General features: G+C 35.3%; 1 protein-coding gene and 1 long non-coding RNA gene across 2 annotated transcripts; both read right to left on the bottom strand.

The window, feature by feature from the left end:
- Nucleotides 1-6596: 6596 nt before the first annotated feature.
- On the bottom strand, nucleotides 6597-12162 carry LOC109579790 (odorant receptor 63a). Its single transcript, XM_019991603.3, has 10 exons — nucleotides 11924-12162; nucleotides 11693-11789; nucleotides 11099-11237; nucleotides 10856-11047; nucleotides 9686-9787; nucleotides 9466-9631; nucleotides 9140-9245; nucleotides 7250-7351; nucleotides 6924-7079; nucleotides 6597-6772 (listed from the first exon to the last, which is right to left on the bottom strand). Exons 1-10 carry the CDS (start codon nucleotides 12052-12054, stop codon nucleotides 6710-6712), a joined length of 1254 nt encoding a protein of 417 aa, XP_019847162.3. The 5' UTR covers nucleotides 12055-12162; the 3' UTR covers nucleotides 6597-6709.
- A 10052-nt stretch (nucleotides 12163-22214) lies between these two features.
- Nucleotides 22215-43827, bottom strand: LOC125779067 (uncharacterized). The gene is made up of 2 exons (XR_007423095.1): nucleotides 43442-43827; nucleotides 22215-22430 (listed from the first exon to the last, which is right to left on the bottom strand). It is a non-coding gene; the product is annotated as an uncharacterized LOC125779067 (long non-coding RNA).
- Between the last annotated feature and the right edge of the window lie 28262 nt (nucleotides 43828-72089).

The following is a 72089-nucleotide window of genomic DNA, read 5'->3' as shown; positions in this document are numbered from 1 at the left end:
CGTCCGGTGTGTTTAACGTAGGTACCTGCTGATGACAACCTTACTCTACGGTACTCAAAAGTACAACGGATCAAATCAATGCGTTGATCAGCGCCCTGAGAATGCTAAGCATTTTCAGTACCAATTGGTAGTGTGGAATGGACACACTAACCACCTTGGTAGGGTTCGAGGCCCATCTAAAACCTCTGCCGTACTATGGGTCCGGCACCCGGTTGCAATGCAACTCCACATTGAGTGATCGAAACACTCTTCCCGCGATTTGGGTATAAACCACAACCACCACGATACTCCCCAAGGGGCCTACCGCATGAGCAGGTTGGAGCGAACTCCAAGGGCTCCTGCTCCCCGTGGTACCAGAATTAAGTCTCCGGTCAGACTTCGTAGCCGAAACTACTACCAGTTGAGCTTCCATACTGCTCTGGACTGGTGGCCAGGGGCTAGACCCCACACTCCCATCCCAAACCCCCAGCAAACTCCCTTACTTAACCTACCCAATCGAACGTTTTAGTGCGCCCATCAATGTTTGGCAAGCGCGCGCTCGACTATGCCGCAATACACTGGACAGGCGGCGGACATCATGAGATGTCCAGCCGGCTTCCCCTTCAAGTGGCAGTTGCGACAATGCGGGGCATTGGCGCAACGTGCCGCCTTGTGACCCTCTTGGCCACACCTCCGGCAGACATCGGACTTGGCCGGACAATTTGCAACTCGGTGGTCAAAGCCCATACACCGTCGAAACAACCGGCAACTGGGCTATCCGCACGAACACGGAAGGAGAACCACTTCACGTAGACCCTTCCTACCTTCAAAAGACTTGCGATCACCTCGTCCTCTCCTTCTAGGACGACGGTCAGCTTACCATTCTCCTTATTCCACGAATTGCTTATTACGCAGACGTCGGTTTTCTTTACCCCAGGGCAACTCTTCTTAATGGTGTTCTCGAATAGTTCATCCATGAACTCCTCCAGCTTGAATTCGGTGTGCACACCCTGCACAACGACCCTTTTCCTCGCCTTTTTATTGACGGTCACCCTAAGACCGACCTCAGCAAATTTGGTGTTATTCACCACCATATCCCTCTCCTTGATGGATGGGGTCCGAATGACCACACCACCATCCTTCATTTGCTTCACTGCGTGCACACGCACGCCAAGAGAAGGACCCACTTCCTTTAAAAACCTTTTTGGCCACCTCCTTTGATGAGGTGGCTGGAGCCTTGCTTCTGACCACAACAGACCAGGTCTCCACAGGTTTAGGCTCCTTTGGCGCTATTGCCTCCAGCACAGGTGCCGGTGGGGCAATCGCCGAAGACACAGGAGCCTCCATGCTTCTGGTCGAATGACCAGCTGCAGCTGCACTCTTCAATGCACTCGTTACTGCACTATTTACCTTGTGCAGTGCATTTATCTGCCCGCGAAGGTCGGCATTCTCCATAATCACTATAAGTAATAGTGATTCATATTCCCTACCAATTTTCATGAGCCTAGATACCTCGAGCTCCTCCCCCCCGAACACCATGCGGCTTAACTCGAGAGTTAAGTCCGACATAGCATTAAGGTGGCTCTTATCCTCAGGCGGCATTTTCCTACCCACACCACCAACAGAATTACCCTCATTTCCGCAAGCGGAATTTGGCTCTACAATTACCTCCTCTTCTCCTTCCTTTGCCTTCTTTGCTTTCTCTTTCCTGCCGCTGTCCTTTCTCTCCTTTTCTGCTTTCTCCAAGCGCGCCTTCCTACGCGCTTTTCGGGACAGCTCCACTCCATCATCATCGGATGACTCGACATCGACCACCTTGGGCCCTGAGTCATCGCTCGCTCCACTGATGCATTTTGCTCCCCTTTTACGTGCTGCAGACATTGCAGCAAAATACACGCTGTTGGGAATTACCCAACCCGCACTTGGTAATTATTATTTCGTCCTTTGAACACTTTTGGGAAAAAATCCCAAACTTTTAGATGGGGCTACACAAGAATCCAGACTTATGCCGTTTGCTATATTAATGAACCAAAGGATCATGTAAGCAATTGTTATTTTCGTTTCACTTTAAGAAAGCCATCATAATCAAGTCCAAACACACTACGCTATATTCAATCTTGTCTTCGGCCAACAGACCCATTCGACAAGGTGCCAAACCGCCAGTAACAAAATCTCCAAATCGGTTTGTATATCTGAAAGAGAAATTCCCCAAACCTTGCAAGGCAAATATTAAGGAGGATGATAAACGATAAGAGCATTGAAAAAAAAAACTGAATTATGAGGAAAATATCGCCTGAAGATGAGAGAAATATATAAAACACCACAATTCGAAAAGTTACAAAGGCTTAATAAGTGAATTTATAATAACATATAAAGTTTTAGAATGTAATATTTCCTTAAAAATACCTCTACTAAACTCTGGTCTGTATTTCTTTTCGGAAATTTTGTGTGATGTGAGTGACGAACGAGGCAAAAGATTCCAACAGGATATTTCCTGGCTGGAGAAGCGTTATCAAGAGCAATGGAGCGCAATAATGCCATCAGATTTTTGTACGAGAATTAAAAATGTCCTGCCAGAAGCCAGATATTCACAAAACCTATATATATTTTCTCAATAATAAGCAAAAGATTTGCTAAAAAGCCGATGTTTATACTTTTAAGAAAATATATGATTATAGGTCTCAAGAAATCAGTCAGTTTTTTCATTTACTTGTTATTATATAGTGGCTGTAGTAAATTCAAAATTTTATATGAGTTTTCATATGAAAAAAAAATTAAAATTTTATAAACCAATGTTTTCACTTAAATTTCTTTAAAAAATTCATAAATTGTTTGATATAATTTAACACGTTCAACAGACTTCCAAAATCTATTTAGAATCCCGACTACACGCTCTTCATTCACATCAGCGACGACGTCAAAACCACACCACATTAATCCTAAAACAGACACAACACCAAAGTGTAGCCCCTAATTGCCATGAACTGTTCAGCTCGGGCTTTCCTCATTTCACGCGAATATGAAAAATCCCTGATTACAACCAACACTAGCGGCCTTCTCATCGCGGTATACCACATTTCTCAATTTCGTTTGGGTTTTACGCTTTTGACTTACCAAATGTCAATGTCAAAGCACTGTAACACCACGAGTTACCCAAATAAAATTAATTTCTTTGTAGCCTTTCGCTACTACTTCTACTCGCACGTCAGTTCGTTGACGCTTTTCGTTTCGTTTTTACATTTTGTTCTATTTTCATATTTTCGAATACAAGTTTTCGTCCAAAATCCCAAACGAACCATTGTAGTCGAGGTTTGGGAACCAACTGATGTCAAAAACAAATTCGAAATTATTTAACAGCCGGCATTTAGCTACAAATGTGTGCTCTCTCATTGTTGGGGCACAGCGCAACCGCCATGGGAATTTCAATGGTGAGAGCAAGTATGAGAGATTTTCGAACAAACAAATCGCTTTCCACTAAAAAATATTTATGAATCTCAAATAAATTAGATTCTAAATAAATACCGGACACGTTTGTTTAGTATTTTTTAGTTGTTTTAGTTTTGTTGTAATTTGTATTGCAAAACTGTGCGTGTTAAAGGCGTATTCTTATTTTTGATTTAAATTTCACACAGTTCTGCTAGCTCACCTCTTATAATTTTGATAGACACACATTACTAGGAACTATTTGCCTTATAATTTTTATTGGTATTGATAATAAGGTTTGTGAACATGGCTGTACCGGTCGCTATATGTGAGCACATAATGAATGTCCTAACATTATTTAAGGGAGTATTCTACTCTATAAATCAAATTTTGGGCAGTTTTTTGAATTTTATTAAAAAAAAAACCAAAAATATTTTTAGTATCCATTTTTTATGGTATTTTTATTGATATTTAAGAATACAGAAAAAAAATTTTACAAAAAAATATTAAAAATTAAAATAATTAATGGGGGTGGGGAGAGACAGGTGTAAAAAAACTGGCGCATCCTGGTGATATTGATCCTGACTCTCTTGGTGGTCTGAAAAAAAATCGAAAGAAATTCTTAATCAGTAAGGATGCTGTTATAGTCCCTACCTCAGGGAACACGAAAAAAGTTTTTTTTGAAAAATGGCGACTGCCTGAAAATAAAAATCATTGTCTACGCTTTTTTTTTGAAATTCATGATTTTTTTTTAATATTAAAAACAAAGCATTAAGGATTATATAAAGATAAAGGATAAAGGATAAATTATTATACGAAGAAGGTTCACACAAAATTTCAAGTAAATCGGTTGTATAGAACTTGAGATATCGCCGGTACCGTGTGGAAAAAAGTAGTTTCGAGAAAAACGCGTTTAAAAAAGTGAGTCTACCGGGCTAGGTACTGCGTCACTAAAGTAACTGTAGCTCTTAAAATAATTTTTATTTTTTAAAATACTTTGGAGGATATGTTCTTAAGGGTCTAAACTTTAAATATATGGAAAAAAATCGAATTTTTCAAAATTCTAGAGTAGAATAAGGGGGGTTAGCATTTGATTTTAATTATGATGTCATTGCCGTGTTGCAATGAATCTTACTTTTGAGATTGAGTAAATTCTCATAGTAAGCAACATTTTCATTGAGTCAATTTCTACTCTGTGCTTCCTCTCTCTTTGCTCTCTTTCTGAATAGCATATAGCTATTTTGAAATTTCATTCATGATTCCCTACACTACTTAATTACCTTAATTATGGGAGTACCAATGTTTATACTCATACTAAAAAAAGAACATAAAAGCTTCAAATTTAATGGGGAATGTTTATTTTCATTTGAAAAAACAAACTTATTTTTTGAAAATTTTTCTTTTTCAAATGTTGGCCGCGGCTACATCTCAGATGATTCATCCGTTGAATTCAATTTTCGTTAACTCGTTTGATAATTTCGACTGGTAACTGGCGAATGACACGCGTAATGCTTTACTTAAAGGTCAGAATCGAAGCGAGATTGTCCGGCGGTCTTCGTGTACACTCTCAGCTGCGGCTGATAAATTTTGTTATACGCTGGACGTGGTCTATTCGGTGGTATATTATTCAAATCTTCAGGCGTAAGTTTTTCTATGATGACGCATGATGACCACACAATACGTTATCTGTCAAAAAAAAAAGGCTTGTTAATTCTAACAACCATGGCTCGGCTCCATTCGCAAAGATGCCGTACAGGGCGCACCGTAGACGTTATTGTTGCTGTGGAACATAATATCGGAGAAGACACAAACGAATCCATCCGCCATCGCGCGCAACAATTGGAGCTGTGCCTGTCCACTTAATCAGAGATTTTCCAGGGATACAGAATCCAATTCGTGCAAAATTTTTTTATAATAAAGCTCAGTCCCTGACCCTAACTTTAAATTATATATATACGTTTTATTTATTCTTGAAAACCACATGCCTACAAAACACGCTTTATTATAGGTAGTTGTAGATTTAAGAACCAGAACACAATAGGTCCAAATATTTTTTTGCAATTATTATGTAATAAATTAAAAAGTCTACCAGGAAAAACGACGGAATGTTAAAATTAAAGAAAACACTAACATTTTTTTCTGTTGTTCTTGTTTTTGTTGAGATAATTGTATGCCAAATGGACACCACGCCTTCGCTTGGATATTTTCACCTGTTAACACCAATTCTCGATGTTTCGATGCAACATTTCCGCTGAAGTTTCAGGTATAGTGCCCGGGATGCTGCATTCGATCTCCGCTCATTTTGCTGTTTGACTGACTTAACATACCACCAGGATAAAAGAATCTAGAGTCGTTGAATCGCATGACCTTGGCAGTCATTTGACTGGGCTATTTCTCGAAATTAACAAGTCGCTAAACTTTCCATGCAATGGGTCTACATTTAGATGTGGAAGGTGCACGGCACACCGTCTTGTTGGAAATAGAGATTTCACTAAATTTCGAGAAAAAGGCGGTAAACATTATAACGCTGATGGTAATGGTATTTCCTGCCCCACTTCGGAAAAATAAGGTCGAAAGATGCTGCCATTTTTACGAAGAGTTTTTACCACAATTACCGCATTACAAAACAGTCAATTTGAAGGGTTGCAGTCGCGTGAAACGTGTCATGATGAAATAGCAAACTTAACTGTACATTTCCAAATTTGATACAAATCCCGAATAAACTAAGGCCGTAATGAGCTGCAAAACACACGTCATCCCTATCGGTAGCGAACATATATTACAGGCAACTAACAAGTACAAGTTTCGAAACTACAGAAAGTCATCGCTATCGAAGAAATCTGGTCAATATTTTTCCATTGTCTGAAGGCAAATTTATTACACAGCAATAATTCCATTTTGTAACCATGGTTGCCTCATAAATCTGCATTGTCATATTTATAACAGATTATATCTTTATTCTCTTCTGCGTTGGCGAAGTTTTTATTTCCATTCATCTTTTTCGCATTTGTACTATCTTGTTGTCTTCTTTTTAGCTGTTGGCAGTCTTTGTCCTTTCAAATTGGTGCTTCGGTTTATTGCTCTTAGGTGCCTGGGCGCACTGGTTTGGAAAATTAAAACATTTATTAAACTTTGCCTGCCAGTTTCAATCCTAATTATTACCCCACGTAAATACTTAAGAAAAAAAAAACACATTTTTATTTCAAACTTTTTTCATTACGAATGATTTATTACTTAAAGCAATACCAAAAACAGTTTCAGATGTGCTTTGCTCGAGAAATAGCTATGTATGTTATGGCTCGCAGCCTTAGTTTGTCTCATCCGTCATATCTCTAAGAATCAAAAAATACGAAAAGCTGGCTTTTAATATCTGGAAATAGAAATAATCAAATAAGACAAATTTCTTTAAATTTGTATTGGTTTTTAAGAACTTTGAAAAAAAATGGTTTAAATGTCTACATGTAGTTCTGTGGTTTTTGGAAGATATTTGATTTTGTGAGAAATCTATGATAAATACTCACACCCATTAATGTGGTCAAGGACATTATACCGAACCACGAAATTTGAAAACAGAAATCTTTATTGGATCGCATAATTATCATCTCCAATGTTCTCTTAAAATCCGCTGATTCGTTAAACCAATCGCAGCTGTAGCAAACGAAAGGAATCTTTTCCAACTAACATAATGGAATAGTGAATGGAAACAGTTTTAAGTAAGTTATAAATATGTAATGTCGAGAAATAAACATTAAGAGGGTAATACGTATATAGTATTGGCTCTTAATAAAACTCTTCATAAAAATGCTTACGTTTTGGGCATAAGTCAGAATTAGACATACATACATACCTCTGTGGCCAAAAATTGCCCATTTACATAATACATGGAATCGACAGTGAGTGCAGCTCCGATGTACATAAGCATACGAACAAATGTTGTTTTATCTGTTTCCTAAAATTATATAATACTATAATAGAAGCACAAATCTTGCATTAAAACAAGCAATTTCTGCGCCAACAAATAAATTTCTGTAAGGCAGATCGAGAAAACTACGGAAAAAGACATGTTGCTGCAGAGTACGTTGTTTATAACAGTCTTGTTCACCTAACGGTTGTTTGTATGAGCTAAAACTAATCACGATACATATAAGGATTTATATATAATAAGTAAGTGATCTGTTGGCATGATAAGTTGAAATCCGGATGACCGTCTTTCCGTTCGTCTGTCTTCGCAAGCGACAACTTAAATAAAATTGTGATATGAGAACACGTGGATAACGTGAACAATTTTGCGTGATATGCATTAACCAATCCGTGTCCAGGGTAGTTTAGAGACGACGGCGAGGATTTGGGAAGTTGGTCTGCGTCAATTATCGCGAGATCAGCCTTAATAACATTGGGTTAAAGTTCTTTAATCACAGACCAAATTTTTGCAAAACGTCAAGTACTAAAGAAGATTCTTGACAAACAGTAAGAGACCAACAACTTTGACAGGAGCTGCCTATTGAACATTTTGTCTAAATTTGACACCGTTATATAGAATGACGTTGAGCACAACAACCACCTCCGTCAAAATTAGCTAGGATTCGGTCTCGTTCGCCTTCTTAAAAATTATGCTGGTAAAAGTGATACGAGCCCCAAGGCAAAATACCTGGAGGCACACACAAAGATTCGTCCCGTCTTGGCAACTATGTCACGGTTGACAGCTGTAAATTTGTCTATGTTTAGCTTGGAACTAGACTATGGACTACTTTGGGATTAGTAGACAATTAAGACGATGAAAAATTATGCTCTATAAATAGTCCATTATTCCCGACCTTTTGTACTGCGCGAACACTTGAACGATGAAGAACAGTGCTGAGAAAGCATTTGCAGCATTCGAGAGAAGTATTCTCCGCAGATGTTTAAAACCTGAGCGATGAATATCGAAGAAGCTGGAACCACAAACTGTATGAGCTCTACGGAAATATGGATTCCTATAAAAATGCAACGAATGTGCTAGTTAGGCCTTGTTGTTCGCATAAAAAGAATACTCAAGCGAAAATCTCTTTTGAATCCATTGGTGGACGACCGAAAGTACCGAGTGCGTAGCCTGTCTGCACTTCCTCCTACGGTGTAATTGGTCAATGGGTTCGGCAACGCCTACCTTTAGGTGATTTTCTATATCTAAAGAACTAGTAGACCAATTCTTCGTGATATTCTTATGTTAGCTTTTGAAAGTGGGATAAATCGGACAACAAATAACTTCTCACATATTACAATTTCCCTCTGATTAAGTAAATTTACAGTATATAAATAAAGTAGCAATGAAGAATATAACTTTTTACAAAGAGTTTCCAGCGAACAAAGCATCTTGATCAATATGTAAAATCTCTTGTTGATAATCAGCCAGTTTTTTTTTCGAATAATAAGTACTCGTAGTGATGCCAGGAACGGAGAGAATTGAACCAATACTATATATATGCCTTATAAAACAAGTATTTCAAACGTAAAGGTGAATTTAGAGTGATTTTAAATCTCGGATATGAAGCCTAACTGAATCTACGACCTGTAACTATTTGTCAACAATGGAAGGTATTTTTCTGGTTTTGATGCTTGCTAGTTGGGAGAGTACAAAATGATCAGTTAGACAAGAGCTTAACATTTCCTTGATATTTCTTCAACTTTGATCAACTCCAACTTTGATCAGCAGTGGAACCACGCCCTTAATATTCAATAATTTGTTTTCGATAGTACTCACTAGTCCAAAGTTCATTTCGAAAAGCACAAGTCCATATATCGCCAAGCTGTGCAGGAAATGTGAAAGGGTAATGTGCTTGAAAAGGTCATTGATGTCATTTATAAACCTGAAAAGATTTAGAATATTAATTATGAAAATATTTTGTATACACAAAGTTATTAGCCAATAATCTATCGAAATAAAAAAAAAAATACTTTTCTAAATATAATAATAGAAATTTATTGAAAAAATATATTTAAATACTTTTTGCTTTAAGATGTATATTTCCCAAATAAGTTTAGCTCGGCTAAAATATAACTTTAAAGTATATAGTATCTTTAACTTACCGCAAAGTCTGTTGATGTTGGATAACACAATAACGCAAATATTCATCACGCCGGTGTGCTGGCACTTGGAGTGAGGTGGATCGCATCAGAAGGACGCAAAGGACCTTAACTAGACCGCAAGCATGTTTGCAGAGGATCATAAAAATGCAATGAAAGCTGACGGAACCTGAAATTGTCATTAAAACATAACGTTTATAGAAATGAATAATTGCACGCTCACACATGCCACAGGTGAGAAGAGAACAGCCGCCGATGAACATTTCCACGGCATAATAAGGCGAGGCCATGCCTTTTTCCAGAAACATGGGGTAACCAGTGAAAGCTATGGTTTAATATCGAATGAGTATAGTAGTTGTATTTATTTAAGTTCTAATTACATTTTTTGCAGGTGAATGAGGAGCATTAAAATGGCAAATTTAGATATACATTATAGATCATACATTACAACAATGAAAGAGAGAGATAGCAAGAGATAACAATAATCGAGTATTAGCCAAACTTGCCAGTAACATTTCCGTCTAGAACTTCACCACACTAAGACAAAATGGTAAAATCTAGTAGTAACCACCATATAAAAGAATTTCATTGATAAAGAAACTGTCGGAGGCAGAAGGCTTTTAGGAAAAGATAATACGGGAAGTTCATGTGAATTCGTATAACAATTGGGAATGGCCGATCGCTGATTGTCCAGCGTTTTTTCGGCAAATCTCAATATAATTTGATGTATAACGTCTGATATCTTTACAGTATATAATATAAAACGCAGACTCTACGCGGGGATACACTTTCTCCTCCACTAACCAGCGTTCCCCGGACTCAAAAAAGAGTCAAGAGAGATTTTCCGAGCATATTCCAAGCAGCAATTTTTGCTTCAAGTCGGTGTATAAAAATTAATATTCAATTCAACATTTGCAATAAACGTCTTGTGTGGCGCCTTGTCTTGGTGTGTCGGTATTGGTGCAGGAATGTATAGAACGGCGCTTTGTACCCGAGCTCACCTCATCTAGGTACCCGGCCATAAAGTAGTAGCCGAAAATGAGCTGGTTGACTACCTTGTCCGCTCTGCAGCTTTAAGGCCGTTGGGATTGGAACCCTGAATCACATACCCACATACCATAAAGGAGAAGGAAAGGAAAGACATCGTCCACAAATACATAATTATATAAAAAAATTCCTCAGAGATACCTGTTTATCATGGGTGGAGCATCCTGCGAAAACTACCTATTATGCGTACTCGAGCACAAACTCGTAAGCCCCTGATTCTAGACTGCACAGCAACAGGTAGATGCAGTCTTAATGCCTTTGGAGCTATATAATCGGTCAAGTCCCAAAAAATAATTTTAAAACTATGTGAGTGTATGTATCTACATACGTATTCAAGGATATTTACGTAATATATGCACATAGTTCGGCGTCTTCTTTATTTGATGATACAAATTAGTGAAGAAGGCGTAGAGAAAGTAGTTGCTAAGAATACACGAACAAGTTATGAGACAGCTTAAAAGCTGTCGCCTTGATTCCTTCCATATAGTTGCCATAATGGCGTTAATCTCCACTTTCAACTCAGCTTTGATGTCCATATCTGAAAGTTTTTGAGCTGCAAAGGATTTCGAATTGTTGAAATATTACTTACCAGTCAGGAAGATTTTAATTCCTTGCAGTAGTTCATAGTTTTCAGCCTTCTTAAGCAATGCACGACACTGACCTTGCATGAACAGGCAAAATGTCATTTTAACCATGCTTGTAGTTGTTTGTAACATGGTAGTGATGGTCTGCAAAGTAATGTCATTTGAAAGGTGAATTCTTAAAATTTATGGAACTGTTATTGACATATGTATGTACACTTTGTCATGTAATAATAAGAAACCAACATAACCAGAAAGCTAAATATTATGGCAACTCAAAGAAGTAAACCATTTTAAATTTTCAGTTTATCTTAATGTTAAAAACTACATCGATCGTAATGCCATTATTGCTTTAATTCCATCAATTTTCATTTCACAAAATTGACCCAGCTTGTCATGCTGATCATTTATTTATATAATTTGTAGGCTTTTCGTCGATTTCTTAGGTGTTAAAAATTTTGTGGCAAACTTAATATACCCTAATCAAGGTGTACAAATCGGGAGCATCCAAATATCATTTTTAAAACTCACATAATAAAGACCAGTTCTCGTGACAAGTTGCAAGAGGATAATGAGAGATTTAGTTATTATAATGTACGTACCTCTGCAATTAGCGGCACATTGCCATCAGCCCTTTCTAGCATCAACCATCGTGGATACAATGATATGGCACAAATGATGATAAGGAACAGATTAAGCCTAAAAAAAATTATCTTTCTGCTTTATTTGACAATATGTATTTTTGTATTGTGTAAAAATTTATATAGAATCAAATCCTACAACAGAATAGATTTGGATATAACAAGTACTCATACAAATATTTTTCAACTCACACTCGGAGAAATCTCTTCAATGACGTTTCGGAGCCATAGTTTATGCCTAAAATGTATGACACCTTCCTGAGTTCTCTTATTTTGAAGCGATTGTTGTTTTTCAATTCTTGAAACTCTGCTGCGTTGTACATTGCCGCGAAGGCGCAAAGCTCTTGGTTTCGTAATATGCAATCGACTAGTGCAAGAAAATATTATTTACCGTTTTTATGCGAAATGTTTACATTTAACTATGATTACATGTAACTAATCCAATAAATAAACTTAGCTGAACGAATCAAAACCGTGTACGTGGTATCCAATTTAAAAAAAAATTATATATCAAGGAAGTTGCAAATTATATGTCTGCAGTAAATACAAGTATAAGAACTTAATAATACTTAATGCTAATATCGAGTTGCGAAAACCGTAATTATTCGGTTTCCACATTTCGCTGGATGTATAGTATGACATATGCATACTAACAAGCTATAATTGAAATTAAGTAAGCAATTTACGGTCTATTGGGTTCTCCCTCATTTACAACACCGCCGTCTGCAATGTGAGGTCGCAGAAGTGAAAAAATTCCGTCAACTAAATATTCTCTTTGTGCATTCGATATCGATGCAAGTGGTTTTAATTTGTCTCTAAGCAGGTTGCATAAAATGTGTGAACTTTTTCAGGCTGTATTTTCACAAAAAAAATTTAGACATTTGTAGCCAATACGAGTACCGTGCATTTTCAATATTTCTTCAAACCAGTAGGTGTTCGGGAGTTTGTCATCGTTTGACTTTGTCCCCATTTTTTACTCATTTACCATAGTTTTGCTCATTTTGATGGTGTCGGGTGTAGTAGTTTGTGAAATATTTTAATTAAACATATTTTGTTGCGAAATGTGTGAAAATTTAAAAACTTTTCAGCCTACTGTCGTCACTTGTAATGTTCGTTCACACTTAATGAACTTAGCCCTTCCTTACTTGTTCTTCTTTGCTGTTATCAGTTTGCTGAGACAGTTTGTCTCCTTTATTTCAAGATTTTTGTGTATTAAAACGTGGCGTATGGTTTTGAAAACTTTGACTGTCAGTGTCAACTTTAATTTTGCAGCCTTTGTAAATATTTAAGCTAAAAAGCAAGTTTATTCATTGTCAATGACTTATCGCTTAATTCAATATTAACAACTTTTTGACAAGGTTTTTTTGTGTTCGAAAATGTTTTAGTTGGTGACTTGGTTAAGCCTTTCAAAAGCTGGAAACTCTTTTACCTTCATTAAAATAACCATTCGGCTGTCAAAATACTTACCTTGTCTATAAATAACGCTCGAGCTCGCACAAATCAATAACTCTTGCTAAGTTTATTTAATCAGTCGATTTAAATAAAGGGCTTGACACTTGATATTGACGCATTTTTTCGAGTTGAGAGGTTCAGATAATCGATTCTGTAAAATATGCTTGCGCTTATAATGTATGCATTGCCTGATTTTTTTTCAGTTTGCCTTGCCATTTAATAACGAACATAACTTCAAGACAACGTTTGCGAAATGCTCAAATTCACTTCAAAAGTAATAGTTCGATCCAATATTCCATAGATATAATCACCCAAAAGTGTCGCCAATGCGACCATTAACAATCTTCTTACTTACTGGCATTGTTGGCATAACAGAAGGATCAGTGGAAACCATTTTGAAAGATCATTTGGAAAAGTAAAAGATGGATTGATTCCATACTCACTTAATTTTTCGACAACAGCGTCTGATTAACGTCTCTGAAACAATGCCTTGCGTCTACCAGGATGTCATGAAACGTATTACCACTGGTGATGAGTATTGGATCTATGCTTACAACCCAGAAACAGGCGATCAATCAGTAGAAAAATTTGACAAAAGTGAGCGGAAGCTGAAAAACCACGAAAAGCAGTTCAAAAATCAAGGTTATGTTGATAGTTTTCTTCGATTATCGAGGTGAGGTGTGCTCTCAAAATTCCTTCCAACTGATTTCTGCTCATTCAGCAAACTCAAACAATCGCTCCGAGGAAACCTTTTTGAGTCAATTGAAGACTATTCTGCGAATTGACTTTAACAACTGTTTCGAGGATTGGAAAAAACGTTGACCAATACACTTGTGCCAAAAGGGGATTACTTTCCTCTTTACATTAAAAATGTATAGAAGCCTTAACTCGGTTTTCATGGTAATTTGCTGAGATGTCAATCATTGGAACTCATGTCCACATATAGATATCTAGGTTCTTGACAAGATATGATTCATTGACCATTTGTAGTCCGATTACTAAAAAATAAAGAAGTAAGGAAAATGTTATGTACCGAATTTGGTCATGGCAGTCATGATGTCTTCAAGTACGCTCGAGTAAAGCCGAAAGTTAAAACAATTAGTTCAGATTTTCTTCTGTCCCTAATATATGTATGTACCCGATATAGTGATTTCAGGTATCCCAGCTGCTTTCAAACTCTTTCTGTTAGTCAAGAAATAAAACATTTTTATAAAATGAGTTGAACACGTTTTCCTAAACATAATTTGGTTTTATGGTGAATATGAGGGAAATCGATATAAATAAAATTATTTGAATTCTGATGTTCATCTTTTCTTAGTATACCTACTACTTTAAATATAACCCCTTGGGAATGCATTTATGCCATATATAAATTATCACATTCGAGTTAATTATATTGACTCTAATATATGTAGATAAATATCTCGAATATGAAGCTAAATACTATATATACTACCTTAGTGAATTTATGATCTATAAAATATAGATGATGAACCATCATTACACCATTTTTTTTTAATTTAAAGATTAATCAACATCTTTGAGAATTTCAATAGCAAATTGCAAGACTATTATTTGCAATGTTCTGTTACACCTGAAGTTAGCCCTTCCTTACTTACTGCTGTTCTCCTTTGTTAATGGCTTCGTTCAACTTATAAAGTAGCAAATGCTGCAATAACTTATTTGCGTCGGATATCAAACTTACTTGGAACTGTAAGCAATAAAAGTTTACCTCCAAAAAGGCAATTTTGTTGCAGTAAATGCACGTTTTTATTGAAAATAGTTTCTTGCTTTATTTTATATCGTTATAAAGGTAAAATTTGGCTTCTTTAACTTTTGTAACACTTAACAGTAGTTTGAGTAAACAATTACGAAGTAAGTAAAAACAGGACAAAACACCTTGTTCCCACCTGACCTGTTCAATACTAGAGTAGAGACAAAGTCCTCATAAAGTAGCTTTTTATTAGGGCGGCATTTAAATTGAAGCCGAGATGATGATTAGCGTGACATAATGTAATGTAATTGTTTGCTTGATGACAGAAAAGATTTCGCTGAAAATCTCGCCTCTAGCACAACTTATCAAACTGATTTTCTCAACCTCTCCTAAATTCACCCCGTTATAAAAATACTGCTAGGGTGTTTTTTTTATATGAGCGGTTCTCAAATAGGCAATACTTGTTTCACCTTTTTGACAGCTGATGTTTGATTTTTACTAAATTTGCTTTGCCATTTCATTATGAACATACTCACTTCGGAGCAACGTTTCCGAATTGAGCAAATTGCCAAAGTAATAGTTCGGTTCTCATTACACATCGCGCGCTGCTTCCAACATTCCGTAGATATAATCGGCCAGCAGAGACGGTAATTCGATAAACCATGGACCGGTTTCGCACCACATTTACACTAGAGGAAAACGCGCATCCTTAGAGACAACGTATAGAACGCACCAAAGAATATATTGCTGCTGTGGAGAAAAGTATCGCAGAAGACCTGAAAGAGTCCTTCCACCGTCGAGCGCAATTTTACAAGGTTTGCGGGCTAACAAAATCCATTCAAGAGATAATTCAAAACGAACAACCACAACCATCAATGGTGTCACATATTCGGTTAATGAGCCCCAAAACGGTTTGGCTACGAATCCCGATTTTCACAAACAAATTTTGTTCTTCAATGTATCTCACTTTTGGTTGAAATAATACGTTAATAACACGATTTTTGCATTCGCTCGACAATAATTTATAAGACACCGATGGTATTCTGAGATTACATCCGCAAAAAGTCGCTTCTTAGTCTGTTCTATGGGCAGAGGGATTTCTTTCTTCAAAAAGGAAACCTGTAAAGATTTTACACCCAAGAGGAAGCCATCATTAATGACTTTTTCGTACCTCTCGTGGAGAACGTCGACGCGCCATATAGCCAACGAAACAATTAATTGATTAAAATGTACATATTTCATAATGGCAAAGCCTTATATTTATAATTAAGTTAAATTCTTAGCAATATCATTAATTTATTTGCGTTTTATTTCTCCTTACAAACCACATGTCCACTTACATTCATTATGTTCCATTCGAAAGCCCTTCCTTAAATTCGTATCAAAGAAACTGCCGGAAACAAAAGTAAGGGGTTAACCAAACAGCAGTACTTTTTTCAAAGGCCTTTTTTGATAGATCACGCTTGAGTCGAGCTAAGCTATCGTGTACACGTTCAGCATGCCGTGAAGAATATATAGCAGCCGTGCTCGAAGGAGTCATCGAGTCTTCACTGACTCAACGGATGAACCATCTGAGAGGTGGCCGCGGCCAACATTCGAAAGAGAAAATCTTCAAAAAATAAATAGCAAAGAATATCCTTTCGAATGAAAATAAACAATTCGCATTAAATTTAATGTTTCTGAGCTTTTTTTTTAAGTTCGAAATCTCAAATGGATCACCTTTTATAATTTTTATGATCTACGGTGATAAATTAAAAACATTCGTTCATGTAGCCTTAAAAATATACATATATACTTCTACTGTGTGCCAACCATTTTTTGGGCTTGCGGTAAGAATAGTGACGCCAAAAGTGAAAGCAAGAAACTGAGAAACAAACATTTTATTAGTGTGCCGCTGCTCTGGTTGGCGTTGTCTACGAGTATATGGCCAAAAACAGCCAATCTCACCGAAACGTGAGAGACGAAAATTGACGCAAAAGGTTGCGCTTGTAAATTACAACAAAAAGTGTCTTCGATAAATGCTGCGAATGAGTCATTGTAGCCTGACTTGCGATGACGTAGCTGCAAACATGAATATATATATATATGTGTGTATAGGTTCTAGTAACTCGAGTGTGTGTTTGCAAAGAGCGAGATGAAGGTGATGGCAAAGGCATTTTTAACTGTTACAATTCATTGAGTTTCGTCACGTCGAAGATAATAGAAAACAGAAACGTGTACATTGAGGCGCAAATTTCGGGTATTTGGTATCGGTCACGTCCCACAAATTTTACGTGCCATCACTGAGCAGGCCATTACTGTGTCTCTATACTTATAATGAGTTCTACATAAATTAATTTAATCGACTAGAAGATTAAAAGCAATTTGCATGAATTGTAAAGTGTAGGGCCATAGCTGTGCTTTATTACCAAGAGTATATCGCTTATTTGCTGCAAGACCGGCATAAATCAAAAAAACGTGATTTTTGAGTTAATGCTGCAGAATTGTTCGTTATATCATACTTCATGTTGAGTGAAAAATTCATATGAATACCTCTTATATGCTCCGCTTGAGAAGAGGTGTAAGGTTGGAGTCACCGTATAAGGTTGTAGTCAGTTGAAAACTTTAAACGCGTTTTCTGGAAAATCGATTTTTTTGACTTATGCCGGTCTTGCAGCAAATGAGCGATTTGTTAGCGTGAGTCAAAAAAGAAAAACGGAATTTCTTTTACTTCATACTCTAAAAAGTTACTTGATAGGCACCTCTAGAAAAAACTTTCCAAGTATGAGCTTTTTCTTGCAACGGGAAGGACTTCCGCCTCGCTTTCAACAACTTACAAAAAATATTTCGTTTTGTGAGTTTTTGTAGAAAACTTAATGCTCTTTTAAACAGATCTGAAACGATATTTTCGTGAAAGCTAACCATTTGCAAGATATTAATGGTCAAAATTTGATTAATTGAAAACCAAAAAAGAATATTTTGAATTTTATAACTCAATGAAAAAAATATTATTATTCAGTTATCTTCTTGTTTTGTAGGAAATCTACTGTCCTACAAAAATTAACACTACTTATGTTTGTCGACGAATATCTCGTAAACACTTAACCTGATCAAAAAATTATGTAGGCCATTATTGTAGAGCCGAAAATTTCCTAAGAGATTGTACGCAACTTTTTTATTGAACTATGAAATAATAAAAAAACTTTCCTTATTTTCACAAACAACATGTCTTTAAATGTTACACGCAGTTAAATTTTAACACATTTTTTCCATAAGTACTGTATTCATATCGTACGCCATGCCGTATAAGTAACACAGAATGTACTATAAAAACTAACTTAATACTTCTTTGAGATATTTTTTTGTAGAGCGCGAAATTTTGTGATACAGTATCACTCTTTTCCTGTTGTAAATTTACTTTCTTGATGCAAATTTAAACCGTGTTTTATACCCGGGAAAATAAATATACATAATTTATAAATAAAGAGCTTATTTACGATGGATCCTGGATTTAGAGCAAAAACTGAAACTTAAGTGGCGTTTACACAAAAAGAAAACAAATAAATTGGAATACCCTAATACCATTTAGATACTTTATTATACATACCTACTTTACATCTCGATAAATATGTATGTATATTTTGAAATATTTGAAAGGGGTCAGTAGGGTAATCTGACCTGTTTTTTGACATTTTTTTAATAGAAATTTTTATTCTACAATAGGACTTTTTCATATATTATGTGATATAACGTCGAGTGTATAAATTAATTTTTTCAGAATTTTTTGATGACATCTGTCGGAGAAATTGCTGGGTATATGAGATGCGTTTTTTCACTGGCGGACACGATTTCTCATGTTTGGGTCATCTGACGCAAAAACCCAATTTATTCTCAAAAAGCACATGAATGGTTATCGTCCCTACTAGAATAATGAAAAAATGTTGATAAATAAAAAAGTAATTAACATTTTTTTTGTTTTTTAATTTTTGGCCATGTTTTTTAACATAAATTTTGTCATAACATAAAAAAAAATGGATAAGGGACGATAGCTAGGCGTTTTGTGATTTTTGATGAGATTAAAAAAAAATTAAACAAATCGGTTGAGTAGTTCGACCAGAATCATGTCCGCCAGTTTAAAAAAGTGTGTTTTGAGAAAAACGCGTTTAAAGTTGAGATACTTCCAGGTGTGCACTCCGAGCGCTCCGAACGACAAGCGGTATTATTATTTTTCGGCCTTTTCGAAACCTTCCGATGGCAAAGTGGGTTTCTACATTAATTCTAAGAGTATAAGGGAACAGAAAATGCAAAAAAAAAATTGAAAAAAGATTACCCTACTGACCCTTAAAGTAAGAGAATCGTTCATTATTGCCTACCATTTTCGGATATTAATTCGTGACAGCGATATATTAATTAAGTATTTCTTGGAAATGGCAATACGTATCTCACCAGATTCCACTTAACTTTATGCATAATTATCGAGCGTTAAGTGGTTTCATTTAAAGTGAATAATGCATAATTAATATTTAAATGTAAGGGAGAATTATGCATACTTATTTCAGAAGAAGAATCGTTTGATTGGAAAGATGCCTAACGAATTTCTCTGATTTTCGGCGAAACTTATAAGTAGGCTTGTAGCGAGCACTGATACATATCTACGTACACTGTTACTCACTATACTTTTTACTTTACTCACTTACTTTTTATATCGCGTCTATCCAACACTTTCGCGAAGAATCATCTGGAGACCAAAAAGGCAAAATTACATCATTTAGAGTGAAGCATTTTTTTATTATTGAGACAAAATTTATAAAAAGGAATTTCGCGTGGTGATAAAATATTGATTTTTGAAGGGGGAAAATACATTTGCAGCAAAACTTGCCATGATGACGAATCTACACACATTGTTCCAGAAAAATCAACCATAAAGGGTTGTTGGGCTAAGTTTAAACGTGATAAAATGGGCACCGAAAGCTGTGAACAAAATGAACCTGAAAAAAGAGTTCTTACCGACGAAAACATCAAAAAAGTCCGCAAAATAATTTTGAATGATCGTAAAGTGGAAATATTCAGACATTCTAATTCCAAAGATATCTACTAAATTTTTACATTCTACATTCACGAATACTTGGGTATGAGAAAAAACTTTGCAAATTCTTTGATGATTTAAAATAATAATCCCAAACGATAATAACAAACGAGGTAGCGTTTCATTCGGCATGGAATCATTTTTATTCAAAAAAAAAAAATTCAGCATTATAGAAATGTTTGAATGACGAAATCACCAAAAATAGATTAAATTGAAAAAAAAGAGTGTTTCATCAACAAAGCACCGTGTCACAAGTCATTAGAAATGCTTCCGCATCTACCGCATTTTCAATATTTGGCTCCCAGCGACTATTTCCTATTCTCAGAACTTAAAATAATGCTCGCTGGCAAAAACATTTCGAGTGAAGGTATGATCGCCAAAACTGAGGTCTATTTTGAATCAAAGCACAAATCGTACTACTAAAATTGGTTCGAAAAGTAGGGAGATCGCTATAATCAGCATAACATCCTTGAAGGGAACTACATATGTTGAGTAGAAAAAGCCATATTTGCCAAAAATATGTATTGTACTGTGATAAGCCGAGGAATTCTTAATAGACCTGTTATTTTACTGATCATGTGCTTAGTCAGAAGCTTTAGAGCAAATAAATTTCAAAGTAGTCGGTAGTACATATTGGAAAAAAAAATCTGCAAAATCAAAGGCAGTATACATGAAAATGAAATAAATGAATAACTGCATGTATGGAAAATAATATATTTTTCTGATCTCAAAAAAATAAAAAAAATAAACCTAATGTAAATTCCTTTAAAATTGTTTCCTTTTTTTCTTAATTAAGTTATGATAACAATGAATTTGTGGAACAAACAAAGGCTGTCAAGTTCGAGATATAAACGCAGGATGAACTTTTGAGGGCCAAACCACCAATATATGGATGTTTAGACTCCAGTAGTTGCTGAATATACTCTTGCGCATATAATATGCCGCATAAACTTTTGCAATTCATTGACCGATTTCCATTTTCCAGTTCAGTTTGTAATCGATTTCGACTTTTGTACTAATACTCACCTAAAATTGCGCTTGTTAAATAAAGTACACATTTTCGTTTCCTTAAAATAAGTTTTATTGTTTGATTGCAAAGATTCTATGTTTAGCGATGTCCATTAAAGACAAAGCCATGCCATTTGCAATATTGTGACGTAAATGGAGAAATTCTGATTGTTGCAAAGTTATGAAAAAATTCAAAAAACTAAAAAAATGTTGTCTAGCGTCTAATTCTTTTGCGTTAAAATTATTTAAATAATCTTAATTGTGTTTTAATTACTATTTATCTTTTTATTATTCTTAACAATAACAATTAGTATTAAAATACTTTACATGACAACTGCTACTTCAAATTTCAGCTGCGTAGTAATACTAAGGGATCAATTCTATAGTAAGGCGTATATGTCAGGTAGTTGACAATTAATCACACCATTCAAATAAAACTCGCCTTCAGCCGTATCTGAATTGATCGCATGCTTTCAGATCACCGAAGACTTTGTCCGTTATTTCCGTCAATCCAATCCCAACTTAGTGCCGTGTTGTTGTTTGATACCAACGCCACTGACGTCACAATAGTTGTGCGTTTACTATCGCGTTCGGTTTTTTGGATTATGGTGATTCAAGTTAAGGATATAATTACTTAGTTACCGATCCTCTGGTTGATGGTTTGCACCTTAAAGCATTTCCCTGACATTGATTCTTGCAAGTTGTAAGAGCATAAAATGATCGGTTGCACCTGAACTAAGACCTTACTTACTTGTTACAATCATTAAAACAATCAAAAGTATTCACAAACCTCCAGCAAAATTAATTTTTATTAAGTTCATATACGTGAGCAAATATAACATTTTGTTCAAATTCACTGATTAATAATATATTTATTTATATTCAGAAATGTTTTGCTATTTTATGACTGACTCTGGCTTTTCAACATTTTAAGTATTTTTAATATATGTAAAGCACTCCAAATTGACTCCCGGAACTATGAGTTAATAGACTTCGCACAGCCACAGCTCTTTGTGCCAAAAAATTGTATTCGCTTCAATAGCGATTTTTCATCCTCCACAGTGAATATGTGTTTCAAATTGGCTTCAAGCAAAAATATTTTCACATACATATGTATGTTTGTATTTTTTCAGTTTTGCTTTCGTTGCTTTCTGTAGTTTTGTTTGCTGCAAGGATATGACGCTCAACGTCTCTTCGTGAGCATTTCTCTCACTTGTCTGTAAGTTTTTATTATTTTCAATCGCTATCTGCAGCGTCATTTTGGTTTAACGTCTCCCTTTTATATCTGATAGTTTTTCCGCATTTCGCAAAGTTTATCCTCACGGTCGTTCAGTCGTCATCCAAATGGTGCACTGAACTCAAATAATATGTTGAATAAAACACTTGCAATTGCAACCACTTAAATATCACATTTTTGCTGGTGAATTTTATTGGCAGGTGAAGACTTGTGTAGGTAAGAGCTGCAATAAAAAATATAATAAAATTCAAAGTTAGATTATTTGCAAATATTTAATTCAGTCTAGACATTATGTTACTAATTTTATCAGTTTTTTACTTTTAACATAGATTTTACAATAGTAATCAGTGGTGGATCTGGAAATTCTTTCAGATTTTGCTGTTCTGCAGAAAAAATTCTCCTCCCTATTTAATTTTAGTTTTGATGATTTCTTCGTAAATTTTCTAAATTCAAATTATTTTCCACGCTCTGATTTCAGATAATGCAATACTAACTGAGCTCATAAATTTTTTGTTTTGAGTACTCCTGCTATTGCAACGTAAATGCATTGGGTCTATAGAAACTACCATTATACACACATGCATACTTTGGCTGATACCTTAAGGGACGAACATTTTAAATGAATGAAATGAACTTATTGGCGCCGCAAAGACTGAATGGTGCCATTTCCGGCAACTAATAGTCGCCAATGAGTCAGCATCCATCATCAGTGACATCACACAAAGTTCTATATCTGAACGTGGGAGTGACTTCTGTGTAAGAATGTACCCAGCAGGAAACGACTTTTTCCAAAATGTTTTCTTGGAAGAAGAGCATTTAAATTCGTAAATATGTGGATTTTATTTTCAACTGTAATTCCTATTAAGTTTGACCAATCTCAAAGATTAAAGTGACATCGTAAAAGGACCGTCATCATCTTTATATACAGAGCGATACTACATCACATTTGGAGTGATAATCCACAAGCCATTGTTAAAACACCACTACATTCTCAAAAAGTATGGTCGGTGGAGAAAGAGAATCATTGGTTCATATATTTTCATAAAATGAAGGCAGTCATAATGTTACACTTCAGAGTAAGAATTTAGGGTATTTTCGTGCTTGAGTTTTGGGATGTTGATGTGGACGACCTTTGGCTCCAATAAAAGAGCACTACATGCCATAAAGTCAACGAAACATTTAATTTATTGAAGAAACCTTTTTGTGAGTGCTCAAGACTTGGGTCTGTGGAATGGTTTTATAGATCATGCGATGTAAAACCGCTGAACTATTTTATGTATGATTATGTGAAGCTACTTCTCAACCGAAATTTGCGTTTTTTTAATCATTGATAATTCTATTATAATACCTTCGATACGGTTATTTTCATACTGCATTCTAGCTTCGGCGCAACCGAAATTTGTGTTTCTTTAATCATTGATAATTCTTTTTATAATAATGAATTATCTATATTTCGACAATGGAAACGCCAAATACCATTCGGAAAGTGACAGATATTCAGTAAAAAAGTCTAAAATTTACGAAGTGGATCGCTATTCACTAGAAGAAAACTGGGAAATATTGAAAACTTTTTTCCAAAGTGGTGAGTCCTTCAACCCATTCATTCTTTTCGGACGAGGCTCATTTCCCCCTCGATGGTTACGTTAACAAGCAGAATTGTCGCATTTGGGGCACAGAAAAACGCAATCGTCGAGAAGCCAATGCACCCAGCACGAATCACTGTATGGTACGGATTTTGGACTGGTAGAATCATCGCTCATTCGAAAATGAAGAAGGAACCGCAACCATCATTGGTGAGCGATATCGCTCAATGTTAACCGAATTTTTCTTCAAGCAAATTGAAGAGGAAGACTTGGACAACATTTGCTTCCAGCAGGATGGCGCTACGTGCCATACAGCAAACGCTACACTCAATCTTTTACGCCCCATCTTCGAAATATAAAATTTTTTATGGCCCACCCTATACTTTCGATACGGTTATTTTCATAACCGAGTTGATAGAAGTCCTTTTGGGGAAATTATGCGAATTATTCTTGAACGAATATTTGATGCAACTAAGTCTAGACACCAATGGCCCCAAATCAAACGCTTGTGTATTTTCGGCGCATAATATTATAGACAAGTTTGCGATTTGCTAGGAGGATGGAGTCATGTGTTGAAGTTCACGCAAATGAGGAAAGTTCTCTGATCGCCATTCACTTGGGAGTGGCCGAAACGATTATTTTACACATGGCTCAAGCAGCTCACGGCTTCCGGTCTTTGACAAAGTATCCTCTGGGTAGCCTAAGAACATCCGTTTGAAGGCGAGCTAAAGTGAGAGGGCGAAACACACCCTTCACAGGGTTGTGCGTTGGGCTTGGGGCCTGTCACGTAAAAAGCGCCCCAATGAAAGATTACCAACTGCCTCGGTTGAGAGACCCCCCTTTTGATGACGACCATTGCACACGAAATGAGGATCTGGAACGTCCGATCCCTTAATTCTGAAAGTGCCGGTGCCCAGCCGGTTGATGTCTTTAGAGTGATGGCCGACATCACCGCCGTCCAAAAAATGCGTTGGACGGGACAAGGACTGAGGCGAGTAGGTCCTTGTGGCATTTATTACAGTGGCCATATAAAGGAGCGCAAGTTTGGTGTGGAGTTCGTGATGGGAGAAAGACTCCGTTACCGAGTACTATCATTTACTCCGGTGGATGAACGTCTAGCCACAATCCGCATCAAAGCGAAGTTTTGCAACAGATCGCTGATTTGTGCCAACGCCCCGACGGAAGAGAAGATCAATGTGACCAAAGATGCCTTCTATGAGAACTGCCCCGCCACGATATCAAAATCGTGCTTGGCGACTTAAACGCCAGGGTGGACAAGGAAGGTATCTTTGGCGCAACAGTCGGTAAATTCAGCCTCCACGAGGAAACATCCCCAAATGGGTCTGGCAGTGAACGAGGGCAAGTCGAAATATCTCCTGTCATCAAGGAGTAGGCAACTGAGAAGTGAAGTCCTCTGTCGACGAATAAAAACCAAACTCTATAAGTCACTTGTGATTCTCGCCCTGCTATTTGGGGCAGAGGCTTGGACGATGACAACAACTGATGAGTCGACGTTGCGAGTTTTCGAGAGAAAAGTTCTGCGAAAGATTTATGGTTCTTTGCGCGTTGGCCACGGCGAATATCGCATTCGATGGAACGATGAGCTGTATGAGATATACGACGACTTTGACATAGTTCAGCGACTTAAAAGATAGCGGCTACGCTGCCTAGGTCATGTTGTCCGGATGGATGAAAACACTCCAGCTCTGAAAGTATCCGCCGAGGGAAGCAGAGGAAGAGGAAGACCTCCACTCCGTTCGAAGGCCAAGTGAAGAAGGAGCTGGCTTCGCTTGGAATATCAAATTGGCGCCACGTAGCGAAAAGAAGAAAAATAAAAAGAAAATTGGCGCGCTGTTGTTAATTCGGCTATAATCGCGTAAGCGGTGTCTACGCCAGTAAAGAAAAAGAAGCTATTTAATTAGAAACTTTGACCTAAAGCCTTAATATTATACCACAGAGTGACCGCTGGTATGTTCTTCACTGAAATGCGCAGCAAATAAATATTGCTTTGTAACTCAAGCTCAATATTGCACACTTATGTAAACTCACATACTTCATTCGAGAATGCACGCTCCTCGATTTATCTGAATCAAGCGATATCCCATTATTGCGTTGCCAACGTGGTTTGATGTGGCTTGGAGTGAGGAGGCTGCCGACTGGCCATTAAATATCTGACCTCGCCAAAAGCACACAAATAAAACATGCCTCGGCGAAGCAAAAGTGGAGTAAAAGGCGTAGTAGAATATAAAAGTAGTCAAAGCAATATACTTGTACACTCCCATGTTCTAGTAAGACCAAAAGCATTTCACAGTAGGAGGCGCTTAAATTTATTGTTTAATTTAACTTTGGAAATAGGTTCGCTGAAGCATTCTCGGGCATCCATGACGAAAACAATTGAGTTCTCTGTTAGTGCTATAAAAATCTACTTAATCAACGGAGATAAATGTTTTACTGCTTCCCAGTATTGCAATGCTTTGGCTAAAGCTATCAAGTGTTGCTTGTAGTCGATGCGCTTCATTCTCTCTATATCAACAAAGGAAATGTAAAACAAATCACGCATTTGATGTATCTTTTTTTGTTCGCAGAGTTATTCCTACTATCATATAAAGTTTAAGCTAAGCATATTTCACAAAAGGTGAGAGGAGCCAACAGTGAGATCTGAATTTAGACAGACATACTCGTATAAATGGAACAGTATTATTTTAAAATTGTTTTCTCAGCCCATAAGCTGCATTCTGCTCATTCTCATTGCCACCATTCAAAAATAACAAACAATAAAAATGGCAAAAATATTTCAAGCGAGAAACCACTACACAACCTGGTTTGTCGCTTTGTCCTCTTGTAGTCGCCGAAAGTCGCTTTGGTGCTCGCTTTCACCATGGCAACTTTAAGCGATTTTTATAAGAAGACACACATACAGCCATTTGTGGCTAGAAGTAGCCATCTTATAGAATTTTTTCTCCCTTCCATTCTGATATTAACCTTACTATTATTATACTACACAAATATTGCAACACTTCTTCCAAAATTTCACCATCCATGTTTCTAAAGGGTGATTTTTTAAGAGCTTGATAACTTTTTAAAAAAAAAAAAACGCATAAAATTTGCAAAATCTCATCGGTTCTTTATTTGAAACGTTAGATTGGTTCATGACATTTACTTTTTGAAGATAATTTCATTTAAATGTTGACCGCGGCTGCGTCTTAGGTGGTCCATTCGGAAAGTCCAATTTTGGGCAACTTTTTCGAGCATTTCGGCCGGAATAGCCCGAATTTCTTCGGAAATGTTGTCTTCCAAAGCTGGAATAGTTGCTGGCTTATTTCTGTAGACTTTAGACTTGACGTAGCCCCACAAAAAATAGTCTAAAGGCGTTAAATCGCATGATCTTGGTGGCCAACTTACGGTACTTGAGATGAATTGTTGTCCGAAGTTTTCCCTCAAAATGGCCATAGAATCGCGAGCTGTGTGGCATGTAGCGCCATCTTGTTGAAACCACATGTCAACCAAGTTCAGTTCTTCCATTTTTGGCAACAAAAAGTTTGTTAGCATCGAACGATAGCGATCGCCATTCACCGTAACGTTGCGTCCAACAGCATCTTTGAAAAAATACGGTCCAATGATTCCACCAGCGTACAAACCACACCAAACAGTGCATTTTTCGGGATGCATGAGCAGTTCTTGAACGGCTTCTGGTTGCTCTTCACCCCAAATGCGGCAATTTTGCTTATTTACGTAGCCATTCAACCAGAAATGAGCCTCATCGCTGAACAAAACACGCGCGCGAAACACATTTCGAACCGAACACTGATTTTGGTAATAAAATTCAATGATTTGCAAGCGTTGCTCGTTGAAATGTCAAAGCATACTGAGCTTCTCGCTTCTATTCAAACAATAACCATACAAATATTATACGACACAAAAATAGCAACTTCCAAATTTTACCATCCACTTTCTATAAACATTGGGAACCAGCCACAATTTATGGTCAATGACGGCGCTCAAATGCAACCATCATTCACCATTAATGTGTCGGCTAGTTGAATAATTTATTTAATAAATTTCTATTACTAACCATTATGGGCAATAAACATAAATATAAATCCCAGGTTATGGCTTTGACAATTTTCACATGTACCTATTTGTCATCGGTTATGTAATTTCGTTGGCCTGTCTATTGTGGCACATTATTAATCATAACAACGATGTTATTAGTTAAAATGCCGGGAATAATAATGTTATCAATAAAAAATTGTTTATTGATTTTAAAGAATTCATAAATTCAATTTGTTTACATAATTCTGAGTTCGCTTTCAAATTAGCTAATTAGCTTATTAAGCCAAATTTTATAATAGAACGACATATGGAAATTGCTCGAATATTAGTATTGTTCTACAATTCAATTCAAATGTGACTAAAATTTATGTAATGCGAGAGTAGCGATCTGATAAATATGATCATATGATATCACTATTTTCTTCTGTGTGTCAGGTTAAGTAAATGTGTATGCTGATTTCTCGTGACTTCACGAATAATTTCACTTGGACAGGTAATTGCGCTTGTTCGTTGTGACACGCAGAGCTCCTTGTTCGCAGATCCAACATACTGTCGCATATTTATAAAGCCTAAAATCAACCAAAGATTTATTATGCCAGCCAATTGGCGTTAAAAGTATGGCAATCTATATGCTTCAACCTAAGTCTATGGAAAGCTGGAAGCTATTTCTGTAAAACAAATTTGAATTTCGAAAGTAAGTATTTGTGTCAAGAAAGTATCGGGTATTCTTCATTTCTCTCTCTCTTCTCCCGCTTATATAGAAGACAGGTAAGTTTTTTTTCCTAGGTTGGTGCAAATGTCCTTAATTATGATGCCAAAAATTAGCGCGTTCTGTTAACCAGTGTGTTTACAGAAGCTGTTTATGTCAGTCGACCTCAGTAATGTTTGTCGTAGAAACCCCCCTCCTTATTTGCCAAGAACTCGGACAGCCACTTTTCACAACCCTCTTTTGAGTTCAACTTTACACCAACAAGGGCGTTCGCCATGGACAGGAACAGGTGGTAATCACTTGACGCTATGTCCGGGCTATATCGTGGATGCGATAAAACTTCCCATGTCAATGAAGTGTGTGTTCTGGCGTTGTCCTGGTGGAACACTGCACCCTTCCTGTTGGCCAATTCTGGATTGCCTGCTTGAAGTGGCCCAGTTGTTCGCAGTAGATGATAGAATTAAGCGTCTGGATATATGGGAGCAGCTCATAGCGGATTATTCCCTTCCAATTCCACCAAACACACAGCAAAACCCTGGTCGTCAGTCCCGGCTTGGCCACTGTTTGGGACGACTCACCGGCCTCCTACCACGACCGTTTTCGCTTAATATTTTCGTATATGAATCATTTTTTGTCGCCAGTCACCATCCGCTTCAAAAATGGGTCGATTTCGTTCCGTTTCAGCAGCATATCGCAGGCGTTGGTTCGGTCCAGAAGGTTTTTTTTGCGTCAAATCATGCGGCACCCAAACATCAAGCTTTTTTGTGCATCCAGCCTTCTGCTGATGGTTTAAAAAGGTTTGGTGACTAGTTCCCATCTTCTGATGTCACGAGATGCCACATACCGCTCTAACTCGATGTTTTCTATGATTTTATCGGTATTCGTCGTCACAGGTGTCGTTTTCATTAGCTCTGAATCGTCGAAATCATTCCTCCGCAGTTTGAAGTGATGGAGTACCATCCGCCAAAACACCATTAATCTCACGAAACGTTTATCTAGCGGATTTGCCTTTAACGAAGGAAAACTTTAAAATAGCGCGAATTTCGGCGTTGGTGAACTTAATGTTTACATGACTATAACTGTGAAACGCAATATCCAAACTAATCATGCATAGCGTCGTTTTGTAGGTTATGTCAAGACCTTTCAAAGATGTATAGTATTGCCAGATACGAGCTCTGTAACGCTTTATACATAGCCGCGAAATTCAAAAAGGGAGATATTTGACAATCTAATATTTTTGCCAAACACTCAACAAATATCTACCTGATATGGCCCACTGTGACTTTTATATTTCTCCACACTGAAATATCCATTTCGCGGAACACGCTTTGACTCAATTGAAGACATCAAAACAAAATCGACGGGATAGCTGAAGGCCATCCCAGAAAGTGCCTATTAAAAGTGTTTTTGATGTTACTTTGAAGGCGATAAAATAAATATGGATGATGATGAAAACATTTTCGTTTTATTTTTAAATTCTCGTTAATTTCTTGACGAGGTATCGAAGCTTTGAAAGCGCACAGCGCATACTACTCATATGTATATGAAATACATATATGACGCTTTTAATTTAAGTTTAAAATACAAAAGTAACAGCAATGAGATCATCATTCGGAGGTCATGTCCATTTACAACTTACAAAAACAAAATAGAATGGAATGAAATCAGCTGACTATGGCATTTGCATAATTCACAGCATTGGAGCAGTCACAACAGACTGTTGCAAAATGCTAATGTGAAATTGTCAGTCACTTGCGCAAAGAAATCACAAATAATAAATATGCTTGCGACATTGTTCTGAATCAATATACAGAAAAATAAAAGTAAATCAAAGTTTTAAAATTACCTGCGGCTCCACGCGTCAAGAGAAACATAGACTGACAGTAATCGCTTTCAATGCAACACATTTCAAAATTTAAGCGTTTAAATACAAATAAGTACAACGATATTTACGCTTTGTGATCAACCAGCTCGTACGTAGTGCATATACATATGTATGTGTTTATATATTGCCATACATATGCACACATTTATTTGTACATAGAATTTTTTACTCATCAACATGTCAGAATAACTGTTTAATTTATAAAAATATTGAACTGTTAACCAATGAAGCATTTGCCGTCAATCAATCCACACACACAGCTAACGACTTTTCTTGTGTTTTTATTTTGTTTCGAGACATTAGTCGAGATAGATACATATGTATATAAATTTATATAGTTATTCGAGTAAAAAAATGGATTTTTTTTGCATTTTCTGAGAAAATTTATTATATAGGACTTTTTCGAGTTAAAGCCGAAATAAAGTTTCCTATAGGGCTCTTAAAAATATTGGAATAATCTGAAAACATATTATACTCGTAGATAAGCTTGCTCCAGGGGTAAGTGCTGGCAATATCTCTGAAGCCGAAACTCCAGGAAGCGGCAGCAGGAACCAAACTTTGTAGCTAAGGTAGGCTTACAAAATAAAGAAGGGAAGAAGATGCCAAAAGCTTTGCTGTTTGTAGATCGTCTGCCAAAGAATGGTCAATTTCCAATGTCGATGACTTAGCGGAAGCAAAGTAAGTGGAGAAGCCTCGTGCTGGCTACTTCTTTAGAAAGGTACATTGATTGCGTGAAAGCGGTTCTACCTAAGCTAAAACTTGAACCACTAGCAGGACCAGCCAAGTGACAGAGGTCTGCTGAAGAGGCTAAGCCGTCAGCCCGAAATCCGAAGACAAAGATTATGAGCCCGCTAAATCGTTTACTGATGTTGCCTGGAAACGAATTAACATAGGTGTGCGGGATGAGGGTGATCCCAAAGGCAATTTTCCCAGAGCCAATGGAAATGGTGGAAGCTGCGCTGACAAGCGTGGTGCTGGAACTAATATTAAGCATTCCGGGATCTAACATCCGATATCCCTAGAACTATGTCCTATATATGTAGTTATATTCCTGGTAACTGTTAAGCAGATAAAGTAAGCAGAGCAGGCACAGTCCTACAATAAGACGCCGGAATGCAAGGAATTTATATGCCTCTGGCTGCTTGTAAATATTTATTCGGAAAACATTTTATAAATAACTCTCTCTGTCTCTCTGTGACCTCAATCCCTTTGTATAGGAAAGTTATCGCAGCCTTCGTTCGAGGTGTACTTGACCATGTTTCGGATAAAATTTCCTGTGTGTGTGTTTCTGATGAAGCTTATCAGTCATCAGAAGCAAAGGGTGATTCATAGAGGACATAAGAGATTAAAGAAGAAAGTTTCGCTGGTTTCACAATTGATCTCCGGAAGTCGTATGTTTTCTTTCTCATAGTTTTGGACGATATTTTCACAATATCAAAAGAAAAAAATTTAATTTGTTTGGCGAAACCTAGTAGTTATATATACTTATATATAAAATTAATTAAAATCACGATGTGATTTGACTGATCATTTTGATTTATTTTATTTAACCCCACAATATCTATAAACTGCTACTACTTGTCCTCTTCTCAATATATTCTATGCCATATGTGTTTGTTTTATTCCTAATCACGATAGCGAAAATTTGCTAAGCGCATTATTGTATTTTGCATTGGTTTATTTCGGGCTTTAATAATCAATACATACATTTGTCGATTATAATCGGAGGACGTGACATCATTTCCGAGTTAGAGAGTTCACAATATTCCATTATATATAACCGCAGCACACATACGAGTATAACCATATGCTCAAAAATATTCAAATACAAAAAAAGAAAATGGATTTAAGAGCTAATTTCATTTATGATAACAATTCCTGCAAGTTTCAATTGTCAGCGAGCTCATAAATGCATTAACAAGTAATAGATAACTCTATTTATTTATATTTAGTTAGTAGAGCTGTGATAAAAAGACTGCACATATTATATAATAAATTTTATCATTTTCATATTATATTTCATGCAAAGCTTGCTGTTGCTCTTATCTCGTCAACGCTATTTCACTATTTAGGTGAAATTTCGGTTGCTATGGCTCTCGAGCGTTAAGTACCCAGTCATTAACGTGTTTTAGCCAAACGGCTATAAAGATGTAAGCTTTATGAAAGCAAACCGAGTAAGTTATGCATACAAAATACGGCGATACAAATCCGATCACTGTAACACTTTTTATAAAGCATTGAAAAAAGAGCAAAAAAGCGGGAGGGTGATATTTGACCACCTAATATAGGTATATATGTAGTATTTATTAACTGTTATTAAGTTTGAGTGGGATTACATTTCAATAACAATGTTATCGAATGACTTTTCCAATATTATAATAAATTTATTTATAGGTTTAATTATTTCGGCGTAAATTCCGTTCCCTCATATTTATTAAGATAACTTACATATTGGCCGATATATGCGGTATAAAGTCGAATATAGGTACTGAGGTCAACATATTCGATACCTAGGGGCTTAAATACTTTTTTTAGGATTTGGACAATTTTCAACATGAGGTGGTTAGAGAATGCCTAAGTCATTATTTGAGTAAAATATTATCTCATTATATTAATTACTTTATGATTTGTACACTGGAAAAGAACGAATCAAATGGAATTTAAAATTATGTATGTGTTATGGGAAAAGACGTGGTTCCTAGATATGTGATTTTACCAAAAAGTGGGCGTTTCCACGCCCATCGTTCAAATTTGACACCGACTCCTCTAAAATTCTCATGTGCCGTCCTGTTTGTAAAACTAAACTGACACGGGGCTACGTCCACTTTTCAAAGATTTTCAGACCAAAAGTGCCCCTTTGACATAATTCGTTGTACCAAATTTGAGTCCTGTATCTCAATTTACCGCTCAGTTTTTACACTTCATAGGTTTTCGCTTAAAGGTGCTTGGGGGGCGTGCAGTGTTCGTATTAAGTTCATCTACGAACTCCGCCTTACTTTTTTGCAAGTACATATGTCAAATTTCACACACTCGATTGTTTTGCTTATACCTAACAATCACCTGTTAGGTGAACAATAGTATTGTACTATGTAACAATAGTATTGTAACATGTTGCAAGAGTATAAAAGTGAATGAAGCGAATGGAAAATCGACATGAAAATAAATATATGCGCTTATCGGGAAATTTGGGTTTCGAGAAATCTATAAATAATTTATATAATTAAAAAACTGTAATAAATATATCTCGAAAAACGCTTTATTTCCAAACGATAAAGTAAAATTATTCGTGAGTAGAGTGAAAAAGCTTACGATATAATATTATTTTCTTAATTATAATATTTTAATGAAATTGCTTTGTTAACGACTTACATACCTGTTGATTGTTATAAATTTATTGCATACTCTCATATCAATTGTATTAAGTGTACTCGTATATACATTTATTTATTTATTTAATTTAACTTCGCCTAAAGTGCTTAATACATATGTCAATGTCACCAAGATTGATAACACAACTTAAACAGTAAAAGGATAATTACCTTCGCGATAGCTTGTGCATACGAACCCTTCTAGAGAAGCTTAGCTTTCAACAAAGCATTCATAATTTTAATGAATGAAGCCATGAAACACACCCGTACTGTCTAGACTAGAAAATGCGTTAAAGGGCAAAAAAGTTGGCGTCAAATTTACAATAACAGTTATACTAGTTGTACATAATATTTACAACAATTTAACGAAATAAGTTAGTAATCTTTAAACCTGCACTGCTACACAAGAGGGTTATTTTGAAAGCTTGAGCGAACTGGCATGAGACTAGGCGACTGGTGACACCGGTTGATAGGAGCAACATTAGCAAAATTTAAATAATTACCGTGGTTATGCAATATACTTTTGTATGTTGACTTCATTATTTAATCAATGTTAAAGCGAATAGTTTGTAGGTTTCATTTAAGTAGTAAAATAAGCATTTAATTTATTGTCCTCTCCCTGATATCTCTTTGGTTGCGCTCTTAGTCTGTGATCCGTGTGACAAACTAATGCTAAGGCATTTATATATACCGGTTCGTGTAAGTGTTTTTGCTTTTTAGCACTAATAATTCTGTTGTTATGATAGCACCTAACGGCTCGGTTCTTTGCGTCAAAATTCATTATTGTCGTTGTCTTCGCACTCTGTGGGGGTTCGTATTACAGATGGGAAAATCGTACCATTGTCTCGCTCACAAAAGTCATTAATCGATGAAATACAATACATAGTATTACTAAAATAAAGTCACAAAAAAGACGAAATAATTGGTAGATGACTCCCTAAGAACATGCAAGAATGCGCTTATGCTTTTCTTGCGGCACAGATCTCGGGAGCTTACGAGGGCACTGCGGAACGATCGAAGTTCCATACGTTTTAAGAGCGGTAGGGGGACACAAAATTCAAAATCTTTGGAATGGTATGAATGAATAATTTTTTTTTGTAGATTATTAAAGGTGAATATTTTCTGCGTTGTGTTTCATACTTTTCAATTTTTTTAGCGTGATGAACACTTAAAAAATTTCAATTGTTTAAAAAAAAGTTATGTAAAATATTATTATTTATACAAATGGATCATGAAAAAATATTTATAATATAGCACTAATATTTCTTAACTTCACAAAATTTCATGTATTTATCTCCAGTAGTTTATGAGAAAATAATTTTACAATTTTATCGTCCTCTAAATTTCAACCATCAATAGCTTTAACAAAAAAAGAATTTTGACAAAATATATACATCAGGGGTCGATTTTCCGACAATTTCATGGATCACTTGATGTAGTTTGACCCATATATAATAGATAAAAGATGCTTCTTTCAGCCGATTTACGATTCGCCGAATATAATATATTTATTAATTCGATTTTGGGACAAAAGGAAATATATATATTTTGTTTGATCGGTTATTGCGTATGACAACATATAGCATATAATAGTTGTCGAATGTGAATAATTTCTTCGGAGAGTGTATCGTTACTTTGGATGAAATTCTAAGCTAAATCTTGTAAGATACCTTGACAAATAAAAGAGTTTTCCATATAAGGACTTGAGTTTGATCGGCCAGTTTATCTGGCAGCTATAAGCTATAGTAGTTCGATATTATCGGTTTCGACATATCAGCAGCTTCTTGGGGTCAAAATGATGTGTTAAAAATTTCAGACTGATATCGGAGTAACTATATCGGGTAAATACAGACAAACAGATAAAGTGACATAACTTAATAAGCTTAAGCGGGTCATCACATGTGAAGTCCTCTTTTTTGTGATTTCTTTCCTACAACCGTAAATAGTTAAAGCTTTAAGTTTATTATCATTTATTAAATTATATAGTATTTTGAGACAGTTAATTTAAACCTCAGCTAAAAATATTGCATGTGTGCACATGAGTTACAACCTTCTGACCATTCTCGTCTCAAAAAAATGAGCTCGCAATCGACGCCACCTTGCGAAAAGAAGAAACGACTGGCGCGCTGTTGTTAGGGGGTCAGTAGAGTAATCTTTTTTCAAATTTGTTTGCATTTTCTTCTCCCTTATATCCTTAGAACTAATGTAGAAACCCATTTTATCATTGGAAAGTTTCGAAAAAGGCGCAAAAATAATAATACTGCTCCACGTTCGGAGCGCTCGGAGTGCACATCTTAAACTTTTAACGCGTTTTTCTCCAAACACACTTTTTTTAAACTGGCGGACATGATTCCGGTAGAACTACTCAACCGATTTGTTTAATTTTTTTTATTGTTCACAAAAACCCTTAGCTATCAACCCTATTAGATTCATAATTTTTCATAATTTATTGACATTGTTATGACAAAATTTATGTAAAAAAATTTGCGGAAAATTTAAAGGAACGTTTATTACCATTTTATTTATTAAAATTTTTTCATGATTCTAGTAGGGACGATAACCATTCACGTACTTTTAAGAATAAATTGGTTTTTGTGTTGAAATGAACCAAACATGAGAAATCGTATCCGCCAGTTAAAAACACATCTCATTCACCCAGCCATTTCTCCGACTGATGTCATCAAAAAATTCCGAAAAATGTGTTTATAAACTCCACGATGTACCTCATGATATGTAAAAACAGTTATATTGTAGAATAAAAATTTCTATGAAAAAATATCAAAAAAACAGGAATTATTATCATTGAGTTATAAAATTATTAAGAAATAAAAAATTTTCCCAAAAATCATCAAATTTTAACTGTTAATATCTTTTAAACGGTTGGGTTTACGAAAAAATCATAAAAGACTGCATTTTAGAGCATTCAATTTCCTACAAAACCTAATTAAAAAATTTTTCGCATGAAGGCGAAAAACCGACCGCACATACATTTACAATTAAATGAAATGGCTAAACAAACAGAGTGTTGAAAAGAAAAAAATTTTTTTTTTGAATCACCCTACACATACATATGCAATATATGAACAGAAACATATAACGGGTGATTTTTTTGAGGTTAGGATTTTCATGCATTAGTATTTGACAGATCACGTGGGATTTCAGACATGGTGTCAAAGAGAAAGATGCTCAGTATGCTTTGACATTTCATCATGAATAGACTTACTAACGAGCAACGCTTGCAAATCATTGAATTTTATTACCAAAATCAGTGTTCGGTTCGAAATGTGTTTCGCGCTTTAATTTTGTTCAGCGATGAGGCTCATTTCTGGTTGAATGGCTACGTAAATAAGCAAAATTGCCGCATTTGGGGTGAAGAGGCAACCAGAAGCCGTTCAAGAACTGCCCATGCATCCCGAAAAATGCACTGTTGGTGTGGTTTGTACGCTGGTGGAATCATTGGACCGTATTTTTTCAAAGATGCTGTTGGACGCAACGTTACGGTGAATGGCGATCGCTATCGTTCGATGCTAACAAACTTTTTGTTGCCAAAAATGGAGAACTGAACTTGGTTGACATGTGGTTTCAACAAGATGGCGCTACATGCCACACAGCTCGCGATTCTATGGCCATTTTGAGGGAAAACTTCGGACAACAATTCATCTCAAGAAATGGACCCGTAAGTTGGCCACCAAGATCATGCGATTTAACGCCTTTAGACTATTTTTTTGTGGGCTACGTCAAGTCTAAAGTCTACAGAAATAAGCCAGCAACTATTCCAGCTTTGGAAGACAACATTTCCGAAGAAATTCGGGCTATTCCGGCCGAAATGCTCGAAAAAGTTATAAATAGACTTTGGCTTTTGTGTGGACCTGTTGACACCGCGTTTCGCGGCGCTTGGACTTAAAATAAAAGCTGTGACATACATACAGGTATGTTATTTCATATACAAATTTTATGCGTTTTTTTTTAAAAAAGTACCTGGGAAAAAAATGTATAATTAAATACACACTCGCAGTATGTATGTATATATATAGTTGCAGTGAAGTGGGCAATTAAGAACAGGTGCATATTGTATTTATATGAAAAAATACAAATTGGTGCTTCTTAGAATAAGGGTCAATATACCTGGAATAAACAACAAACAACGGGTATACAAAATTTGCACTTTAGAGCCGTTTTTACTGTTCGATGGTTAAAATAGTATAAATACGGCGATTGACTTACTACACACAGGTAATAGATTTCGATCGGTCATTTTGTGTGACAGCTATATGCTATAGAAATCTGATCTGAATAATTTCCTAGCAGATTATAACGTTGGCTTTGGCAAAAATCTGTGCCAAATTTTAGGAAGATGCTTTGTCAAATAAAATAGTTTTCCATACAAGGGCTCGATTTTAGCAATCAGTTTATATGACAGCTATATGCTATAGTTCTCCGATATAGACGGCTCCGATAAATTAACAGCTTTTAAGGAGAAAAAAATATATGCAAAGTTTCAAATCGATATCTCAGAAAGAGATTAGTTTTCGTGCATACAGACAGACAGACGAACAGATGGACATGATCTAAATAACTCAGCTCGTCACACTAATAATTAATATAAAATTTGTATATATGTTAAACTTAACCTAAATATACTAACCTAAATATACTCTGTTCAGATTATATTATTATAGCGTAATCCTATATCCTAAAAATAATTATTTTCCGTTAGCTAACTACATAATATAACCAATATATGGCGTAGTCGAAAAAGTCGTTTCGTATTTTGTCAATAAATGTCGCTACCAATCACATTTTGTCATACCATTAAATTTGGGAAAGTTAAAAAAGTTAAAAATATGTGAAAAAAATTAGGAGATTCGCCATATTTTGAAATTTTTTTTAAGAATGCCTCGCATGCCACCAATGAAATTCGTGAAGTTTACGGAGACGATACTGTATCAGTTCGTGTAGCACAACAATGGTCTGCTCGATTCCGTTCTAGAAATTTAGAAATTTCGATTTAGACTGTTGAAATAATGTCTCTAACATAAAAATGGCAAAATGTGTTTGACCAAAATGGTAAACATTTGTTTAATTATTTATTAGTATAAATAAAAAAGAATAAGTTAAAATTTTACTAGAAATACAAAAAGACTTTTTCGACTACCCAACATAACATATTTACTGTAAAATAACGTGACATTGTATTTATTTAGAAAATTCTTTATTTATTTTTAAAAATCAATTTCATCCCTTCAAAGTAATCCCCTCCCGATGCAATGCACTTATGCCAACGGATTTTCCAATCTTCGAAACACTGGTTGTAGTCACTTTCCGGGATGGCCATCTTCGCTGCGGCTTGAATCTCCTGTATCGTATAAAAACGGTGTCTCCGGAGTGATCTTTTGAGCTTGGTGAACAGCCAGAAGTCGTACGGCGCCAGATCAGGTGAATACGGTGGTTGCGAAACGATATGGGTTGAGTTTTTGGCGAAATGATCACGAATTACGAGGGCAGTATGGGATGGTGCATTATCGTGGTGTAAAAACCAAGAATTGTCTTCCCACAATTCCGGACTTTTTAGGCGGATAGCGTTGCGCAAACAACGCATAACGCTCAAATATTATTCCTTGTTGACTGTTTGACCGGTTGGAAGGAATTCATAATGCACAACACCACGATAATCGAATAAAACAGTCAGCATGACCTTGATTTTTGAGCGACTTTGGCGCGATTTTTGTTTGGTCTCGGCTCTCTTTTGGCACGATATTCGGTCGATTGATCGGTTGTTTCAGGGTCATAAGCATAGATCCAAGTCTCATCGCCAGATATAATGCTTTCAACCCTGGTAGTCGGAAAGCGTCGTTTCACACACTTCAACGCGACGCCTTTTTTTCCAAAAAAATCAATGTTTTCGGTACCAGTCGAGATTTGACGCGCTTGAGGCCCAAAATATCCCCCAAAATGGTACTGGCTGGGGCTTTCGATATGCCAACTTCATCAGCAAGGTCTCTAATTGTTAATCGACGGGTTTTCAACACCAAATCTTTGATTTGTTGAACGTGAGCTTCGTCGGTTGAGGTTGATGGTCGCCCTTCGTCTTCGACACGTTCACGGCCGGCTTGGAACTCACTATACCACTTGTAAACATTTTTTTTAGACATAGTCTCATCACCAAAGGCTTTCTGCACCATCCTCAACGTATCCGCAGCAGAAAATTGTTTCCGTAAACAAAATTTAATGCAAATTCTTTGCTCAACAAATTTCGACATCGGCAAAAACGAAAAACTCACTTTTAGCAGCTCACAACGACACATATTTCGAACACTAATGAATATTTTGACATGAAATTTGACAAAGATGCGACTGACAGTACTACCAACCTAAAAAAAAAAAAATAATTCTCCAAATCCTTCGACGCGCGCAGTTTAAATTCAAATGTCACCTTACCTTTTTGGGCACAGTAGTATGTTAAAAACTACCGAAACGTTAACTCACTAAAAAATATGTCAGAAACAAAATAATTCACACCGAAGATAGAGCTTAGGGTCTTCAAATAAATCAGTATAAAAATTGTACAACGCGGTTGGCTAGGCTCGGTGAAATCCTATAACATGGGAATTGCACCACCACCTTCATTCAAATTTGGAATATAATATTCTGATGGTTCTCAAGATTCACCGCTGACTTTCTAAAAAATATCGCTATCTTTGTGAAATACAGCTTTCAAATCCAGAAAATAATTTTCTCCGATGTGCTTGTGTGAATATTGATAACCTCGGTCAAACTTTAAGATATGCTCACAAAATTAAGTGAATTTGTAATATTGGATATATTATGGTTTAATGCCGAAAACGTGTATAATCTTGGAAACAGGGGCGGATCCACGTGGGTTAACTGCAAAGAGTTCCCACCTCAAACGTTCAAAAATATGCATTATTGCTATTATAAATGGCATTCTGCGAAGAAAAGTGTTTGAGTTGCAAGTAAAAAATTTTATAGTTATACCTGAATGTATTTCGTCGGCTTTGATAAACGTACCATACATATTAACGCAGATATTACTGGAACACATTTTTTGTCAGATTCTTGTTGAATAAAATTGGAAAAATGTTTTCTCTTCTGACTCTTCAGTCAAGTCAGACTGATTGATTCAAATGAGAGAAAGGCATAAATAACACAAAAAACAAAAGGAAATGCCGAAACGAAATACACTCGCTCCCTATGTCCTCTATAATCAATCAGATTTTGAAAGTTGCAGCAACAAATCATGCTGCCTATTATACATGAATATTAATTTAAGTTTGGAAGTTAGACACCCAAATACATACGGAAATATCAGCATTACGAGCTGAGTCGATTTAGAAATATTCATCTAGTTTGCTCAGTATATACTTGAAATATTGATCTAAAATTTTGCACATCTCCTTTTCTCTACAGTGAGCTGCTCATTTGTCTGAAAGTCCGATATCGAACCACCATAGCGTATAAGTAACTACTATAAAATCTCACGAATCAAAATCAAGTTCTTGTAAGAACATATTTTCTATTTGTGTAGGGTATTATTGCTCGGTGTAACCGAACTTAACATTTGTTTTTTTAGTTATTGATCGTTCTTATGAATAGAAAAAATATAGATAGATAAAATTCCATAATATATTATGATTATTAAACAGAAGTCAGATGTGCTTTTCAAAATCAATAAAAAATATTCCGCTGACATATAAATAATGAAATAATGATTAATATCATGATCACAGCTACACTTGTGTTTGCAAATGTGCATAAGTACATTCGAGATGACAGCATAAGCTTGTCAATGACAAGCAATTTGCCGCCGAAACAATATGGCGCTACCACTGAACACACTAGCAAAGCGTTGACGAAGAGATGGTGGTGTGAAAGAGGACAATAATGACGGAAAGTACTTGTATTGCGTTTCGAATATAGTAAAAAGTGAATGTCCGCAAGTTCCTAATATCTGCTTCGAATGAAGCGGGAGGTAATTATGCAGCACTTGAGGAGGTATTTACCTTGCAATTATTTCACGCCTCTCGAACACATTGCCAGTCTCACAACGCCACTAGAACAACATGAAATCAAGCAGTATGCCGATTAATGCCTCAAGGAAAGTCATTAGCACTTAACAGTTATTCACCGTTTTTGTGTTTTTTTCGTTGAATTTTTATTTCTGCTTTCCACGCGGGATTTTCATCGCAGTTTTTTTGCCTGGGAAACACAATCACTAAAGAATATATTTGTGTGCTGCTTTTAGCCACTTTCTTAAGTGTTGGTATATCTTATATCCAAGTGTATGTATGGCGGTACTAATGCTTTCGTTAGCACTTTTCAACACCGTTCACTGTGAGCCGAATAAAAATATAAATATATTGTATAGGTATATCCATACATATACCTAAATTATATACTCAGAACATTAGTAATTATATAGACGGCATTAATATATGCATGTATACAATACAAAATTATACACTAAGCTCCACCGTTGGCCATTTAACACATTCGCTCTGATTTTTTTATTTGTTTCGATAATTTTTTAGTATTTCGTTTATATTTAGTTTTTGTTTCTAGCACGCTTTTGCTTCAAAAATTTTGAACTGATAAATACGAACACATTTTTTTGGCGTAATTTGCAAGAAATAGGTTTGTAGGTTTATAAACATTTTTTTTTTTTTTGGACGCAGTTTGTTTCCTTTTATATAGTAGATATATATTTACAGATAGGTATAGTATTAAATATTACTATTTATATTAGCTTATTAGTTGTATCACACACTCATGCCGTTATGTATTCTTGAATATGAGCACTCAGCACTTTTTCTTTAACGAAAATTCAATATTAAAAAATGTTTTCCTCGAAATTTTAAAAATTGTGTTAATATAGATTTTTCGAATTTTTAACTTAAAATAAATAATATTTTTATTCAAAATATTTTTTAATCTTTTTTATATTATCTTGAAGTATATAATAACTTTTTTTTTTTAGTATTATTATATACTTGAGGCTACATACACACTTTCAAATAAACACTTAAACTTTATACATATAAAAGTTTAGGGGTATATAGTACTATGTACTATAGTATGATTTCAAGTAGATCTTTTCGAATGAAATATAATTTAATTTGATTTTCTGCCGCTGCTTAAAATTATTATGTCTTATTTCTGGTTTATTGTTGTCTTATTTACGCCGCACGACATTTCACTTTTTTATTTTTTCAACATTTGTCAGCGATAATTTTATACGTATATGTAAGTATACTGGTATGTGTGAGCACAGATTCATCCAAAAATATTTATCCACTTATATGCACCAAACAGTGCTACATACATATGTATGTACATATGTACGTATGTATGCAGAAGAGCTAATGAAGACTCTTTTAGCTTTTTAATTAACTCACTCAATGCCATGAACACAAGACTATACTGTATTATATTTTATTATATTAAATATAAATAAATCACAATACCGCAGACTATGACGCCCTTTTGAGCTTTATAGGAACCTTATGGCAACTATTAAGGAAGGTTTATAATTAAATAACAATAGTTCTCCTTATAACCTCTAAACACCTTACAACAATATCCAAATCACAACACATTAATCATAAAACATAAACAAACCTAATACGGTTGACTTGGAGTAGATAAACTGCCATAGCTGGTCGCCAGCACGGGCTTTCCTCATTTCACATGCATTTTATATGAACCGTCATCGCAGCAAACACTAACGCGGCCCGCTTACGGCAGTGCACCATATTTCTCAATTTCGAATATGTACCAAATGTCACAGCACTATAAAATCACAGGCAGATGCGAGCAATAAAACCACGAGTCACCAAAATATAATTAATTTCTTTGTAGCTTTTCACACATTACCACTCGCACAGCGGTTCGTTGACGCTTTTCCATTTCGTTTTTGACTTTTTGTACTTTTTTTAGATTTTCGAATAAAACGTTGTGACCGAATTCGCTTTTCACACAGTTCGCAAACGAACTGACGCTGTCGGAGGTTGGAAGCCAACTGATGACAAATATAAATTCGAAGATCCTTAACCGCCGGCATTTAGTGCCGAGTGTGTGGTTTTTCGAACATTGTTGGAGCACAGCGCAACCGCAATAATTACAAATTACGCGGGAGTGTACACGTGTTTTCGAAGAAGAAACTCACATTCGAATAAAGAATTTCCTTTTATGAATCAAAAGAAATTCATTTAAAATTTTTTTAAAACTGTTGATGCCTTCATATAATTTTTAAACTTGATATTTTATTTTGCCTGTTCTCATGCTGAGACTGGCTCTGTGTGACTTTTTGCTATTTCCAAAATTAAAGAGAATCTTAAAGCACCATTGTTTTAGAAAATAGAAAAGAATGAGCTAAAGGCTATTTCAAAAATCCAGTTTGAAAGGTGTTTCGACGAATGGAATAAAAGCGCTGGTATAAGTTTATAACATCGAATGGTGACCACGTATTTTTATTTGATTGGGTAATTAATAACGTTTTTTTTAAAGAAAATTCCCCTTAGGTTTTGAACACATCTCGCATGCAGTTGGCCAGTCATTCTAAACAAGTAAATTTTGAACCTCCTTAATATTTTTTATAGCATCTCTTCTCTGTTGGCATGTGCTTTTCACTATGACGTCACTGCTGAGGTGCAACACCTGATTCATGTTGCTTTTGAGTAGCATTTCATGGTTAGCAACATTTTCATTGAGTAAAATTCGAAATGTGTTGATTCTCCCCTGCTCTGTTGCTCTCGCTCTCTCACTCAATTACTTGAATAGCAATCAGCTGTTTTGAAATTTCATTCATGCTTTTAAATGTTCATTCGCATTGCCTTAATTACGAATACTACGAATGTTTATGCTCATACTCTGAGTATTTATTATCGATAGACGCTACTATGTTATAAATAATCGTTATTTCAAGTGGAAATCTTTGAAATGGTAAACTTAACTGAAGAGAAATATCAAAAGAACGGGGAAAAATATGACGTCATTTCCTGTACCTATTAGTCAGCTTTTGTAGTGTCCCTATTGGAATATTCTTTATTTTGTTGACAAAACCTTTTTCTCTCACACAGATAAAAATCGGGTAAAGAACGGGGTTTTAGACATATGGGTTTCAATGAAACAATTCTTGCTTCGGAGTTGGTATTTTTGATAGCCGATACTTGAGTAATTTGATTTTTCGATTTCGCACAACTTTTACTCTAATGCAAAATGCAGATACGTATAGAATAATACCCGAATGAACCCGCTAACAGGTGTAAAAATTGGAAGATTTTACGAGCTAACAAAATCCAACTCATGCAAGTATTGAAAGCGATCGACCATCCGGCGCATGACTCATTCATTGAGTGAGCCCAAAACGACATGGCCACCGATCCCTATTTTCATAAGATACTTTTTTTCAATAGTTACGCTCACTGTTGTAGAGTGGATAGATTAGTAAAAATAAATTTCGCATTTCCATTGACTTTGATACTTAAAAAATCATTGTCTGGTGTGCTCTATGAGCAAAGGGAGTCATTGCTGCATATTTCTTCAAAATTAATGCCTACCATAGCGTTACAGTCCATTTGGAGCGCTGTGGAGCCACGACTAATGACTTGTTGTGACCCAAATTAATTGCCATAAAGCCAAGGAAGCAATCAATTTATTGAAGGAAACTTTCGGGAAAGTGAAAAAATCGGGCCTGTCGAACGAAATTTGTTCAAGCCAGCCGCGGAGGCTACTTGTCTGAAATCAACTTTAAAACATTATGTCAAACTTTTTCTTATCCATATAATTAAGCTAAATATTTTTCCATAATATTAAATTGTTAGCATTATTTGAAAACAGCATGTCTAAAAAACACCTGCACAAAATTCTTCACTCTCACGTTCAGAAAGAAATTGCTGAAGATATTGGATCTGGATAGTAAGAAAGCAAAAACAGTAGAATTCCTCATCAGTCAAATAAATTTCACTGAATTTCCTTTAAGTAATCGTTGGTATCACAGCAGTTTGGTTGTTGGCTTGGTATCCCTTCGAATAAGGAAAAAAATGTACGCAAGCTCATAAGAAGCATACTGAATTACATTTAAACTGGCGCTTAAAGCGTATTGGCGTTAAAAAATTAGAACACCGAAGCTGGAACGAATAATTTTCTGTAATAACACTGGTAAACACTGTTTTTGTCACATGAACTTTGTTATGATTTTTATTTGCGCTGGTGTACCCTCATTAAAAATATAAAACAGTTTTGTTTCTATCACATCCAGTTTTCAGCTAGTTGTGACAGCTACATATTCATTTCTGACCTCATACTCGTATACGTTTCTTTGTTTACATAACTGCATTTAGTCGACTGTGCAACTATTGTGTTTTCTAAATTACATTTTATTTACGTTAGTTAGATCGTAAATATGCCACGAAAGTGTTTGAACAACCCGGACAATTTTTGTTATGTGTGTGGAGAATTAACTTTTTCAACTCAGCGTCGAAATTTCACATGACTGAATGAACAGTGCTATTTAGACTATTTTGGTTTTCCTGTGAGGAATCAAGACAAATCCTGGGTTTCACATAAATGTTGTGTAACGTGTGTGAGACTCCTTTTAGGTTGGGCTAAACAAGAACCTAGACATTTGTCATTTGCTATACCAATGATTTGGACGGAACCAAAGGATCATGTAAGTGATTGTTATTTTTGTTTGACTCAAACAAAAGGTATTACTACCAAATCCAAACACACTATTCAGTCTCCAAACTTGTCTTCGGCCAAGAGACCCATCCTACATAGTGCTGAAGTGCCTGTGCCGATGCCTCCAAATCGATCAAAAAGTGAGAATTCGAGTCCGGAATTTGTTATCAGTCAGCATAATAAGGTATCTGATCATAGTGACTCAAGTTATGAATCGTCAACTTCAAAAGAACCGCACTTATTGACACAACATGATTTAAACGATTTAGTGCGTGATTTAAATATGTCTAAAAAACATGCTGAGCGTTTGGGGTCTAGATTAAACGACTGGAATTTACTTTCTCGTGGTGCAAGGATTTCTTATTTTCGACGTCGTGTCGATGAAATAAAACTTTACTTTTCTGAAGGAGGTGATTTAGTCTATTGTAATAACATAAATAAATATGATCCAAGTCACTGGTGACTGTTTATTGTCTCTTCAAAAACTAGTTTGAAAACAGAAACTGCATAACGGAAACAAACTTCCTTCAGTGCCGATTGCTCATGGTTCTAATATGAAAGAGACTTACGAAAATATGAGATTTATACTTGAAAAAATTGAATACAGTAAACACGCTTGGAAAATTTGTGGTGATTTTAAAGTCATTGCACTTTTACTTGGACTACTTGGTTATACGAAATTTTGCTATTTTATTTGTAAATGAGACAATAGAGACGGAAAAATTCACTATACAAAGAAAGTGTGGCCCAAGCGTGAATCACTAACTCCAGGCCATAAAAATGTTAAAAATAATCCTCTAGTGAACCCTGATAAAAAATTTTGTGGAAGTTATGCCTAAAGATGGAGATGGATTTTTAATAAGATAAGAGCTTTGAAGAAAAACTGATAATCAGGAAAATGTTTTGTGAATGTTGTTCAAAATTTTCTAGCTAACCATAAATACAAAATTGATGATATGATTAAAGCTTTGGGGTGTAATATGCCCTTGAAAATACATCTCTCATCTGGATTTCTTTTCTGCAAATTTGGGTGCTGTGAGTGACGAACAAGGTGAGAGGTTCCATCAAGACATTTCCTTAATGGAGAAGCGTTATCAAGGGAAATGGAGTCCAGGAATGCTAGCAGACTATTGTTGGAGACTTAAAAGGGACCTACCGGAAGCCAAATATTCAAGAAAATCATAAGTATCTATTAGATATTAGGAAATAATTCTGTAAGTGTGGCTGAATTTTGTACTTTTTACGAAAATATATGTTTTGATGTCACAAGAAAACATGATGTGTAGATTTTTTTTCATTGATATATTATTATTTGGTGGCCCTAGTGTATTAAAAATTTGAAATAAATTTTCATGCGACAAAAAAAATTAAAAATTTGTTAACCGCAGATTTAATTTATTACGGCAAGCCAAATTTTTCCACTGTAGCAAAGGGGCGATGAACAAGTTTTATGCGTACATTTCTTATACTCATTTTGGTTTTATTGTATCAAATATTAACCGTTTCATTTTGCTAAATCGATTTTCAGATCTTTTTCGCTGAATCGCTGGCGGCGAAGCCTTTGTAATTTATTTATTTGGGCGGAAAAACTTATGAAAATAACTGGCGAAAGCCATAAAAGTAAGTAAGAAAGGGAGAAAAGATAATTTTTTAGCAAAAGACCCTTTTGTTTATCTAAGCGTTTTTAAGACAACATAAGAAAAAGCGGGTTTTTGTTTGGATAACACTAGAAATTAATATATGATTTGTGGTTGCACAGTAGTTGTTGAAAGTTAAAGTACTGTGAAATCTAGTATTTAATCGAAGGAATAAGCAAACTAAAAGTTTTTGACAAAATGGCGGTTTCTGAAAAAAAATCGACCAACATTTCGCCCTTAAATTGTTTAGAAAGACAAATGTATTGGTGTCAAAAAAATGTTCGATTAATTACTAAAAATATATTCAAGAAGCTTGCCTTAAGGCTAAAGGTAATCCAAATTTTTCATTTTCGAATAATGTTGGTACTGACTCTGAAAACAACATTTTGAGAAAACCACGTTTAATTTTGAAATACTTCGAATACATTTCGTTGATCAACTCAACATCTTCGGATAATACGCTTGAGGCAAATTAGTCTCAATAGATGCAATCGACTTCTTTAGCGGCTTGTCGGTTGGAAGAGAAGTTGGAAGAGAAGTTAAGTTAAGTCAAATTACTGAATTGAAAGTAGCAGATGATGTACTATTCCTAAGTTAAGTTTTCTTGAGAGCGGTGGTCAGTCACTCCAATAGCCGTATGGCATGACTGCGTTAAGAATAGCACTAAGTTTCTTCCATGTTAGACTTATGTGGGTGCCTAATCTCAGTGCAATTACCGGAAACTGTAAAATATATCAGCTTGCCAATGAGATAGTTAAACCGTTTATAACCTTAGAAAATTCAACCATGCTCCTCTCCTTCTGACCACAGAACTTTCGTAAATTACTTTTCTTTTAATTGACGTAATCTACCGCGCTTTTGCTTGCTTTCAAAAATTTTCCAACCTGGCCTATATCTCAAATAGCCATTCTTTGCTTTGCTTGTTATATATTTATAAAATCAGAATATTTCTATTCCACCAATAACAACAAGTTGTAATTAAAAGACAATATCGCCGTCATGTCACATACTCGTAGCTCTCTAATTAATACTTACTCATCATTTTAAAGTCTCCTCAATAATACTTATAAATCGTCAAGTCTTAGCAGTCATCAATAAAAGTTATTTTAACTATGCAGCCATCCATAATTGAAATAGACCATACAATTTCAATTTTGTCATGCGAAATTTCGAGCCGTGATGAAATGCTGATTGGCAATTACACTTCTCTCCATTGCAATGTGAAGTATACAAATATGTACATATATACATTAGGGTGTCTGCCAAGTTATTTATCATTTTGCAAACATTCCCTCAAGTTTCAGTTCTTACGCCAAAATTAGGGATACAACGTAAGCAAAAATTGTTTTTCTATTTAAACCCGGTCTAGGTTTCCGTTCCATGAAGCAAGGAAACCTAAAACCTTGAAATAATGAAATTCTCACACTAACATTCTATATCAAAAATTTCAAGAACCATTATTTTAATAGTTACAGGCAGTTTAAGTAATAAATCAAATAACTGAACATATATACAAGCAATTTAGGTATACTTTCTGTGTTGCTCATACGGCATGGTGTACTATATTTGATGCATAATTTCAACAGGGCATAATTTTTGGAAATGCATTTATACATATGAAAATAATCAACAAGTCAATTTTGGTAGGGCATAAAGTTTTGTACTCGAGTATATTTTTTTGAAACTTGTAGATTTATTTGCTTTAGAGATAAATAACCTAGTACGAAATACCAAAAAAATTCCATATAAAATAAATGAGAAAAGTAAAATGATTTACCTCCGTTTTAAATTACAAATAAAAAGTTAATTTACGCTGTATCCTTTTTTAAGTCGAAAACTAAAATTTCCGGGACCATTTGAAAAAAATTGTACCGGACACCCTAATGTTCATATGTGAATAGCTTAAAATTGGGAAATTGCAATTTCGCCAGCAGTGTTCGATGTTTGCGCCCCATCAATAAAGTATGAATATTATTCCTACGTACCAACTTACATAGGTACATACTTACATTTACAAATTTCACTTTAGAAACAAAGTTGAAACTTTTTTCGGATCGAAATTGTGTTTATTTTGTTGTTTGAGTTTGACGTTTGACATAATTTGTTTCACTTTTGGCATAAATGGCGCAGTTTGTTTTGTAAATTGGTGAGCAACTAACCAGAAAGCGTTGAAGAAACAGTATTGCAATAATATAAAAATTAAAGGTATCTTTCCATTTTAATAGTTGCATACTGAGACTGAGACGTTAAAGAACTATCGATTCTGGCAATATTTTACTAAATTGATAAATATAAAACGATTGCGAAACAGTTTTACTTAGCGCATTTTATAAAGAGATATATTAACTGTCTTAATTGATTTCTATGAAGAAATTCAAAATTTATTATCCCAGTTTCTATGAAGTATTTTATATAATTATTAACAAAAATTACTGTTTCCCACTGCCGCCCACTTAATTTCATCATTTTAATTCAGTCCTAAGTTAACAAGAACTTTGTCACTGACGTCTTCATTATGTGGTGTATATTCTTGGAATATTAACATATTAGAAGTTGATTTCATGAAATAATTTGCCTTGCTAAGACGCGTCGCTCCGCATGTAATCCAATTATCTGCATTTCTCGCTGGAATCCCGACAACAAAAGGCAAAAAGGAATGCTTTCTAAGAATCAGAGTTTCCGGCGCTCTTTGACAGCACGATTATCTACCTATATTAGCTATTATACTCACATATACTCATTCAAACATCATACAATATACTTACTTGTATACTAAAATTAAAGCTATAAGCATGTAATACTTATAATTTTATTTACATACCTATAAAAATTGTGTCATGAACAGTAAGGAAATGGCGCATATGCCAAAATGAAAAATAAAATCATGACTTTGCTAATTAATTTGCTGAGTGTTGAAGTAAAGTTGGGGAATATATCTACAAAAAATCAAAAATTATCTAGCCAATATGCTGTGAATCAGAAAAAATCCAGTCTTCAACGTATCCATGCCAACGAATGGGTAATTTTTTGTTACATTCGGGGAAACTTTTTACTTGAACCAACAAATAAAAAAAGCTAATGTGATTAAAACCAAGTACGGAAGGGATGAGATCGAGTGTAATCGCAATTTGATTGATAAAATCTGAAGAAATTCTTTCAAGTGTAGGCAAATTTTATATTAAAACATTTTGCATAAGGGTTCGATTTTCATTACTCAACAAAAGTTCAACTTGCTAACTTATATTATATTCGGCGTGTCTTTGACTTGAGCTCGTTCTTATATCTGTATAAAGTCAGGTGGATATTGCAAAATCACCCATACTTATTTGATGGGTGTAGTATTGACCAAGGTTTATCCACGCATCACGACATATTATACATAAGCATAGCAAGTAAAAAGAGGTAAGTTCAGGTGAATCTGCGTTTGCAAAGATAAAACGTCGGAAAACTCCTCCAGGAAAGAAATAAACATCTGTTATTCATAAAATCATAGATAAATTGCCATCCAATTCGGTATTTTCTTGACTTATGTTGGAGTTACAATTAATATCCCGCAGCCTAATAAAATGTTCCCAGGGTTTCATCAATCAAACCAAACATACAATTACCGGAAAGTGAAAGAGTCAAATGAAATTTTAAATTTTGTTATATAAGAAGTATAGGGTTTTAGTCCGATTTCATCCATTTCCGCACTGTGACATAGGAATTATGATTTGATTTAATCGATTTTCACACTGTCCGTAGGGGTTCTTATGAGATTAATCTTGAACAAATTTGGTTATTTTAGTTTGAATAGTTTGGGAGATATGTTCATAATATTAGAGACGGCACCACGCCCACTTTTTCATAATTTTATGCACATGTTACTGCGATTCAATGTTTAAAATTACAGCTCTATATCTTAAATTAGTGCTCAGTTATACAATTTTATAGGTTTACGAACTATTTCCCCGAACTTTTCTTTTTTTTCCAGGAATGTACCAATTCTCACAACGATATCTCAATTTTAATTTAAATTGTCGCTGGCACAGACAGGCAGACGGACGTACGAACGGACGTGATAATTTGTGGAATATTTTGTTCCAACGTTTTTATTGGTGCTTGATTTATATGCTGTAAAGTATAAAGCAAGCAAAGAATACAACTCAAAATTGTATGATACTTCAGGAGCATATATATCAATCTAATACAAAAAACTTGGCAATCGGTTTTCCAGTTTTTTTCCGAGAAAACATTTAAATTTATTGAACAAAAAATTTGTAGACATATTAAGCTATCTTTTAACTGTATTTTAAGGCTTAGCTCTAGTAAAAATATGTATTTGGAAAGGAACTACAGCTGATCTCCGGGAGCTCCTCTCAAAAAAGACGTTTTTCGCTGACCACTATGTCATTAAAGTGGATCCTTTGAATTTTAAAAAACAGCAAGACTTCAGTAAAGTAATGTTAAATCTAGTAACTGATCAAATGGCGGTTTCTCAAATAAAAATCGGCTTTTGACCAAAATCTTGGTTTTAAATTAGTTTTTAAAACATATTTATCAGTGAGAAAAAATCTTCTTTTAATTACCAGAAATTTATTTAATAAGCTCGTGTTACTAAGAGTAATGGGTTTAGCGCTTTTCTAGTAATGTTGAGAATAATAATTTTTAGAATAACACGTTTAAAATTTGGAATGCACATCCAAGCACTTTGAGTGTGTTTCAAATTTGTATGTAACTTCGTATATATCCACCGGATTGACTTGAAATATTCCTTGTGTATTTTTAAATATGTATACGTACATTAAGAAAATAAAATTGAAAAAATTGTTGTTTTGAAAAATTCTAACTGCATATAACCACTTAAACTCAATATGGCTGAATGTTCAATATTTATGAATTGGTCTTTACCTTGGCCTAAATCTAATAATACGTATTAGACATAGAGTATTCGAATGACAAGTATATCACCGACCGAATTGCGACATATTCTTTTATATCCGACTTAGCCCTTACTAACTTGTTTCATTTTCTTGTGAGCTCGACCAGTTGTTGGTTCTTAGGGTTCCTTCATAGTGGACACTCAAACCCGACCTGTGCGCAAAGGTGATTTTGCTGATGTACTTGTACTTTATGTACCGCAATGAGTAAAAGAAAAACTTAAGCGTCGAAAAGTGAGGGTACTGTCATTGGACTTTTTTTCTTTTTATGTTTTCACTTAACGACATTTTGTGGGCATGGCAAATTCCCAATCCAAATCCACTCCGCCTACGAACAAATGCAAATGCATAGAGATGTATGTTCGTGTAAATATATCCAGGAAAGTACTCGAAAGCATTCCCGAAGGATTGATTTTAATATAGCAAATTGAAAGCACAAACAGAGGAAAAGTTTTAATTTGGGCGGTTATAAATTCACCTTACGGTTAGTCCACATTTACACAAATCCGCATTTATATACAGGGTGGTTGATGAAAGTCGCTACAAAAAAAATTAAATAACTTTTTTTCTATTTAATGAATTTGGTTAATTTTTTATTTTTTATTTTGCAGATTGACATTTAACAAAAATGGATAACTGGGACACTAAAACAAGAATTTGGATTGTCTGCCGCTATCACGCACTGGAGTCCGTAGTTTCGGTTCAAAGAGAGTATAGGCGCATGTTTCGCGGCAATCCTCCGAGAAGATGGACCATAATGAGACTTGTAAACAATTTTGCCGAGCATGGGACAGTCAACAGAAGACCTTACCGTCGAAACCCTTCAGTTCGAACGGAGGAAACAATCACTGCTGTAGCTGTTGCTATACAAAACAATTCACGTGTTTCGACAAGAAGCTTATCTGCTCAAATGGGTGTAAACAGACAGTCATTACAGTCAATTATGCACAAAGATTTGGACTTATTCCCATATAAAATTCAAATGGCAACAACTGCAACTTGCCGATTCGCTTGGCATTTTGCCAGATGATGCTTCAAATGGTGGAAGAGGATGGAAACATGTTGATCTGTCTTTTCATGTCTGACGAGGCCCATTTCGATTTAAACGGCAACATAAACAAACAAAATTGTCGAATATGGAGTGCTTCCAGCCCACAGATACTCCATGAGACGGAATTGCATCTACTTCGTGTCACAGTGTGGTGTGTAGTTTCATCACGCTGCATTGTTGGGCCCTACTTCTTCGAAGAAAACGGTCACACCGTTACGGTTACTGGAGACCGTTACTTGAGCATGTTGAGAAAGTTTTTCTATCCAGAATTACGCCAAATAAGAATTTCTTTCAACTGTGTGATTTCAGCAAGATGGTGCAGCTCCTCACATAGCCCAACCTGTTATGACAGAATTGCGACGAAAATTTCCCAATAAGTTGATATCCAGAAAATCCACATTCCGTTGGCCACCTAGGTCGCCTGACCTTACTGCACCTTACTTTTTCTAGTGGGGTTATTGCAAACAGGAAGTCTACAAAGCAAAACCAACAAATTTTTATGAACTAAGGCAATCCATTCGGGAAACCATTGCGGCTATTCCTGTCTCAACCCTCCAAGCAGTAATGAACAACTTTTTGGAAAGATGCCGTACATGCATCAGCGAGCAGGGGGGGCATTTAAATTCCATTATTTTTAAAACTAATTAAGCCATATTTAATAAAATTGAATGAGCTTTAATATGAAAAATAAAATTCATACACTGAAAAAAAAATATATATGTTTCTTAATGTAGCAAAATTCATCAGCCACCCTGTATAAGGATCCCTATATGCTAATGTGTGGCTAATTATCGTGTTAACATTGCGAACGACCATCTTATTTACTTCCGACATCTTCATTTTCAAACGCACGCTTAGCAACAAGAGAGCAAAACGTTTTTTCTTATTGCTCTTCTCGTGAACATACACACACACACCTGAGCACGAGCTCAACGACTGAAGTTTATAAATTGCCATAATTTCGATACAAATTCGATGCTTCGATGAACTTTTAAACTCCAGGTCCCATGCAGAAAATAAATGCGGAGTGTTTGGTTTTACTTCAGTTATTAAATTAAGTGAAAGAAAAAAGTTCTCCAGCCTGCTCTCCAAAAGAGTAAAGAGATAGTATTATTCAACATAAATGAATTATAAATATTTCACCAGACTTGTGTGCACTATAGAAAATTAAATTTTCTGAAATGGTGAATTTTCATTGAAATATTTATTTCGTTCGTCATTCCGAAAAATATGGCCGGAATTGTGTTTTAACTTCGTCAACTGTGAGAAATCAATGGACATGGGCTCAAATTTAAATATTGCGTTAATATTGGGGCACCCTGTAGTACTAAATCAGTAAATTTATGAACTAAAAGTCGACTTTCAACAATATATCTCATCCAATTTATTATATATTTTAGCAAAACTTGTGGATTATATAATAATGGATATGTCATGGTTTGGTGCCAAAAATGAGTGAAATCGCTTTATGAATAACTCCAACTCTAATATACTATCTACATATAATGAGTTATCTTCATGAAGTTAGATATGTAGAAAAATGTTCCTGAAGATATATACTTTAATAATACCAAAAATTAATACAAATACCACTGATTTTATCTTAGTTCGTACGAGTATATACCCAGTCGATTTTTAATTTCTTATGTTTGTCTTACCTTCTTCTTCTGTATTGGCATATACATTGCTTACGGTTAGAGCCGAGTTTACAACAGAGCGCCAGTCGTTCTTCTTTTTGCATTTTGGCGCCAATTCAAGATTCCAAACGAAGCAAAGTCCTTCTCCACCTGATCGATTCAACGGAGTGAAAGTCTACCTCTTCTTCCCATTTCCTTATTCGCTGAACTAACGGGTGATTTTTTTGAGGTTAGGATTTTCATGCATTAGTATTTAACAGAACACGTGGGATTTCAGACATGGTGTCAAAGAGAAAGATGCTCAGTATGCTTTGACATTTCATTATGAATAGACTTACTAACGAGCAACGCTTGCAAATCATTGAATTTTATTACCAAAATCAGTGTTCGGTTTTTTTTTTTTTTTCGGACAAATTTTGTTCAGCGATGAGGCTCATTTCTGGTTGAATGGCTACGTAAATAAGCAAAATTGCCGCATTTGGGGTGAAGAGCAACCAGAAGCCGTTCAAGAACTGCCCATGCATCCCGAAAAATGCACTGTTTGGTGTGGTTTGTACGCTGGTGGAATCATTGGACCGTATTTTTTCAAAGATGCTGTTGGACGCAACGTTACGGTGAATGGCGATCGCTATCGTTCGATGCTAACAAACTTTTTGTTGCCAAAAATGGAAGAACTGGACTTGGTTGACATGTGGTTTCAACAAGATGGCGCTACATGCCACACAGCTCGCGATTCTATGGCCATTTTGAGGGAAAACTTCGGACAACAATTCATCTCAAGAAATGGACCCGTAAGTTGGCCACCAAGATCATGCGATTTAACGCCTTTAGACTATTTTTTGTGGGGCTACGTCAAGTCTAAAGTCTACAGAAATAAGCCAGCAACTATTCCAGCTTTGGAAGACAACATTTCCGAAGAAATTCGAGCTATTCCGGCCGAAATGCTCGAAAAAGTTGCCCAAAATTGGACTTTCCGAATGGACCACCTAAGACGCAGCCGCGGTCAACATTTAAATGAAATTATCTTCAAGAAGTAAATGTCATGAACCAATCTAACGTTTCAAATAAAGAACCCATGAGATTTTGCAAATTTTATGCGTTTTTTTTTTAAAAAAAGTTATCAAGCTCTTAAAAAATCACCCTATATGTCAATATCGTCGCATAGATAGTACAGCTCATCGTTCCATCGAATGCGATATTCGCCGTTGCCAACGCGCAATGGACCATAAACTTCCGAAGAACCTTTCTATCGAAAAGTCGTAACATCGACTCTTCAGATGTTGTCATCATTCACTCTGCACTCTGTAAAGGAACCTCCTCTCCATTGTCATCGATTAGGCAATCGGGTTCACCATATCCTGGTGTTATATTTTCATTGCCATTGAGCAGGCTGGAGAATTTTTCCTCCGTAAGTTCTAAAGACTTTGAGCTTCAGTCACTAGAACATTTTTGGGGTTCTACAAGCGTATGCACTGGTCTTGAATCCCTCTATTAGTCATCGCATCTTTTCGTAGAAATTTCAAGCATAACCCCTGACGGCCAATTTACCAAGCTCCACATACTCACTCATTTCGACCTCTCTCTTTTTTGCTTGCAAATTCGTTTTGGTTCCCTCTTCAACTCTCGGTTTTTACCCCTTCCCGCACGTGTTGCGGTCGAGTGTAATGTTGCGAACTAGACCCTTATACCGAGTTTTCGATGAGGGCTCTCAGAAATCATGAGTGTAGGTCGGGCAGATAATCGTTCGGTTTGTTGTTATGTTGTTTCATCTATCGGTTTTTTGTAACATTTATATCAGATCGATATAGAGATATCGATATACATATACAAAAATGAACAAGATAACTAGGTGGGTCGAATTACTGTAATTTACTGGATCAAAGGGTCCAGTAATGTAAAACAATGTAATGTAAAAATAAACATTTATCTATTAAGGATCGATTATAGTTATAGGGTTTGCCTGCATAAACTACTCCAAGTTTCTACATAAATGTGTATATATATATGTATATGTAAATTTAACGACATATAAAATATTTCGTTGGCTTGATAAAAACTTTTGTGTATAATTTGCATTTGGTGTGCAGAGGATCTGTAATGTGCATATATACAAAATATGTAATATAATATATTCCATAGGAAGCGAGTTACTATTGAGTGCTTTCTGTCCACATATAATGTGGACAATGCATTGTAAAGTGGTTTTAATGACTAATGGAACCGAAAGAAATATTTGTGAATGGAAGTTTGCCAAAAGTGACTGTTGCCAAAGTGGCATTATTTCAAGACATACTATGAAAGAGCTAGACAACATGGCACCTGGCTTACAAAAATATTTAATCAATTTCCAAAGTAAAACTTGATGAATGAGCAAATAATAATTCTTCCAAAGCCTTGAGTGGACACATTCCCTTTATGAACAAGTTAGCATATGATAACAACAGCAAAGCTATTCATTAAAATTTTGATAGAAAAGAGTATGCGAGCACCTCATCTAAGTCCAGTGTAACTGTTCTTCTTACTATATCCATTCGATCATATAGTTTATTTGATTTATGTTAATTGCTAGCCCTATTCGCCATACCATGCAAATATGTGCGTACATGCATCTATGGGCATACAATATACCATATTCCACAATTGTACAAACTGAAGTAACTGTAGTTCATACAAACATGTTTATTAATATTATGTGCTCCTTTAATCTTGACCTCATTTCATAGGTTCTAACTTGGATTCATGTCCGAGAAAATGAAAAAATCGTTCTTCTCCAGAGAAAATAAATTACTGGTTTCTTCCTCAAAATACTTTGCCTAATCCAAACATAAGCTGACAAGCCTGCAGGACATTTTTCAACCCAATGGTTGACTAAAATCGGTTACTACCTGTCGCTGTGTTTTAAATGAATCATTTTTGATCATTCGTACCATAGCATAGTGGGCACGCGAAACCTGCCTTTGACCAACACTTGGGGATATGCCTCATATTGGTTTGATTGCGTTGCATATTTTTTTTCCAAAAAATTTGCATTAATTTGTCAATATCAATCACTTTTTGTTCTTTTTCATTTATTTTTCTAATTATTTGCATTTCTTCTAACGTGGTGTTTTTTCTGGATGGCAGTTTATACTATTCCTACTACTGATATATACCCTAAATTACTTATTTTTCAACAACGCAAAATATTGTAATTTTTTATTAAAAGCTACGATAGTAGCTTCTACAAAGTAGTCTGTGCCGATTTATGTACTCACAGCTGTAAGCGATATTTAATAATTCCTACAGGGATTTAAAACTCAACAGAGGTAGTGAAAGAACAGTCGATTAGCTGCCCACGTAGAAAGCGGCAAAGTAAAGAGCTGGCAATTGTGTATGTGTTCACTTTACCAATTTATTTATGTGGGTGGCTTTTGCTGTTTTGCTTCAGGCAATCAGTTTTACTTTGCTTTTGAAACTTTCTTTGAAAAGTGTTTTCTTTGTTTGTCTTAAGAAAGACTAGGTGAAAATTATTCTAACAAACCCGCAAAAAGTAAATAAACCTACCGAAATACTAAGGTCAAATAAAGCAAGGCTAGGGCAACACTTCAAGTGTCGCATAGAGCAAATTAGTCAATTTTTAATCGATCCATTAACCTTTAAGGTAGGAGGCTGTTAAGATGGATCGCATTGCAATTAATTACTTTACTTCTTTTGAATTCAAAAGGACAGCAAAAATAAATAACTTTAAGGGAGGATGATATAAGTGCTTGAAGACAGAATATTTAGTCAGATTAGGCACGTAAGAAAAATCGTGTCACTGCAAGTCCACCAAATATGATTTGAATCGCTAAAGAAAGTCTTTTCAACGCTTACAGGTGCTAGTTGTGCCATTTAATTTAATATAAACAATCTTTGTATACCCTCGGATCATGTAGCTAAAGAGTATAATAGTTTTGTTCAAATAAGGATTGTTTGTAAGACCTAAAACTAATCCAGAAAATATTGGGGTACTCATATTCAATACTTATTGTTAAATTTTTACCGCGAATTACGATAGAGCTGTGAGATATATTACTCAAATTTGGAAAGAATGCGTTTCTAGTAATAGTATGCTTGTTTGCATGTATGAATAGATTGACTTGTATGGATAAAATGAGGTGAAAACTTGCTTTAGCCCCATATAACTAATATCAGAATTTTCAAATGTCCGGTTGTTTTTACTCCTTATATATTATTTATGGTATGTGAGGTAGCTTAATGAAAATCAGAGAGCATCTTTTTCTATTAGTAATATGTAGTAGCGCTGAATCTATTTAAAATTGGGTCAATACTGCACTTAGCTCCAATATACACAAAAACAAATTTTTAAACTTCCTGCGAACTTTGTAAGCTGTATGTTGGTCAATATGTAAAATATCTTAGGAAAATTAACTGAATGTATAATATTTGCTATATTATAGTTCAATGCCGAATTAGTTCGCGTATTACCCAAATACTCAAATGCTACTTGTAATGACTTTCGAATATGACGGTCAGTGTATAAGTTGTACATTAAAAAAAATTATGTAAATATGTATGTTCTCGAGTAGAGGTTATTGATGCTAAAATGTTCATTTACTTGCACATACCGTATGTTTGTACACTCGTGGGCACGTAAATCTTACCACTCACAAATTTCAAGTATTGTGCATATTTGACTACATATTATAGCGGTACGTTTTGCGGTCTATAATATTTTTTATTTAGAAAAAAGTTAATGACATGTTATTAATCAAAAATATTCAAAATTAAAAACAAAACTCATTCACCCATTCATACATTCATTTTAAAGATAGTGAGCTTTACAAAATGAGCTCGAAATATAAGAGACTGACATGCGCTGAAAAAATTGATATTTATTTTTAAATTTATTTTAATTTTCACTATATTTGAAATTAATATTTTATTTTATTATTTTTTAATTGAAAAACGAAGTTTAGCACAGTATATCACATTAAAACAATAAAATCGGCCGCTTTTGTATTAGCACAAAAAAGCTATTTTGAATGTATAGTGGTAAGGTTTGCGTGGCCACAAGTGTATTTGCTGATCTTTGCAGTTAATTTCCTGCTTAAGTTATAGCCACTAGAAATAGCTATTGAGATATTCTACATTGGCGGTCAGTTGTTTGAAAATGCGACCTATTATCCCAGTGATCCTAGGAAGGTTGTAGGCAATATTTACGAAAAATTCATTTGAATTATTATTTGAACTATAATTGTTTGAACTATATATAATATTGAAAGAACTATATGGAATAAAAAATTTTAATATCTGTGAGTACTTGTAGCCCAATTTCGACCAATTTCATAATTCGAAATTAGAATGTCAGATTAATATTATTAACGAAATTTTGTTGACATTGGTGAGGAAGTTCCCAAGATAGACATCTGAATAGAAACGGTGCCACGTCCATTGTTCATTTTTCACAAATTTTTGATTGTCGCAAATTCATTGAATAATTGTAGGGCTGTGAATTTTTCCAACCTGTTGATCGACAACTGCCACTCTAACCATAAATACTGAATATATGGATCCCAGAGCGTACTTTTTACCGAAAATATCATTTAAACTCTGACAAAAATTATTGAAATATGGTGAGAATCTGTTTATGATAATATTCTCCTACATACTACAAAGCTTAGAGCTAATGACATCGTCCAGACCTTCGTTTATTTTTCCTATCTCTACGATCATATTGATCAACGCGAGTATTTGTGATATTTTAGTGAAAGTTATTTAGTTTGATTCTTGTAAAGTATTACATGTGCGGTTACACTCTAACTTGGTCCTTCCTTACTTGTTACCTTTGCACTTAAGTCAAGCTTGCATGTGTAAATTTATAACCTGACATATTAACCTGCCACTCATCACATCGAATCCACCACGCAAGCACGTATGTTGTATGCTTAGCACTTATCGTTTTACTTACTTGCAATATATACATATACATACATACATATGTATGCATGCATGTATCTGTCTCTGGACGTCAGTCTGAAGGTTGCACAAGACATTACTTGTTGTCCTTATCTGTCGAAGGTGAAAACTTTTAAGTTTAAGGTGGCAAGCCGCCGCAGAATATACTGCATTAATACAGCACACCATGTCGTATGAGCAACATTTCACTTGTGTGAATGATCAGGTCATTTGATATTTAACTTTAGCTGCGTATAACTTTTGAAGGAATTTTTTTTATGACAAAATCATTTAAATCTATTTTGTGGACCAGAAAATTTTATATTTGCTTATCATTTTTTTAAAGTTGGAGGTACATTTGCTTTGGAGAAAAAAAAATTATTTCAAAATCCTAAAAAATTCTATATAAAAAATATGGGAAGAGTAAAATGATTTAGGCACGATTCAAACTGAAAATTAAGAGTTTATTCATTTAGGATGCTTTATTGAACATAAACTGAAAATTCAGGGTGTCTGTAAAAAAATCAATTTTGCGAACAACATACACCCTAATGTGCACTTACATATGTATATTCATATAAAACTATGGAACTCTGTGATATTTTCATCACACACTTCAGTTCTAATTTAAAATACACAATCAGAAACATTTCCCAAATACGTGACAGATAAAAACTTTTTACTTAAAACCCTGCGCAGTGAAAAACATGAAAGATCAACAAATTGATGAGGGTTTTATATGAAAATCCTTTGGTAACCTTTTGGTAACACAGAAAATGTTCGTTGTTTACTGTAACACTTGATTTTGTTTGTTGTGCCATGTGTTATTGATTGACATAACAGACAAAACGTATTCTCATGACGCTTTGGTAGTGAGCTGTTTTCATCATTTATATCACGTTTTGTTTAAGGTAAGTATGTTTGCCTATATGGAGCACATGTGTTTATGAAATAAGATGTGATATAAATAATATTCATATGTTGTATACTTTACAAAACATACATACTACATACATTAAATAATTTGATTTTGAAATAAATTGAAACTTTTGGGTAGGTGAGTTGATCTAATTATATTAGGATTATGAGGTTTTGATAGAAGAGACCGTTTCAGACCGTTTTTATTATTTTATTAATATTATATTACACATAAGTATAGGGTTGACTTCACCAATTTTAAGTATTAAACTACAATTAGTGTATGGTAGATTTTTTATGGACATATTTAGAGTATGAAACAAATTGTGTATATTATTATTGACCATTGCAGCCATCACCCTCATTACAATGAGTTATGGTCATATTTTAGAACTTCAGCATTTTCGTGATTAGCCAACATTCAAAAAAAGTAAAGAAGCTATTACGTGTTTCTGCTTACTTAATTATTCACAAGGGTCTACTACTTAAGCTGTTACGCTGTTTTTATGTATGCGAATACGTGTTAGTACATTTGAATAATTTTAGGGGGTAAAAAAGTCATTTGGAAACATTTGTTTAATTCGAACTAATCCAATACTTGTTGTTTTGACCGAAAGCAATTTATGCTGAGGAACTCGAAGCATTTGCAAGCCATAAATATGCGTATTTTTATATAATATAAGTGCTCGTACTGATTTGACCGCAGCATAGACCTAATTAATAAATAAATTTGAAGGCTATAACCTAAAGTTTTTCGGTAAGAAATATTTTAGAAGTCTCGAAGTTTAGTCTCGGTGGTCACAGCTTTAAAGAACAAAGGCAAATCGCCTGTAAACGATATCCATGTAAGGTTAAAGAAGTTACTTGAAAGTACCAATGTGTACTCAGTTAACACACATTAAGTAGATCTTAATTATCGTAATTCTACCAAAATAGATGTAGGGAAGAAGTCGATTTTAAAGTAAATATTTATGGTAATGAGAAGCCATGAGGAAATTATTATATAAAATTAGTTGAGTTATGTTTTCTGTTATATTAATGGTGGTAGTATGGTTAATTAATTTTGAAAGTTGTATCTATATGAAATCACATTTTGATTACATAAATGTATGTATATGTTTACTCAAATAACTATTTTGTGAAGCTGATATATAGGTCAGATCAATCTAACTCCTGAAACGCGACAGGCCCAAACTAGCAGAAAAACTTAGTTTTTTTATGAATACTTATTCAAAGTAAAAGCCAGACACTGTGTAAATATTAATTTTATTTATCTAAGGTACTTACCAGACATATGTATAAAATTTTACCACAACCAAGCCTCCTTACCATATAACACAATTTAAAATTCCATTTTATTCTTTCACTTTCCAGTACACAAATCATGAAGAAATTAATAACGGGTGATTTTTTTGAGGTTAGGATTTTCATGCATTAGTATTTGACAGATCACGTGGGATTTCAGACATGGTGTCAAAGAGAAAGATGCTCAGTATGCTTTGACATTTCATCATGAATAGACTTACTAACGAGCAACGCTTGCAAATCATTGAATTTTATTACCAAAATCAGTGTTCGGTTCGAAATGTGTTTATCGACAAATTTTGTTCAGCGATGAGGCTCATTTCTGGTTGAATGGCTACGTAAATAAGCAAAATTGCCGCATTTGGGGTGAAGAGCAACCAGAAGCCGTTCAAGAACTGCCCATGCATCCCGAAAAATGCACTGTTTTGGTGTGGTTTGTACGCTGGTGGAATCATTGGACCGTATTTTTTCAAAGATGCTGTTGGACGCAACGTTACGGTGAATGGCGATCGCTATCGTTCGATGCTAACAAACTTTTTGTTGCCAAAAATGGAAGAACTGAACTTGGTTGACATGTGGTTTCAACAAGATGGCGCTACATGCCACACAGCTCGCGATTCTATGGCCATTTTTGAGGGAAAACTTCGGACAACAATTCATCTCAAGAAATGGACCCGTAAGTTGGCCACCAAGATCATGCGATTTAACGCCTTTAGACTATTTTTTGTGGGGCTACGTCAAGTCTAAAGTCTACAGAAATAAGCCAGCAACTATTCCAGCTTTGGAAGACAACATTTCCGAAGAAATTCGGGCTATTCCGGCCGAAATGCTCGAAAAAGTTGCCCAAAATTGGACTTTCCGAATGGACCACCTAAGACGCAGCCGCGGTCAACATTTAAATGAAATTATCTTCAAAAAGTAAATGTCATGAACCAATCTAACGTTTCAAATAAAGAACCGATGAGATTTTGCAAATTTTATGCGTTTTTTTTTTTTAAAAAAGTTATCAAGCTCTTAAAAAATCACCCATTATAATGGAGTAATTTTTTGCAGTAATAATTCCCTTAAAGTATGACACCTTTTGATCAAAAATTCTTCAAATGCAACGAAAATTGTTCAAGAAACTATGAAGAGACCGAATATGTGGAATCCAGTATCAATACTTGACTTTTGACTGAAAATATTGGTCAATGTATATGTCAATGTATGTCTTTAACTGAAAGCGTTTTTTTCTACATCAGACACCTTATAAGTGATTACTTCGCTATTGCAAATCGCATTATTTCAGTAAAAGTTTTGGAGGAGAGGAGGTGTAAGCAAAAATATACACTTTTTGCAATTTATTATTTTTTTAATATTCCTGAATTAAAGCTTACTTTTGAGTACCTTAGAACTCAAGCATCAAAAGTCAAACTATATAATTTCTCAACACTTACTCAAGCAGCATATTAATCTTGCAACACTCAGAAACTTAGCTGATTTATCAACATACACCGCTTGATGTGCCTACACAGCAACTCTTTCGGATCTGCAAGGAATATGCTTAAAAATGTTCTCACTCCAAGTCCGGCAATTTGTCATATTCCCTAATTGTTAAGCTAGATGAGCTTTCTTTGTACGAGTGTGTGGCTTTGCATGGTAACTTGGCAAAGTTCAAACTCATGCGTCGATAGCTGGTTTACCAGCTTTCCCTCCAGGAATTACTCTAATCAATATAAATATATGAATTAAGCGTGCACTTTTTAAAAAGGCTAGAGCGTTGATATGGGTAAGTGTAAGTGGAAGTAAATGCTGATAAACGTTGCGACAGCTTTTCTTCCTTCTTTCGTTTCTATAGTATCTAATTTGATAATCCTTCCATGCTTAATTAGCAAACCATTTTCCGGTAATTAAGTTACTTATACGTCGGGCAACCCAACACGAACGTGGCTCAAGAGACGCAACTAATTCAATGATAAATACATTTTTTAACAACTCTTAATCAAATTTATTAATTCTGCAATGTTATCAAATTTCTCGTTAAAGCTTTGTTTTGCTCTGTTTACACAAAATGCTCAATATAATACATATGAACGCTTTGCAAAACTTTTTACAGTATACCAAATTTATTGAATATATAATTAAACCCTGAACAGGGTATATTAAGTTTGTCACAAAATTTGTAACCCCTCTAAACGAATTGGAGATAATAACATGAAGTCAAACGGATGATCATTTTGTTAAGAAAGCCGAAATCAATTTTTTGCATGTTTAACAATTATACGGATAACTTGCCAACTTGTTAATCCAAAATGCAAAAGGGAAGGGACCATACATTTTAATTTCTTTAATCTATCCAAATTTCAAAGCTATTGCAAATTTTATCTCTATTTTCCTTATTTCAGCACACACCTATAAAACGAACTTTGGGTTCTTTCCTCTTTTTCTTGTCACGCTAAACAAAATATAACTCTAAGTAGATTTTATTCCTGCAAAAAATCGAATGTGAACAGCTGAGGACATGGCCACTTTGATTTAAAGAAGTTAGAAATGTCTCTTCTAAGTATACATATGCTACGGCTAGTTTCTAACAGCTCAGATAACGCATACACGCTCACTAATTTTTTGTTTCACAAATTCTCTATTGAGAACTTAACTTATTTGAGGAAGGGTAATTAGCATGTCCTTATTAAGAGTCAAGAGTTTAGTCCAATTTCGATAAAAGCGACAACTGTAATCGGTAGCTTCAGCTGGCAAAATATTAAACTATATAAACTATACTAAAAGCGTCTTACGAAAGTGCCATGAAGAAAATATATCTAAACTACTATACTGCAACGAATTCAGTGCAGAATAAATAAGAGAGGCTTTTTATAAAAGATAAAGTACACGTTTCCTTTTGACCCCATATTTCTGGATTATCCTTGATAAAATATTAGTTTACTCATGCTAACGTTTGCTGCTGAAAGTCAAATGTTCTTCAGAAGCTCTCCACGCACGCTTTCATAGTATATTATATTTGTGTAATAATCGTATATAAATATGAAACTTATGTGTGAACTATCATGGGAAGAAATACTATTGTGCTTGAAGTCATTAGTGCAAATAAATACTTAACGCAAGTGGGCGCCTCCTGAGCGGATCAGCCGCATAAAAGTTTGACATTCCGCCGTTTGTATGGTAAAAGTTTAATTTCCGGAAAACTGTCGTTACAGTAGGCGTTTAGTGTGTAGGCGCAGCTTCAATTCAGTCATTTTATGTTATATACTCGAGAATTTGTTTGAATTTATTAGAATGATTTTGGTAAATTCAAAGTATTTGCTTGAAAATTGAACGAACAACAAGAGTATTGCGTCATAGCCATAATTTTTCGCACATTGCTGTTACACACTTAAAAATAACGGCGGTTTATTTCTATTAGCAAACCAAAAATTGTGGCCAATAACTCAAAAAGTTGCCAAACTTTTTTGGCGCCACAAACACCAAATGGAGCCATTTCCGACAGCAAATGGTCGCCTATGAATCAACCGGCGTGATGATTGTAGTTTGTGTGTGCGCTAGTATGTATGTATTTGAGCACCCACGTGTATACTATATAAATGTATAAACAGGTTAGTGAAATATAGAGACTATTTTTCCTAAATAATTTAAATATAGAGTGGGCCATATAAAGTTTTAAATTTGAGTAATCTATATTTTAACATTGGAAACGTCGAATACCTTTCGAAAAGTGACAGATATTCAGTAAAAAGTCTAAAATTTACGAAATGGGTCGCTATTTACTATTCTACAGTTCGCAGATTGGGCAGAAGACCGTTTCACCGAGGATGGTCAATTTTACCGAAAAATCATCTTTTCGGACGAGGCTCATTTCCACGTCGATGGTTACGTTAACAAGAAGAATTGTCGCATTTGGGGCACAAAAGACCCGCACGTAATCATCGAGAAGCTAATGCACCCAGCACGAATCACTGTATGGTGCGGATTTTGATCTGGTGGAATCATCGGCCCATTTTTCTTCGAAAATGAAGAAGGAACCGTAACCATCAATGGTGAGCGATATCGCGCAATGTTAACCGAATTTTTCTTCAAGTAAATTGAAGAGGAAGACTTGAACAACAGTTGGTTCTAGCAGGACGGCGCTACGTGCCATACAGCAAACGCTACACTCAATCTTTTACGCCCTATCTTCGAAATTTAAAATTTCATATGGCCCACCCTTTATAATCACTCAACACTGTCAAGTATTATATCACAGCCTTTTGCGCAGATTGTTCTCATTCCGTGCATGACAAAACGCTGTATACATAATTGAGAACTTACAAAAGCTGTGAAAATGTCTAGAATATTTCAAACTAAAAGCTCCTTGAGTAACAATGACAACTACATAATAAAAGTATGTATACAGATTAGAATACTAGTTTTTCATAGTATTATTTTGGTGCATAATATTCTCACGCAAATCGTTAGCATCTTTTTAAAATATGAACAAGTAAGGAAAGTCTAAGTTTGAGTTCAACCTATCATTTAACACTCTTGCAACTTGGAAGGATTTAAGACAGGGAAGTAATTACTTTTAACCTCTAGAGTACCAAATTTATTTCACTTACTGATGGTACACACACAAATGTACGTACATATATACATATATGTAATATTGACAACACTCTGCGTAATGCTGGCAAGCAGCAAACAACTTCACATCTCGAGGAGTAACGACAGTTGTCGAATACAGCGGCAGATAATCTATTTTTCTATTGAATCAAATACCAATTCATTTTAACTTTTATAAACTATAAACAAATTTTATATTTAATAAAACATAATAATCACTTTATATATATACTATATGTACATATATATGTATATTCCATGTAAATGTTTATAATTATTACAGTTATGAGTTTGTGCGCGTTTCAAAATGTTCCCTTCAGACACAAATGAATAAAGTTTCAAATATGAAAATGTTTTCCATGAAAAGTTGAGCGATAGAATAGAAAAAGTTGAAACAACTGTTTGTGTTGTCCATACCCAACCTTGACGTTCCATTTAACTATCGACTGAAATTTATTTTGTTGGGGTTTCTCTCAGTGAAACTACGTTTTCCAATTAATTAAACACGAAGTAGCGACCAAAAGACGCGGTGCAAACGCCATATTATAGAGTCATACTCGTATAGTTAAGAGCCCCCCTCCTGTCTCTGTAAGCAGTCTCTCTTGCTGAGTTAATTAATAAAGTTTGAAAAGCTTTGTTCTTCCATTGTTGTAAAAACTTTCTATAACTTTATATATTTAATAATTTTATGGTTTTTTGTTATTTTTTATTTGCCATACCATACTTGTGAGGTGTTTGTAAAGCCACCGATTAATTTAATTTTGTTCTGTCATGAGAGCTTAAGATTTAAGCATATACTGGTGTAAAACTCTCACCATGAAATGTTCACTTTCCGATGAAATTTTCGCCTGCGAAGTTACATTGTGACCGGTCATATCGATATCGCTGGTAACTGGAAAGCAGATAAGCTAGCCAAAGGGCGCACTCTTAATTGGATTTCTATGGCGTGCGCTTAGCGGGCTTTGGTGAACCGGCTCTTGTGTGACTGCAATATACTTTCAGTCTAAAGTAGAATGCAAAAAGTTGACTGAGCTACTTTTCATTGTCCAGCATTGTGAAATTCATCCAGTAAAGCTAAAAATATTGTCGGAAACAAGTTGTTAAAGTTGTAGGGATTAGAGTGAGATGGAAACATTCAAGCAATTTCTCCTCTATTGTTCAGACTTTGCAAGACTGAGGCTGAAACATATCGACAATCTCACCTTCTGCGAACCAGAAAACATAGCCGTAATTGGCATTACCTTTAGCTCCTACCGTCCTGTACCGTTCCCTCGGTACCACCGTCAAGTATTACGTCGGGAGGATGGTTGAGTGACATGTGTACGTAATGGTCAAAATGCATTCAGTTACAAGTTGCATTTACTTGGCCCCATCTCTGTTGGTCTATTAACCCCCCTTGTACATTGTTCGTCGCCAACCCTTCCCGTCACGTCAATGTTAGTGTGTTTGGGTCGTGGTTGTTCGTTATATTTAACACGTCTCTTCTCCGCCGCTGTTCGCTAGCACGTTGGGATTTCATAACCCTGTCTGCACTTCGCAAGCCACTTTCCACTTCTCTGCTGATTCGGGCTCTACACCGAACGCATTTTTTAATTGTTGCCTCTCATGAAAAAGTGTGTTCTACATTTTCGACGGTATCGCCTTCGCAATAATCACATGTGTCGTTATTTTCGTGTCCGAATCGTTTCAAATATGCTTTGAAGCAGCCATGTCCTGTGAGGATTTGAGTTAGGTGAAAATCTACCTCACCGTGTGGTCTGTTTAGCCATGGTTCAACGTTGGGGATTAGTCGGTGTGTCCACCGCCCATTTTCGCTTTCCTGCCAGCGCTTTTGCCAGTGATTTACCGTCTCTGCCCTTGCAATTTCTTTCAGTGCATTAGGTCTAAAGGGTGTAGGCCCGAGATTATAAGGGCAGCATTTTCCGATACTGTGCGGAACGTAGAGCATACCCTCAGCGCGCAAGTGGCATATATGTATAGAAAAAAGGCCACGACGATAAGATTTTATTTCGATGGCTTTTCCCCAAATCTGTACGCCGTACAGCGCGACTGACTTTAATACAAGAGCTAATAGTCGTCTTCTAATTTGCTTTGGCCCGCGGGTATTTGGCATTAGCTGTCTCAACAAATCTGTGATAGGCTCAAAGTGCTTTGTGGATGTGTGATGTCATGATCAATTCTTGTTGGTATATTGGATGTTTCTATCCCACACGGATTAGCGTTTTAAGCTGTACTAGTCAGATTCCTGTTCGATCTCTTAACCTACCTAATCATACATTTCTTGAGTTAAAAAAGTTGCTAAAATAACTTTCAAGATTTAAATACGGATCAACTATTTTCATTAACATATTTCATACTTCTAAATAATATCAATTACAACTTTTTTATACCATGGCTTTTTGGTCATTTATTGATTCACAATTGACTGCGAGGCCTGAAAGCCCAATTTTAAGCGCTGTTTTGTAATAGTAAACAAACTATTTTACAGAATTACCCGTCGATCCTTCCCACTCTTTTAATGTATTTATTCTACATTGAACGATGGTTTTCGAGCAGCTTTTGTCACAATATAATCGATTTTTCCCTTCCTTTCTCTTCGCTTATCATTTTTACACACTTACATGCAATGTGTTTTCCTACAAAACACATACAAGGACCAGTGAAGCTGCAGCATGAATGCCTTATCGTAAATTCAATTCGTTACAAATAAGTGAGTTATTTAATGCTTTATAATATTCACCATTCACGAAAGCTTTAAAGGAAGGTTATTTCTGGTATTTACAAAGCAGTGATTTCGAACAGTTTTCTTTCATCATTTCAGCAATTCGAATGAAATCAAATCAAAGATGGGCTGTTGTTGGAATTCTGCAAAATACCAGAGGCATACCAAAAGTGAGCTGTGCAAAAGTAGATTCAACGGATGAGGAATTAGCAGGGGCTATGTGGAAGGTATATTTTATTTGGGTATTTTTGTATAATAAAGCGAAGGTTAAGAGAAATGGAAAATTTAAACGCATTTTGGCCATTTAGTGTGAGATTAATATAGAACGAAATAACTGAATAATTATGAATTGACATTTGATCAGTATTTTACACACAAAGTGAAAATTCACGAACAAAATAGAGGGAAACCGTATTTAGCTTGTTGCACTTCCACTTGAGAGTAACGCCTTTTCTTTCTCCCATTCTGCGACAGTGCCTGACGTTTATTCACAGTTATTCTAAATATTTATACAACTGTAGCTGTGTACTGAAGGTTTTTGTTTTTAAGGCAAATTGTGAACGCTTTTCATCCGTTTTCGGTAATACACGAATTTGTCAATATTCTTACTACTGTCATGAGGTCTGTTACAAGTTCCCTCTCAAAAATTTTTGTAACATATTCGACAGTCCGCGCTGGATTCAAATCTGGACTTTCAGTCGGTCAAACATCTGGAGGAAAGAAACCAGAAATATTTCTCTGAAGCCACTGCTGAGTGGTTTTATCTTTGTATGCGTGAACAGAATCTTGCTGGATGAACGAATGCTCTCCATTCAAGAGAGTATTACCATACCAACCTTCTAAGTCATCCAGTTGATTAAATTTTT

Source organism: Bactrocera dorsalis, chromosome 5 (assembly GCF_023373825.1).
Source record: "Bactrocera dorsalis isolate Fly_Bdor chromosome 5, ASM2337382v1, whole genome shotgun sequence".
In the NCBI taxonomy this organism is placed as follows: Eukaryota; Metazoa; Arthropoda; class Insecta; order Diptera; family Tephritidae; genus Bactrocera; species Bactrocera dorsalis.
The sequence above is the reverse complement of the archived record's forward strand: the minus strand, read 5'-3'. Positions and strand labels throughout refer to the sequence as shown.

Excerpts from the sequence above, each read along its gene's own strand:
- LOC109579790 (XM_019991603.3), bottom strand. The coding sequence starts at position 12,054 with ATGTACAACGCAGCAGAGTTTCAAGAATTGAAAAACAACAATCGCTTC. Across the intron at positions 11,790-11,923 it reads TTGAAGAGATTTCTCCGAGT|GCTTAATCTGTTCCTTATCA; the intron begins GTGAGTTGAAAA and ends AATTTTTTTTAG. Across the intron at positions 7,352-9,139 it reads TCGAAATGAACTTTGGACTA|GAAACAGATAAAACAACATT; the intron begins GTGAGTACTATC and ends ATATAATTTTAG.